Here is a 72,089-nt window from a genome sequence, read left to right on the forward strand (position 1 = left end):
AGAACTTGAGAGAGTTCAATTAGATGAAGAAAATTGAAGAATGAAAGTGTTTGTAGGTGTTTTTGGTCGTTGGTGTATGGATTAGATATAAAGGATATGTAATTTTGTTTTCATGTAAATAAGTCATGAATGATTACTCATATTTTTGTAATCTTATGAGATATTTCATGCTAGTTGCCAAATGATGGTTCCCACATGTGTTAGGTGACTCACATGGGCTGCTAAGAGCTGATCATTGGAGTGTATATACCAATAGTACATACATCTAAAAGCTGTGTATTGTACGAGTACGAATACGGGTGCATACGAGTAGAATTGTTGATGAAACTGAACGAGAATGTAATTGTAAGCATTTTTGTTAAGTAGAAGTATTTTGATAAGTGTATTGAAGTCTTTCAAAAGTGTATAAATACATATTAAAACACTACATGTATATATATTTTAACTGAGTCGTTAAGTCATCGTTAGTCGTTACATGTAAGTGTTGTTTTGAAACCTTTAGGTTAACGATCTTGTTAAATGTTGTTAACCCAATGTTTATAATAACAAAAGAGATTTTAAATTATTATATTATCATGATATTATGATGTACGAATATCTCTTAATATGATATATATACATTAAATGTCGTTACAACGATAAACGTTACATATATGTCTCGTTTCAAAATCATTAAGTTAGTAGTCTTGTTTTTACATATGTAGTTCATTGTTAATATAATTAATGATATGTTTACTTATCATAATATCATGTTACTATATATATAACCATATATATGTCATCATATAGTTTTTTTTTTTACAAGTTTTAACGTTCGTGAATCACCGGTCAACTTGGGTGGTCAATTGTCTATATGAAACCTATTTCAATTAATCAAGTCTTAACAAGTTTGATTGCTTAACATGTTGGAAACATTTAATCATGTAAACATCAATCTCAATTAATATATATAAACATGGAAAAGTTCGGGTCACTACAACGTGCAACCAAAGAGAAGTTTTCGATGAATCTACGATAGTACCCGGCGAGACCCAAAAATTGACGAATGTGAGTAGGAGTAGTAGGAGTCTCCCATTTGCTAATGGCTTCGATTTTCGTTGGATCGACTTTAATACCTTGGTCACTTACAACATGACCAAGAAATTGAACTTCCTTTAACCAAAATTCACACTTGGAGAATTTGGCATAGAGTTGTTCTTGTCTTAAAAGTTCAAGCACAAGTCGGAGATGTTGTTCGTGCTCTTCTTCATTTTTAGAATAGATCAATATGTCATCGATGAACACAATAACGAATTTATCGAGATACGGTTTGCACACGCGGTTCATAAGATCCATGAACACCGCCGGTGCGTTAGTGAGACCAAATGGCATGACAAGGAATTCATAACTACCATAACGAGTTCGGAAAGCGGTTTTGGAGACATCTTCCCCCTTAACCCTCAATTGATGATAACCCGAGCGGAGATCGATTTTCGAATATACACAAGACCCTTGTAGTTGATCAAAGAGGTCATCGATGCGAGGAAGAGGATATCGGTTCTTAACCATCAATTTATTTAGTTCACGATAATCAATGCACATTCGTAGGGATCCGTCTTTCTTTTTAACAAACAAAATCGGAGCGCCCCAAGGTGAATGGCTAGGTTGGATAAAACCACGATCAAGTAGTTCTTGGATTTGACTTTGCAATTCTTGCATTTTAGATGGAGCGAGTCTATATGGTGCACGCGCTACGGGTGCAGCTCCCGGAATAAGATCGATTTGGAATTCAACCGGTCGATGAGGCGGAAGACCCGGCAATTCGTCGGGAAATACATCGGAATAGTCACTAACAATTGGCACATCATCGATGTGCTTCTCATCGGACTCGACTTTCTTAACATGAGCAAGGATCGCAAAACAACCCTTACGGAGTAGTTTTCTAACTTTAATACACGAAACGAGGTTGAGTCCGGTGCAACTCTTATCGCCATAGACGATCAAAGGTTCACCATTCTCGATAGGAATTCGGATTGCGTTAAGATCACAAAGAATGTGAGATTTCGTTTTGACTAACCAATTCATACCGATTATTACATCAAAGCTTCCTAGTTCCATGGGTATCAAGTCAATTTCAAATTCCTTGCCCAAAATGTTCAAAGTACACCCCCGGTAATATGTGTCGGCACTTAAGAGTTTTCCGTCGGCCACTTCGATGGAATAAGTAGTATCTAAAGGGTGTGGTGGAGTGCAAAAGGTAGGAGCTAAAGTCTTGGACACAAAACATTTATCGGCACCCGGATCGAATAAGCAAGTAACATAAGAGTTGTTGAGAAGAAACGTACCCGTGACTAGTTCATTGTCATCTCGGGCTTCCTCGGTGTTGATGTTAAAGGCTCGGCCTCGGTTGTTGGGGTTGGCTTTCTTCTTTGGGCATGCATTTCTATAATGACCCGTTTGACCACATTCGTAACAAGTGCCCGTCTTTGGTGCATTGGGCCACTTTCGAGCAACGGGAGTGGCACTTTTACAATCGTTGGCCTTATGACCAACTCCTTGGCACCGGTGGCAAATTAACTTGCCACATTCACCAAAGTGATGTTTGTTGCATTTGTTGCAAAGAGGTAGGTTCCCGGCATAACCCCTCTTGCCGTCGTTGTTGAAGGGCTTTTTGGTGAAGGTGTTGTTGTTGTAGTTGGTTGATGGAGTGGCTTCCCATTTCCTTTTGTTGCCACCCGACTTGTCCTCGGCCTTAGGAGTCGGCACTACGATTTCGTCAACCGTTTCAATTAGTTGGCGAGCCATGTTCATAGCGGCTTGATGAGTAGTGGGTTTGGATGACATCACCCCTTGTTTGATGCTTTTTGGAAGACCGAGCATGTAGAGCTCAATCTTTTGAGATTCGGGGTTAACAAGATTAGGACATATCAAGGATAGTTCGGCGAAGCGTTGATTATAAGCTTTAAGATCGTTTCCGACCGCTTTCAAAGCTCTTAGTTCTTCCTCAAGCTTTCGGGTTTCTTCGCGCGGAAAATATTCAACAATCATCTTTTCCTTTAGATCGGCCCAAGAGAGGGCATGAGCTGCATCGGTACCCACCGATTGAACATAGGTGTTCCACCATGTTAGAGCAATTCCGGAGAAAGTGTGAGTGGAGTATTTGACCTTGTCTTGATCCCGGCAACCGCTTATGCTAAAGACGGCCTCGGTTTGTTCAAACCAACGAGTAAGCACAACCGGTCCCCCGGTTCCATCATAAGTGTGGGGTTTGCACCCCATGAAAGCTTTGTAGGAGCACCCTTCGCTAGAGTTACCGGCTCCTTGGTTGTTGTTGTTGTTGTTGTGGTTGTTATTATTATTGTTGTTGGATGAGTGACCGGCCATGGCCGCATCTACGGCGGTGGCTATCATCCGTTCGAGAGCTTGTTCGGGAGTTTCATTGCGGCGTACACGACGAGGAGCCATTGTTCCTTCAAGACACAAGAATATCATTGATTAGTATTCTCAATAATACTAACCGTGATATAGAATAAAGATAAAGAGAAGTTTTTCCTCGACTCGCCTTAAATTCTTTATGTCATAATGTCGGAACGTTCATATGAGTCACCGTAATATAATCCCGGAAATTATATTACCCTGATTCATATGTGCATTCGACATCATTTCATATAGTCAAGGTGGCGCGTCAATCAAATTAAACAACGTGAGATTAAGATGAACTAAGAGTAGATATGAGTAGAAGCGTTCGAGTATAAATGCACAAGTAGTCAAGTAATTCCTACTTCAAGTCTATATGCCGGTTGTAGTCTAGACTCACCAATGTACCCTATGACTCGGGGTTGACACTAATGAACTCTAAATCCCTACAACCAACGCTCTGATACCATCTGTAGCGACCCGACCAAATCATCATTGACGGCGCCGTCTACTTAGGTCTCGTTACGTGGTCATAAGTCTTTAAAAACAACGTTTGACCAAAAGATATGTCGCATTCATTTCAAATGTAAAGGTTGTTCAAGTTTACAAGAATAGTTCCACCACAAGTTACGATACAAAGTTTTAAGTACAAATGAAACTTATGCGACACAATTTAAAAGTATCCAAAAGACGCTCCATGTATGCATATATACTCGACATCCAATGCAAGTATCAAAATAATGAGCGGAAGCATGTATCATGTATCGTTCAAGGACCTGAGAAAAACATAGAAATCTGTCAACGAAAACGTTGGTGAAATCATAGGTTTAAGTAAGTAAGTACAAGTGAACCACAAGATTTGCATCAAAGAAATAATAGTAATACATTCCAAAAGTTTGTTTCACGAGCACCCAATTATCAAAGCTTAACATTCCATCCATTGTATACCCCATCCATAGTGCTAGAACAAACACTGATTCTCGAAAATATATTTCATCCGTAGACGGTAGCGAACCGTCAAAGATGAGGGTTGTCAACCCATATGGCCATATAACATAAGTTCTCGCTTACACCCGGCAAGTGTAACTAATGATAATCGAATTGAGGATTTTTGTTCTAAACTCGTATGTAGAATGTTTGTTTTCCCGTTCTTGTGTTCACTTAGTTCAAAAGAATCGTTTATGTTTTCTCATCCCAAATATAAGTTCAAAAAGAGTAAAAGTGGGACTATGATCTCACCTTGAGTGCAAGAGTTAATAAAGTACTTCAACAAGTAGGCGCGTGCAAAGATAAAGCTAGTCTTGACCTAATCATATAGGTTGTATCAATAACGGTAAACACAAACGGTCGAAGATGTTCAATTAGTCCTATGGCTCGTTACGACTCGATCAATATAGCATGTGAATCAATTAGTCAAGTTTCATGCAAGATACAAGTATAGAATCATGTTAGAAAGATTGCATAATTAATTGGTTAAGTTTGACAAAAAGTCAAACTTGGTCGGGTCAAAGTCAACGAAAAAGTCAACATGTTCGGGTCGGGTCCCGGACTATTTTTCTATGCTAATTATTCATATACAAGTATATTAGAACAAGTTTCATGTGAATCGGAGGTCGGTAGCTAGTCAAACATTTCACGTGAAATGGGACAAAGAGGTCAGAATCTGACCAGGCCAATCCGCGCGCCGCGCGGGGATGGGGCGCGCCGCGCCACCATCTGGGCAGAGAATTCTGGTCAGTTTTTCAAAGTATGCACGAACCAAAACCTTTTCCAACCCAACTCTTGACCCACAACCACTTATAATACCTATCATATATCGTTGGAAAGGCATTTTGACGAGGAATACAACTAAGCACTTATGGTCCAACAATAACATCATTTACAATAGCCGAAATCTCATCAAGCGAACAATAAAAGTCCATTTCCTAAGTTTCAAGTTCATCAATTGCATTTTGAGTTTCGGGAAACCAATTCACACATATGATATGCCGTTTTGAAGGTAATGAAGCATACATTACTACTAAACACTAACAATTAACATTCCATGACATTCAAGCATCCAAAAATTCATGTCAAGAACTATCAAACCCTAGTCAAACATCTCAAAATCAATAATCATGTTTTTGAAGTTTTCTTAATCAACCTACACATCAATTTGAAGCTAATGATGCTAGTAACACATTTAATACATGAACTTTAACAATTAAACAACTTTTAATCATCCAAAATCAAAGATTAAGCAAGCAATTTTCATATTCAAGCTAGTTACTCCAAAAACAACAAATCGAGCATACAAATTACATACACGACATCACAATGAGCCATAGACACTAATTAACACACTTTTAAGTCAAGAACACAAATTTAAAGAAATCTAGTGTTTTAGAAATGTTACCCAATATCGAAGTAGTTAGCATCAAATCGAAGAGGATGATGAGAGGATCAAGAATATGTAATTTATTTGGTTGCTAGCTCCCTAATCCGGATTTAGATGATGAATGAATGAATTTGGAAATTGGGTGTGTTCTTGCTAGAGAGAAAGAGAGAGAGAGTGAGAGATGGTTGAATGGTGGTAATTGGGGTAGACTAGGTGACCTAGTCAACTAGTTTGCCCCGTGTCAATTTTAGTCCCTCGAGTTTGTAGTCGGGTGCGGAAAATACCTAAACGGAATATTTTAAAACGCGTATTAACGGGAGATGTTATAAACATATAACGGAGTTTAAATTAGTATAACGGAAAAGAAAACGGAAAAAGGTGGGATGTTACAAGTCTCATCATAATGTATTCCTTCTTCTTGTCTATACCCTTGAGCCACTAACCTTGCTTTATTTCTAATCACAATACCATCTTTATCAACCTTGTTTCTGTAAACCCATTTAGTGCCAATTGCAATTTTACCATCAGGTTTTGGAACCAACTCCCATACATCATTCCTTTCAAATTCTGTCAACTCTTCAGTCATAGCCTCAACCCAATCATTGTCAGCCAATGCTTCATATACATCTTTGGGCTCAATTAGTGAAAGAAAACAAGAAAAGAAGCAGTAGTTTGTAATAGCAAAGTCAGACACAGGTGTCTGAGGAGAAGAGCTAGGCTTAGGCAAACCTGTAGAATCCACAACATAGTCCTTAAGATGCTTTGGAGGAACTATATTTCTAGATGATTTCCTAGTAGGAACAGTGAGATCCAAAGTGGTATTTGAAGACTGATCACTTTCTTGATTGACTACAGGTTCATCTTCCTGTGGAGGTTCTTCTTTTCTAATAGGAACAATGAGATCCAAAGTGGTATTTGACGGCTGTTCAATTTCTTGATTGACAACAGATTCATCTTCCCGAGGAGGTTCTTCTGTGAGAGTATTATCTGCAACTTCATTTCTCAAACCAGAAAAATTTGGTTCATCTGACTCAGACTCTGTATCCAGAGTCTGAACACTATTTCCTGAAATCAAATTTGACAATTCACCAAGTGCAGATAGTTCAATCCTGAATGACTGATCCATTTCTAAAGAACTTTCATCAAAAGAAACATTAATGGATTCTTCAATCTTCATTCTCCTCTGATTGAATACTCTGTAAGCTTTAGATACAGAAGAGTATCCCATAAAAAATACATTCATCAGACTTTGGCCTCATTTTATCAAGCTGATCCCTTTGATTCAAGATATAGCACTTACACCCAAATACATGAAAATAATGAATAGTAGGTACCTTTTTATGATATAACTCATAAGGAGTTTTGCCATGTTTCTTCACAATCAAGGACCTATTTTGAGTATAACATGCTGTATTAACTGCCTCTGCCCAGAACCTTAGAGCAACATTTGATTGACATAACATGGTTCTGGCTGCTTCAATAAGGGTTCTATTTCTTCTTTCAGCAACTCCATTTTGTTGTGGAGTTCTAACAGCAGAGAAATTTTGACCAATTAAAGACTCTTCACAAAAGTCAATTAATGTAATATTTTTGAACTCAGTACCATGATCACTTCTCAACTATTTAACATGAACACCTTTTTAAACCTGCTCTCTCTCTTGATCAAATTGATGATTTCTTAAGGAGCATCACATTTTGCAGATAAAAAAAATAACCCATGTAAATCTAGAATACTCATCAATAATCACCAGAGTATATCTTTTCCCACCCAGACTACTAGTGTTCATTGGACCAAACAGATTCATGTATAGCATATGAAGTAGATCACTAATAGTAGCTAGGGTTTTTGAGGGAAACTTTGTTTTGGTCTGTTTACCCATAATACAAGCAGAACAAGGTTTATCTTTCTTGAAAGGTTGTTGAGGCAAACCTCTTACAAGCTTCTTTTTGGAAAGCTCATTAATGTTTTTGAAATTGAGATGAGATAACCTTTTGTGCCAGAGCCAATTAAGTTCAGGAACAGCCTGAGAGTACAAACATGTTTCTATTCTAGCATCAACAGAATCTAAATCCAGCATATACACATTTTGAAATCTCCAGGCTACAAGTGTTGGTCTTCCTTTAGGATCATAAATAATACAAGCTTTCTTTCTTAATCTGATCTCACAATCTTCATCAGCAATTTGACTCACACTTAGCAGATTATGCTTCAACCCTTCAACTAAAGCAACTTTCTTAAATGAAACACTTTCAGCTTTAACAGTACCATAACCAATAGTCTTTGCAACTGAATTATCACCATATCTTACAGAAGGACCTTTTTCTTCAACAAACCCTACAAGATGCTCTTTGCATCCAGTCATGTGTCTTGAGCAGCCACTATCCAGATACCACATACTACCCTGCTACACAAGACACAAACAAAGAAAAATGATTAGTTTTTAAGGGGAACCCACTTTTCAGTGAGTTCAGTTGGAGTGCTCTTCACTCTCCAAACAAAAGCTTTGTTCTCAATCCAGATCAACTTTTCCTTAACAGATTTTAAGACACTTTTATTTTCACAAACTTTGAGTTTCCATTCTTTCTCAATTTTCTTAGGAAAACAAAATGTTCTCTTAACTGAAGGTTTTTCTTGACTCTTGATTTTTTCATTGAGTTTTGAAATTTTCCTTTTGAGTTTTTGAATAGTCTTAGCTTGTTTTGACTTTGACCTTCTTTTAGTTAACCTTTTTGGATCTGGACAAGTGTCAGTTTCAGAGGATGATTCAGAGTTGTTATTGCAACTTGACTCTTGGGTGTCAGACTCTAGGTCAGAACATACACTGTTATCTTTAGAGACTAAAATGCTAGAGTCTGAAGGTTTCAAAAGTTCAGACTCTAATGGATTTTCAAGTATTATAGTCTCAGAAGGTTCAACTGGATCTAATGACCTTACAAAAGCATTGGTTAAAATCTTTTTGTCACCATCAAATTTTACGAATGTGTTTGGTAGAATGTCAGGTTTGAATATACTTGGATCAACTTCCACATTATTATTTAATATGTAGTTTTCACCTAGTATAGCTTTGACATCATTTGGAATTTTTTTGGCAATAGCATCAGAATTCTTTTTGAAAGATACACACCAGGATTTACAAATTGATTCATAGTGATTTGACCTTTTCATTGATCTTCCTAATTCAATATTTATTCTTTTAGTTTCTTCTGTGTATGCCATTTTATATGTGTCAAGTTCAGCCTCACATTTTTTTAAGCCTTTAATTTCAGCTTCTTTGTCTTTGATAGTGTTTTTAAGATCAAAAATTTGTGTTACTGTGACGATCGCTCTAAATCCATATGGACGAACACGTCATTCATCGATTTTATTGCGAGGTATTTGACCTCTATATGATACGTTTTGTAAACATTGCATTCTTTTGAAAAGGCACACCATAAATAAATATTTAAATTAACGGTTTTTGACATCTGATGATTTCTACATATAGACAATCACCGTAAATAATAGTTTACAATAGTAATTCCGTTGACAATGCAGTCAAAATAAGATACATGGTGATGATTTGGTGAATGCAACGTTTCCTTGATAAATATGCCATGTAAGACTCCATGCACATAGCTTGTCTAACATATAAGCAAACAGCGAAAGACTTCTAGGGAACCTAAGAATAAACATGCTAACAAATGTCAACACAAAGGTTGGTGAGTTCATAGTTTTAGTGTTTCGCATAATCTGTATATAAAGGTGGATCACAAGATTTCAGTTGTTTCATCCGAAACGTTTATCAAAATATTCTACGAAATTGAGCACCCTGGTAACTAAACTTAACGTATATATAATTTATACCCTTTGTATAATCATCTTAATAATACACGCAAACCAACGTGTACGCTTCTCAAATAGCATACGTCCGTTAAAAGGCTAGTGCTCTAGCTCAGACGGGGATATCAAGCCCTATGGATCCATATACTACTACTCGCGTCCACCAGTTCTTATAACTGGCAGTTAACAGTTACCAAAGCTAAGGGATTTTCGGTTCAAACTCAGTGTAGAATTTAGTATGTACTTGTATTCATTGCGTTTAAAATAAAGTGCATGTAATCTCAGCCCAAAAATATATATTGCAAAAGCAATTAAAAAGGGATCAATGAAACTCACCTTAGCCGCATATAAAGTCGTTCACCAAAATGTGACCGAAACTTGGATTACCAAATAACTGTAGATCTCAACCTAGAGAACATATGTTGATCAATAATTGTTTATCAAGCTAGGTCGGGTCATAGTGTATCACAGTCCTAATGCTCGAGATCAACATACAATAGTTATCAAAAGTCATTTCAAAAAGTCAATTTTGACAATTGTTCAACAAAACGAGACGTGCCTTATATAAGGATTCATTTACTTGGCTAGTAGTATTTTATCAATCTCATAAACAGGTTGTTTAAATATTAATTGCAGATTCAAAAGCAATTTCAATTAACGTCAATTATAATTCAGTTGACCATATCTTTTGATTCGTTCATCGAAATTACGCGATTTCTAAATGAAAAGTTATTGATTTTTCGCCAGCTTTCCGAAAATATGTATATCATATACCTTTTACCAGTAATATATGTATTTAATTCGTGATTCATTATAAACTATTTAATGACGAAATTTAGCATACAAGCATGTATAAATATATACTCGAGCACTAGACATGTATACACTATTAATATATAAAAGATAAGATATGAATGCTCACGTATCAATATTGAGATTCAATATTGCAGGAAAGTACGTAGACGCAACAGAGATGATAAATACTAGGTTTGACTTGCGAACAATACCCATGAAAATTACCCATAACCTCCATAGATATAACCCATAATTTCCTTAGTTCTATCCCGTTTGAAGCTTGTTTTGAAGTGACACGCTCATGACCTCGTCGTAATATTTTATGTATAATATTACTAAAAATATTAAGATTAATAATAATAATAATCTTAATAATAATATAATAATAATAATAATAATAATAATAATAATAATAATAATAATAATAATAATAATAATAATAATAATAATAATAATAATAATAATAATAATAATAATAATAATAATAAATACTTACATAGTAATAGGTGTAAAAAAACATGCGCAAGAAACCTGGTATTTATAGCCATAATTCCTGATTCTGATCGCATGAGTTTTATGCCTATTTCTCATGAGATCGCATGGCCGTCAGATCCAGCTCACATATTTTTGTTTTCTTGTTTGTCGACATAATTAAATATAATATATATAATATATATAATTTAAATAATTAATTATATATTATATTAAATTCATGTGCATAGTTAACTTGTAATTTTCGTTCCGATGACTCGTACGTTGTCACTCGACTTATATCCCGGTTCCGGTTTCTCGAACGCACTTTCGTACGCTTAGAAAACTCGCAATTTACGTTTTGTGACTCGTACTTTTGTCAAAATATAGTCTTAAATTATCAATAAACTATATCATTCAAAGTGTATCTTAAACTTTCGAGTGTTTTGGTCATTTACTTCTATAAATCATTGTCTCGCTATTTGTTATATATATATATATATATATATATATATATATATATATATATATATATATATATATATATATATATATATATATATATATATATATATATATATATATATATAATAACAAATCGTTTTATGACCAAGTTAATATATATTTTCAACATTCATAAACACATTTTAAATATACGTCGTAAGTTATTCATACAATTAATATTCCAACTTATCATATATATTCAAATAAATATTTAAACCAATAAGTTTAATGTACGGTATCAAAAAAATTAATACATTGTTACGTTTTCAAGTTATAGTATATATATGTATCTATATACATATAATTGTTCGCGAATCATCGAGAACAACCGAAAGGTATTTGAATATATGAAAATAGTTCAAAAATTTTGAGATTCAGTTTTACAGACTTTGTTTATCGTGTCGAAAATGTTACTCATACAAAGATTAAGTTTAAATTTGGTCAAAAATTTTCGGGTCATCACAGTACCTACCCGTTAAAGAAATTTCGTCCCGAAATTTGAGTGAGGTCGTCATGACTAACAATAAAAATGTTTTCATGCCGTATATATGTTGATAAATAGAGTTTTATCACCGTTGAATAATATGGATAAAACAATCCGATTATTCGAAGCGTATGAGAGAAGTTATCGTAAAAGAGTGAAATGGAAAATAGAGATTCGTCTTAACTCTTGACGTATTAACGATTGATTTCCGTAATTTAAGGAATAGAAAATCTTCATAATCTAAATAAGATTTGATTCTTCGGAATTTAAGGAAATTAAGATTTCTTTTGATTAAATGCGTAATTTGCCTCGATTGTTATGTTTGATATTTCGCTATAAATTGACCTCTTCCGTTTCATTATTTTCATCACTCTTACATCTTCTTCCTCATTTTCTATTTTTAAAAGATTGTAAAAATGCTTCATCCAGTTCTGATTCTTGATATACTCCTAACTTTTATATCTGTCATTCTTCTTTTTCATCTACCACCGGAGGAAGTTATTTTCTTCTACCATTACCTTGGGGTTATAGTGTTTTTCATTCTCCCGTGTCTTTATATTGCTATACGCATTGATATACACGGTTTGTAATTTCTGGGTGGTTGTTGGGTTTTATATCTTCCCTTATATTTCGATGTCTCTGCTTCTGTCTTTCCATAATCATTGACATCCGCAGTTAATACTCTCTCCAATTTACTGTGATTTATATATACTCCCATTGATATTTTGAAGCTTCATGCTTTTGTTTTATCTTTCCGACTTTAAATCAAGCGAATAATGGTCCAGAATTCGTAGGTATGAATTTCAGAATGAACATAATTAATGTTCTAAAAAAACGGTAATAGCACAATCTGACTTGTCAAATTACCAGAATACCTCGAAAAAGATCGAATCATTAAGAAATTATTTTCTTGATAGTTTAGAGGTTAAATAGAATGAAAGAGTTATGTAACATGGTTTATAATGAGGGTATGATCTGTGAACCTTTATCACGTTCCATTAGAAACTCAGCATGACTTACTATAATATAATCACGTTGATCAAGTGTCATTATATTATAATAACTCATGCTTCAGTTCCCAACACCACTTCAAAAATATACATATTTTAAACTCGAAGGTTTCAGAATTTAGAAACTAAAATAGTTTCTTTTTATGATGTTACACAGATATCGCAAGGAGAATATTGATTTCCGATGAGAATGATTATGGAATTATCTCCAGAAATATGGAGGATATTTATAATGAAAGATACGATGATATCTTAGAATTTCTAATATCAGAGGATGATGAAGAATATTGTCCGCAAGGGTTTAGATTCGGAAGCAAGGTATTCGTTAATGGCTTCAGCAGATACTGAATAATTTGGATTCTTTGAAGGCAGGTTTAGTCTTTGTGATTTATCCACAGCCTCCTTCATACTTTGCTCAATCCGTTTTCCAGTTCCAAACCTTCTCTTTTTCCGAGCTTTGTCAACACACTATTCTTTATCATCAAACCTTTGGCTGTTAAAGTTATCATAACTGAATCGTTGGTTATCAATCCGAGGTGTTTTCAAAAGTTTGAAGGGTTTGCATGAAGATTGTAATTGTCAAGATACATATGATGTTCTAGAATTTTGAACGATACATTTTTTTTTCTTTTTTTTTCTGGGTTTATGAATAGAAGTGATGTTCTAGGACAGTTTTGAAGTCAAAGTATAGCATTTGAAAGATGTAAGAATCTAAGAGTGATGTTTTCTGTTAAATCTTGGCTTGGATTCTGATTTTTCAAAATCAGAATATGTAATTGAATTTGTATGGAAACGATTGTATATCGCTGTGAGCATAGTTAATAATTTTTGAATCAAAGTTGAAGAATGTACAGTATAACATATTAATTGTGAACTTATATATTTCCCGAGTATTACCTACCCGTTAAATATTTCACAATTAATACTTTGTACAAAAGAATTTTTTATTACCGTCTTTATGAAAATATATGTATGTATATTTTCTTCAGATGTAATACAGATTTGATGAGTTAATATCATATTAAGCTCATTTGATTTTTGAATTGAATGAATAATCTCTAAAACATTAAGGATTAAATAATCTTCGCGGAGTATTTCACTAATGAAATCAATACTTCATTATTTATTCTTATTCCTCGGTGAAGGATGTTGATGCTCGAGGAATTCTTATGAACTTCATAAGATATAAATGATGTTTTCTAGAAAGTTTCGAGTACATCGAAGATAAAAGTGTAAAATCAAACATGTAATTGATTAATACACTAAGTTCATTATGAAATGGAATTCATTGAGTTGAAACAGATATTTGTAGTTAACGATGGTTAAGTTGTTAACGAAGGATGTACATCATAGCATATTAGTAATATGAATTAACCGAGTAGTATCTACCCCCTTAAAATTCACACGTAATAGCTTAGTACGAAAAGATTCATGATGGTTTTAAAATTTATATATATAAGATATACATATAAATTCTTTAAATGAATTGAGTTATTACTTCATAACTCATTGATACAATATACTCGTTGTTGACTCGTAATGATGTCCACGGTGCTTTCTTGAACTGACGGAGCTTGTGATGTTAGAGGTGCTGCTGATTCTGACAATGTTGACAGCACTGACTGTGCTGGTGAGTCTAAGGGTACTGTTGATGCTGTTGGTAAAACAAGTCTAGCTTGTATCTTACACCATTCGGATAAGGGTTTCTACTCTATCTTATTTAGGGTTAAGGCTAGAATAGATAATCTCTAAACTTTAGAAATTACATAATCGCCGTAGAATGTTTCTCCGATGAAGTTATGAATCCATACTTCATCGTTTGTCGTTGCTGGTACTTCTTGGTACCTATAGTGCGTATGATGTTGATATCCGAGGTACAAATCGTGATGTTGAGGTGTGTGATGCGGATGTGGTTGTTGGTGGTGGTAATGATCCTGTTGGTGTGGATGATGGTGGTACCGGTTATGCTGCGGGTGTTGCTGCTGGTGTTCGTAACCCTTGCACCATATTCTCCAAAGCCACTACCCGAGCACGAAGCTCGTTGACTTCTTCTATTATACCGGGACGATCGGATAAATAAGATTTATAATATGGGATAGTATATAATCATGATGAGATACTCTGGAAATGAGAGAGAAAATAGTATTACGAATAGGTTCACCGGTAAGTGCTTCAGGTTCTTCGCCAAGAGGTGAATGTGGTGGATGGAAGGGATCACCTTCTTCTTGTCTCCAATGATTAAGTAGGCTACGAACCCATCCTCAATTCATCAAAAATAGGTGATGGCTGATTGGTTGATCCATTCCGGTTACACTTTCTTCAGAGTTCAGGTGAATATCCATATCGGAATAGCTATCGGAGTTTGAACTAGATACGGGATCCATCTTGTATAATTAGAGAGATGATTTTTGATATGAAATAGATTATAGAATTTAGATTGGTACTCTTCAATACATAATTTACATATGTATGTATAATACTAAAATCCCGTAAATTACGGAGAAATTTTCGGAAGATGGCAGTCAAAGTTTACTGTAACAGATACGCTAAGATATGAATTTTGTCTATACACTATCTATGCAATCAATGCAATAAGACACGTTTAGACTTAAGATGATAAACATGTAATTTCCGATAAGAAATGATAAGCAAAACTTTTAACATGCAGACACGGTCGAAGTCCAGACTTACTAATGCATCCTAACCACTATCAGTTAGATACACTCATGCAAGACCTGGTTCGCTAGGACCAACGCTCTGATACCAACTGTGACAATCGCTCCAAATTCATATGGACGAACACGTCATTCATCGATTTCATTGCGAGGTATTTGACCTCTATATGATACGTTTTGTAAACATTGCATTCTTTTGAAAAGGCACACCATAAATGAATATTTAAATTAAAGGTTTTTGACATCTGATGATTTCTACATATAGACAATCACCGTAAATAATAGTTTACAATAGTAATTCCGTTGACAATGCAGTCAAAATAAGATACATGGTGATGATTTGGTGAATGCAACGTTTCCTTGATAAATATGCCATGTAAGACTCCATGCACATAGCTTGTCTAACATATAAGCAAACAGCGAAAGACTTCTAGGGAACCTGAGAATAAACATGCTAACAAATGTCAACACAAAGGTTGGTGAGTTCATAGTTTTAGTGTTTCGCATAATCTGTATATAAAGGTGGATCACAAGATTTCAGTTGCTTCATCCGAAACGTTTATCAAAATATTCTACGAAATTGAGCACCCTGGTAACTAAACTTAACGTATATATAATTTATACCCTTTGTATAATCATCTTAATAATACACGCAAACCAACGTGTACGCTTCTCAAATAGCATACGTCCGTTAAAAGGCTAGTGCTCTAGCTCAGACGGGGATATCAAGCCCTATGGATCCATATACTACTACTCGCGCCCACCAGTTCTTATAACTGGCAGTTAACAGTTACCAAAGCTAAGGGATTTTCGGTTCAAACTCAGTGTAGAATTTAGTATGTACTTGTATTCATTGCGTTTAAAATAAATTGCATGTATTCTCAGCCCAAAAATATATATTGCAAAAGCAATTAAAAAGGGATCAATGAAACTCACCTTAGCCGCATATAAAGTCGTTCACCAAAATGTGACCGAAACTCGGATTACCAAATAACTGTAGATCTCAACCTAGAGAACATATGTTGATCAATAATTGTTTATCAAGCTAGGTCGGGTCATAGTATATCACAATCCTAATGCTCGAGATCAACATACAATAGTTATCAAAAGTCATTTCAAAAAGTCAATTTTGACAATTGTTCAACAAAACGAGACGTGCCTTATATAAGGATTCATTTACTTGGCTAGTAGTATTTTATCAATCTCATAAACAGGTTGTTTAAATATTAATTGCAGATTCAAAAGCAATTTTAATTAACGTCAATTATAATTCAGTTGACCATATCTTTTGATTCGTTCATCGAAATTACGCGATTTCTAAATGAAAAGTTATTGATTTTTCGCCAGCTTTCCGAAAACATGTATATCATATACCTTTTACCAGTAATATATGTATTTAATTCATGATTCATTATAAACTATTTACCGACGAAATTTAGCATACAAGCATGTATAAATATATACTCGAGCACTAGACATGTATACACTATTAATATATAAAAGATAAGATATGAATGCTCACGTATCAATATTGAGATTCAATATTGCAGGAAAGTACGTAGACGCAACAGAGATGATAAATACTAGGTTTGACTTGCGAACAATACCCATGAACATTACCCATAACCTCCATAGATATAACCCATAATTTCCTTAGTTCTATCCCGTTTGAAGCTTGTTTTGAAAGTGACACGCTCATGACCTCGTCGTAATATTTTATGTATAATATTACTAAAAATATTAAGATTAATAATAATAATAATAATAATAATATAATAATAATAATAATAATAATAATAATAATAATAATAATAATAATAATAATAAATAAATAAATACTTACATAGTAATAGGTGTAAAAAAACATGCGCAAGAAACCTGGTATTTATAGCCATAATTCTTGATTCTGATCGCATGGATTTTATGCCTATTTCTCATGAGATCGCATGCCCGTCAGATCCAGCTCACATATTTTTGTTTTCTTGTTTGTCGACATAATTAAATATAATATATATAATATATATAATTTAAATAATTAATTATATATTATATTAAATTCATGTGCATAGTTGACTTGTAATTTTCGTTCCGATGACTCGTACGTTGTCACTCGACTTATGTCCCGGTTCTGGTTTCTCGAACGCACTTTCGTACGCTTAGAAAACTCGCAATTTACGTTTTGTGACTCGTACTTTTGTCAAAATATAGTCTTAAATTATCAATAAACTATATCATTCAAAGTGTATCTTAAACTTTCGAGTGTTTTGGTCATTTACTTCTATAAATCATTATCTCGCTATTTGTTAATATATATATATATATATATATATATATATATATATATATATATATATATATATATATATAATAACAAATCGTTTTATGACCAAGTTAATATATATTTTCAACATTCATAAACACGTTTTAAATATACGTCGTAAGTTATTCATACAATTAATATTCCAACTTATCATATATATTCAAATAAATATTTAAACCAATAAGTTTAATGTACGGTATCAAAAAAATTAATACATTGTTACGTTTTCAAGTTATAGTATATATATGTATCTATATACATATAATTGTTCGCGAATCATCGAGAACAACCGAAAGGTATTTGAATATATGAAAATAGTTCAAAAATTTTGAGATTCAGTTTTACAGACTTTGTTTATCGTGTCGAAAATGTTACTCATACAAAGATTAAGTTTAAATTTGGTCAGAAATTTTCGGGTCATCACAGTTCTTAACCTATCAATATCTTCTAAACACCACTTAAAGTCAAGCAACAAGTACTGAAACATTCTCACTTTTTCATTATCAAGATATTTCACAAAGTTTTGTACCTTATAGGCAAAAGCTTTATTGCAAGTAGAGTCCTTATCCATCTTCTCAACAGCTTTCAGATCTTCCTCAAACTTGCTAGAACCACCACCCCTTTCAATTACAGCCATATCTGGTGTAGTAATAGTACTGATAAGAAAAATATGGATCGTTTTAAAGATCACCGAGATAGGATTTACACCTTTCCCGCTCTGATACCAGTTCCCCATAACATCGATCAAGCAAAAGAATTAAACATTAGCTTAGTGCGGAAACGAAGAACAAAAGAAGTTTCTCAAAGTTTAACATTTTATTGAATAAATGAAGAACATAAACAATGAAAAACAGAGGATAGACGATCTCAAAGTTATGAGATCGGTTCTTGCTGCAGGCAAATACAACTAACCTCACCCCAAGACCTCTTTATTTATAGAGTCTTGGGGATAAGAATTAGGAAACTAAATCCCCTAGATAAATGCAAATCCCACTAATTAAGGGATTTATACAAACTACCAATTTTATCCAATCAATTCTAATAAATAGAAAATATTTTCCTAACAATAGGAAATCTTTTCCTAACAATCTCCCCCTAATTGATTAGGATAAAACAATCGGTTACAAGATGTAAATATAGACTAAAAATAAATCTAATCTTTGTCTTCAAAGCTTTAACCATCTTGTATGATCTTCATAACTCTTGATAAACTGATCTTTCTTTAATCTTGATTCTCCTCCTCTTTATTTATCATTGTTGTACACATAGCCTCAACATCTCATCAGCACTTATGTATCATCAGCACTTATGTATCCCGAAGACAAATCATCAACTAACATGAACATAATCATGACAAAACTGCATTTGAAAATATGCATGAAAAACCGCGTTCACCACCGCTTAACCACTTGCGTATAAATGTTGAACATATTTGTTGAATCTTTATCTTCATAAATGTTGATTATGTTGAGCTAACATCCGGTCTTCTTATTGAGGAATAACCACTTCAAAATCTGAGTTCAAAAGAGATGAAGACCTGATTTGAGTCTGGAGTCCTAGAGTCTGAAGTATTTTGAGTCTGACCTCGTGTAAGTCTGATTTCTACTAAGTATAAGTTCACGCGAAACTGAAGTTTGAATCTGATCTTTATAATCTGTGCTTGAGTCTGATCTTGAGTCTGCATTTGAGTCAAACTGTTAAGTCCGAAATCCAGACTCATATTTCAATCAGAGTCTTGAGTCTGAGTTTCCAGACTCGGAATTACAGCAGAACTAAAAATACATATCTTTTAATATAATTATCAGATCAAGCTAAAAATTTTACACGAGATAGATCTATATGCCGTTAACCTCATATCCAAAAATCATGACGATCCAACGGCCAACGAATCTAAAACAATCGTTTTACATAGACTGCGCATAGCATGACGAATCTGAAAACGATTTTTCTTTTGTATCTTCAATAAGACATCTTTTGCTCGAAAATGACCGGATCATCAACAAGATATGTTGATCCTGCTCTGATACCAATTCGTAGACCCCATAACATCGATCAAGCAAAAGAATTAAACATTAGCTTAGTGCGGAAACGAAGAACAAAAGAAGTTTCTCAAAGTTTAACATTTTATTGAATAAATGAAGAACATAAACAATGAAAAACAGAGGATAGACGATCTCAAAGTTATGAGATCGGTTCTTGCTGCAGGCAAAGACAACTAACCTCACCCCAAGACCTCTTTATTTATAGAGTCTTGGGGATAAGAATTAGGAAACTAAATCCCCTAGATAAATGCAAATCCCACTAATTAAGGATTTATACAAACTACCGATTTTATCCAATCAATTCTAATAAATAGAAAATATTTTCCTAACAATAGGAAATATTTTCCTAACATAAAGTTTCTGGTAGTTAAAAATAGGTGGTCTGGGATATGAAAGATTTCGACTTTGAACCTCTCTGAGTTGTTAAGTTAACTAATATCATACAAGTAGTATCTTTAATCATTTTAGTTACCATATTTGTTAGATTTGATTGCATTGTAAAGAAAGATGTTAAAAGTATGCTTGAGAGACAAAACGTTAGTATAACAAGCATTTGTTAATTCTTGGGGTGTTTGGGTTGTAGCCCCATCGGCCCCATTGTATCGTTCGATCATGGATATTAAACTTGCGAGCCATAGCATAAACACGTGCTTAGATGCATTGTGAAAACCAAACCATACTGTAACGAGGAACTATATGGCCCTCTTGTTGAATTGTAGGCCACACATTCTTTATAGTAAACAAACTGATATTAGCTGATTGATTAAGCTATAAAATTTTGAAAAGTCTTGGTAACATTTAGAAACAAAATTTGTATTGTGCAGAAAGAATAGGACAGTTAATTAAGCACTCTTGTGGCCACTGCCATCCATTAGAAGTTTAGAACCCATAAGATTAGCCACCATTGATGTTTAGTTGAGTCTTGAAAATATCCGATTTCAAACAAAGCTGATGGGTTAATTTTTTATAGACCCCTAAGACCATTTCCAACCCTTACGGTGATATCACAGGCAGTTTGGCCAAAAAGTGCAAGAAAAGTGCAAACGGACTGTGATTAGGCATTGACATTTTTTAACCGGTGTGTCAGTTTTTTGTGTCAAATATTGAGTAGGGTGATGTGGTAAAATCTGATTGAAAATGGGGTGGAAAAAATAAATTAATTAATAAATACAAAATATGTCTTGAATGTGATTGGTTGAATCCAAACTCACGCATCCTCTTCACTCCGTCAACATAGCAACTGATGCTGATTTTCGTCACCAACTAACGCCGCAATATTTTCGTTACTTGTCGTTAGTTTGCTTCCACATCATCTGACGGAGCAAAAGAAACGCTCGGTTGAGTTTGGTCTAAGACCATTTATAACCGTGACCCCAAGTGAAGGTGACGTGGAGTCAGGTGTTACACTTTTTGAAGAAAAAGTGGTTTTGTGACAGTGACGTGACAAAGTAATAAAGTGAAGTTAAATAATGGTGAATATTAAATTTGAGTAAATGAAAAGGGTTTTAGGTGATGTGTTAAAATATGATTGGAAGTTGAGTGGATACAAATAAATTAAAAAGGGAAGAAATTATGTGAATGGCTAAAAAAAAATATGTAATGCTCAAATTTTTTGCGTTGCTAACGCCTGGTTAGTTGCGTTTCATGGCATCACTCAACATCCAACTCAACATTTTCGCGTGATGACCTGTGCGTTGGAAATGGTCTCTAAGGGTTATGAAAAAAAAAATCAGATAATAGAGTTTATAAAAAGTTTACATGTGTACAGATATTTAAATGGTTTAAGAAATTAGAATTTTGTATTGTCTTTACCACTCTAATTCAAAGTTATGTGTTTGAAAGAAAGAAATAGAAAGGGAAAGAAATTAAATTATATTACTGTAATGACTTTTTACTTGAATTTGGTATATAAACAAAAACATATGAATTTGATTGGTATATAAAATCATTTTGAAATATAAGTATTCGAATTCGAATTAAAATGATACGGAGTACTTTATACTATTTGGACTGGCTTCAAATATATAATCTTTTGTTAATCGAAAAATAAAATAGGGCTTATTCTGACTTTTTAATAATCATAATCATTAGGGTTAAAATGCAAAACTATCCAACCTCTTAAATCACACGTCCCTCAAACTTCTTCTGCACATTTATTTTCATATTTTTCAAATACAAATAAAATTATTTAGCAAAAATGGTTAACCCGAAAGTAAAATCCGGGTCGAGTACAACATCACCAACAGTACCCGAGCTCATATCTGAGCTCCGATCATCCTTCTTTGCTTCCGATTTTCAAATTTTAGCAACCAAATTTACAGAGCATGAAGAGATCATGGACAAAAGGTACAATGAGCTTAAAAACAAGTCTGAAGAAGAAAAAAACTTGTTGCTTTCTGAAAAATTGAAGTTGAAGAAAGATTTGAAGAAGAAAGAAACTGAAACTGAAGCATTGAAAAAGGAAAATGATGAGTGTGAGAAAAAAGTTAGGGTTTGTAAAAAGTTGTATATGGATTTAATAAAAAGGGTTATTGTGCTTGAGGAAAAAGCTGAAGAATTTGAAGGTAATCAGCCACAAATGACTGCTCATGCTGGTATACATCTTTATCTGTATCTTTATGTATAATGTATAATATATAATGTTTGCATATGTATATGTATATGTATATGTATATGTATATGTATATGAATGTTATGTGTATGCGGATGTAAATGTATCTTTTACTTTAATGTGTTGAGTTTATTATTTCGGTTGTATTGATAAACTAAGAGTAATGTAAAGCAGTGTGTAAACCTTTTAGGAATATAGGAATATACCTAAATGACTACATATTAAATTCATGTGGAAATAAGTGAGACCTTTAAATTTGCAGTGTTATTTGTAACATAATTTCTCATAGCATTAATATTAATATTTATTTATTTTATATTTTTAGAAAGGCAAAATAATTATATTGATAAAAACAGGAGAATTACAGTAGAAGGAGCATGCATAGAGTTCATGACATGCTAAAACTAGAGCTACTACACTGTACAATGCAGACTATAACACGCCACGAAGGGGTAGCGAAGAGGAGAGATTTTGCAGGTTAACCATGATCATCGAATCCAAGAGGGTAAATTAGCCATTGGTTCCGGTCAAAGTCGAACTTCTTGCAGCGTTACAAGACCCAAAGAAAGCTCATTATCTGAATTTCGTTGGCTATTATTGGACCGTTCCAATCTTTGTTGTCTAAAATCTTCGAGTTTCGTCTTTTCCAAATCGTATAACCGCTTGCCATATTTTGGAGACTTTTTGGTTCGAGTTGGGTTCCATTCCATTAAACATGTTCTCTATTCCCGAATACATAGTAACACCCAATTTGCACCACTTTAAAATTCTCGACCAAAGATCCCGGACTTTTGGACAATTAAGTACCATATGCTCGATCGTCTCTGTTTCGTTGTTGCATAGCAGGCATAGGGCTGAATTGAGGTCGATACCTCGTTTGTCTAATTCCGCCCGCACCGGAAGCCTACCTAATTTTACTCTCCACACGTAAATTTCTATTTTCTGAGGAATCCATCTGTTGCGCATTGTTGGCAGGTTCGAACCATGTTGTTGCAGAAGTAAATCATTCAATAAGTCCGAGCATGCTTTTGTCGAGTAAAAGTTGCTGCTGTGTAAGGACCACGACCAGCAATCTGTTACGTTGTTTGCGAATCGAAAATTGTGTAAAGCATCAGTGAGTTGAGACAGTTAATCTATCGTTCTTCCCGACGGTTCTCTAATCCATTGCCAATTCAAAGACAGAGTTGAGACTTCAATACTTATCCGATCCGAAACTAGCGCATCCTGGCATGATTCTAGCCTGTAGAACCTACTAAACCTTTCACACAATAACTCGTTACCAATCCAAGTATCCTTCCAGAAATAAGTGTCATCCCCGTTACTAACCGTTTTGACTAACGGAGAAGCAAAGTCGATGTTCCATTTATTTAGCGTTTTGTTGATGTCGATTATATTGCCCCACATTGTTTTCCTTCCTGTACGAATATGAAAAGAATTTGGACCCAACCCACCATCCCGCCCATAGATGCTTTGAATTATCTTGACCCATAAGGCCATAAGGAATTGTTTTCCACCCGAAAGCGCCACCACCATTTTCCTAATAAAGCTAGCTTTTTGGCTTTAAGGGAACCCACATTTAACCCGCTCTTTTCGTATGATGTGAGGATGGTATCCCATTTTACCCATGATAATTTATTATTATCACCCACCCTCTCAAAAAAAATTACGACGCATACCTTCCAACAAGTTGATGACCCAGATGGAGCACGGAATAGGGAGAAGGCGTACAACGGAAGACTAATAAGTACCGACTTAATGAGAGTGAGACGACCACCAAATGACATCGATTTTGATTTCCAATCCGACAATCTAGCCCGACATTTTTCTATGTATGGTTCCCATTCCTTGATTTTGTTCATTCGTTGCCCGATTGGTAAATCGAGATAGGAGATGGGAAGGTTACCAGCGTTACACCCTACTACCGAAGCAAGTTCACTGATAGAATCTGAGGTAACTCCTATTCCGAATAATGAACTTTTTGAGTAGTTGACTTTTAGCCCCGAGACCTTTTCAAAAGATTAAATGATTTTCATAAGGTTGAGAAGATTTCGCCTACTCCATTCTCCGAATAAAATTGTATCATCTGCGTATTGGAGATGAGAAATCACCGTCTCATCCCTACCTATTCCGACTCCTCTAAACAGACCTTTGGCGATTGCGCTTTCTATTAATAGACTGAGTCCTTCGGTGGCTAGAATAAAAATGTAGGGCGATAATGAGTCACCTTTTTGTACACCCCTCTTTAGCATGAATTCGTTGGTCAGAGATCCATTGACTAAAATAGACACCGAAGCCGAGTTTAAACACGAAGAAATCCAATCGACCCATCTATCTCCGAAACCCCCCCCCCCCCCCCCCCCCCCCCCAAAAAAATAAATTTAATAAAAAAATGAGCGTTATCATCTCCTTCCGCTGCCCACTTTAATTTCACTTTTTGCTTCAGCATTTGAGCTTTCGTTCGTTCCTTTTTCATCCAATTTTTTCGAGCGTCAATCCACAAAACTCGTTCTGCACTGTTCAGCAGCCTCTCTTCTGCCTTTTTTCCCCAGTCACTCGATTCATTACGTGTTTGATAATATCTTCGTCTAAAGTCCCGTACCTTTGCTTGCTCCATTTTCGTAGTGCTTCTTTAACATTCTTTAGTTTATCTCGTAATACGCTATCTTTATTAGTACTAGTAACCGGGCTATTCCAAGCGTCAACCACCAACTTCTCGACATCTTTTTCTTCAATTTAGGACCGAAATCCTCATTCTTATCACTAAGAATGATAGGACAATGGTCCGAGGAGTTTCGGTCCAAAGCAATGATATATCATCCCACATATGAAGAAAATTATCCAAAACCAAAAATCGATCCAACTTGCTTAGTTTCGACCAATCATCACTAACTCTAATGAACCTTTTCCCGATTAGAGGTACTTCAGAAAGATCCTTTTTGTCAATGAAATCATTGAAACGAGCAGCCCTTACACTGTTGAACACACAATTCTGCCTTTCCGTGCTATCCCGGACCTCGTTAAAGTCACCACAGATCACCCAGGCCGCATCTTGATACCTCATTAGATTCTCCAAACTTTCCCACAATTTCGGTTTTTGCACGAACTCATAGTCTGGACCCCCCCCCCCCCCCCCCCCCCCCCCCCCCCACCACCCAAAAAAATGAATTTAATAAAATTATCTGTGATTTCGTCACACTTTGATTCTTGAATAACAACTATACCAGGTTGCTCAGCAATTCGTAACTTTCTAAAGGGACCATACTTACCATCCGAAGTTTTATCACCACCGAAACCCCTTATGTTCCATGAAAGAATCTTCATTGATTAAAACTAGACTTGCGAAATGGATGGGGGGATTATTGGGATGTTGATTCCCAATGTACCACTAGTTTCCCCCCAAATTCCTTCAAAACGACACTATCCTCCGATTTTGATACAACTGTTTTGGTGACTTTACCGGAAACATAGGATTTCGATTTCGATTTGGGTCGTACCTTATTAACCTTATTAACTCTAACTTTCTGATTTGCTTCCATAGGGACTCGAGCTTTTTGTTAGGCGTGGAGAAATCTTGAAGACGATTTCCAGTTCAAGATGCTATTCCACACCTGATCTTTACGTCCTTTTCGCCAGGACCTTTGGATGGATTGTATTGTTTACATTTACCTTTATCCTTATGTTGCAAATCACGAAAAGGCTTTTTGGGAAGTTGATTAACCTTACGATTAGACGGTTCAGGAGGGTTAACAGGTTTAATTGTTTTTGGGGGTGAAGATGTAGGTAACAAAGTTGTTTGATTTTTGGTAGGGAGGGGGTTGTCTTTTAGTGCCAAGTTTATATTGTATTTAGAAAATTAAGGGTACCATCTGATATAAGTCAAATAGATCAAGAAGGTGAACTTTTAATTTAATTGCAATGTGTCTGTTTGTGTGTTCTGTTAAATAATCATACCACATGATGGTTTTATTTGTCGATTATGGGTAATTGCAACTCCGAAAATTATCTACTTCTCTAGTGTTTTTTCGTAGGTGCATCTCTGAATTAGTATATTTTGTTAAATATCACTAGCCCTAATTTTATGATTTACGTATATATTTGTTACTCTGTAATTGTTTACTGTAAACAATCTATGCTCCGAACTCACATGAAAGATTTCTGTGTTACAGAAATGAGTAGACCTGATTTGTCTAACAAAAAGGGACATTCAACAAAAAGAACAGAAACGAAACTTCAAGAGATCATCGAAATAGTAGATAATGATGATGATGATGATGTTGTTGATGATGATGATCAGTATATTGGGACATTGAAAAGAAAACGGGTTGCTGAAGAAATTAAAAAAAGATATAACAGTGATCTGGAGTCTTCCTCTTCAGTGAAAACAAAGCGGGCTTCAAAGGATAGTAATAGTGATTACGTTGACTATAATCAGACGGTAACTCAAAAAAGGAAGAATCTTGAGGAATCGCCTAGTCAACAGATAACTTCTACGGATACGAAGAAAGTTGAAAAGTCAACTGCTGCTAAAATGAAGATACGAAAAGAAAAATGGGAATCTGAGGATGACATGATGAAAGATTTTGAGAAAGATGATCAACTTTGTTTAGATGCTGTATGTGCTATGCGCAGACAAAAAGTTATTGTTCATGGTTCTGATATAGCAAGGTACAATCAGTTTGTATTCTGGTTATTGCTATTTACTGTAATTCGTATTTCATTAATTAGCGAATGTCTTTCAAGTATTTAATATGAGTATATCTATAGATACGCTAAGCTGACGAGGTTGCTTATGGACGGGGATTTACTAAACAAGCCGCAGAAAAAAGCTTCAGAGTTGGATCTTTGTGATCTTGATGACTGTCGAGTACTTGCTAGGATATATAAATCACAAATCTTTGGCATCTACGAGAGGAAAATTGACCCGTTCTTCCCAACATGAATTTAAGCAAAAAATAAAATAAAAAATGGGGATGATCAGAATCTGAATAGTGATATATGTAAAGTTTTATGTGAAGTCTGAAGTGTTTGAAGGTTTCTGCAGTACCTTGTGAATTTGCAAACTCCAAGCTGATTATTTTTTTTGTTATTGCAGAAAATTTAGAACTTTTGAACCTGAATTGTTGTGTATAACTAACTATAATTTAACTTATGTTTGCTCTGGTCGAAGTAGTTTGATCTAGAAAATTGTTGAATGTCTGCTAAAGAGTAATCTCCCTTGAGTAGTGAAGAAAAGTGATTGGGAGGATTAGGAACCAAACCTTGATTAGTTTCAGGATTTTGTGAACTTTTCTTAAGGTAGTTAAAGATAGGTGTAATTGTGGTATACTTTTACCTTGAAGTTTATGTTTATATAGTTGTGATGAATTTGCCTTAATAGTAGTTGGTATGTATAGTTTTTGTCGCCCCCAAAAAAAACATAATTTTAAATTAAGGAGGTAAGGGGTTCGATCCCCATGAGCTGCAAAATATGTCCCTTGAGGTTGTCCGCTCATTTCATGGGCCTCGGGAGGTTAAAGACATCTTGTGTTTGAGTTTCATCTGAGAGGTTTTATTACACGCGATGCCCGTATGGATTCGCCATGGGTATTTGCTCCCGAGGGATGGTAAGATTGTAATGTTCGTCCAACAAAATAGTCGTGTGAATGGGTTCCGACATCGCGTTCGGCGCGTGAGTACATAACTTTAAAGAAAAACGATCCAAAAATTAATTGAGTACAAGTTACGGAGACCCTACATAGTTAGTTTGAATAGATATAGCGATCTAATTGTCAGATAAACATCTATTGAGTTAGATCCTAACAACATTAAATTAAATATAATAATACAACAATCAAACATTGAACCATTAAATCATCGAAGTCCCAAATATTCGTGTACAACAATACAAGCGCACGTGAACCCAAAAGATGACACCTTGCAAAATTACCGACTACTAGAATTATATTAAATACAATGTCGTTACCCGTTTGAAAAGCTCAAGACGAAAGATAATGGCAGAGAATACATCTGACGTAACTGGCGAGACACACCGCTGGTTGAAAAGCTCAAACCTCAAACTCTAACTAAAACAAGCGACTACCACCATCCAAACACTCAATACCACGAAACAGAAACCAGAATATCAGAGATTCACTAGTATTCGTCGTTGCAAAATGATGACAGTTGAGAAGAACAAAGAGACGCGAAACCACCGGACAAAAGGTGATGACGAAGGAGTAAACACGAACGCGACATTTCTTTTGTTTTAGACTTTTTGTTGATAACTAATTTTGCGTTTGTTCAATCTTGTTAGGATCAAGTTTAATGTGTAGTTCGAATAAATCGTTCGAACTAGTTAATCAAACGTTAAAGTTGTATCAAGTTAGATCTCAACTACTACTCGATCTTTCGATTTTAATTTATTTTTTTGGTCGAAAATAGAAAATAAATAAATTTCTCTTTTAAAAAGTGCATATAAAGTGACCAAGTCCCTGCAAATTTGTTTCCTTTTTTGGGTTGGTTTGTAGTAATATTATTGGTTGAAGCTGGTCAAGTGGATGTGTGGTGGGCTCATCTGGTGTTATGGGTTTTTCTATAAAATAATGGGTCGAAGACTACGTGCGCGGTTCAGATGCCACATAAAATAGTTGGTTATAGCCTAACCAACGCAATACTAAAATGTTATCTACCCAGTTACAATTTCCATTCAATCATGCACCTTTATTATTTTAATCAATCTTTAATATATTCATATTTTTTTATATAAGAGTAAATAAACTATAAACTATACTTGTCGTAACTTGAATAAATATAGTATTTACATATTGTTCTTGGATATCAATTTATTAAAAAATTTCTTTAACTATATACATTTTTTAACACATAACTTGCATCTTAATTAGTTCTCACATCCATCCCATATGTGAAAACAAAACATAACATATTAGTTGTAGAAATTTAGAGGAAAAACATAATGATTAATGATTTTTTTAACGAAAACTTTAAAAGTTACTAGAATGAAAAAATATTCTGTACACAATACGGAGTATAATTTATTCATTTAATTTAAAGTGACTGTTATGAAATGAACAAAACTCTTATTAAGTTATTAGTACTTCTAGACGTGAATAACTTTAATTTGTATTAGTAGTATGTAATGTATATTAAAATTAGTAATTATTATATATATAAAATTATTTTATAATAATAAATTAGTATATAAATATAAATTATAATATATAATAATAATAATAATATATAACGTAAATAAAAAATAATAAATAAATATGATGGTAATGATAATAGTAATAATAATGTAATAATAAGTATATAATATATAATATAGTGTATATATATATAATATAATATATAATAAATAATGTATTTTATAATTATAATAATAAATTATTAAATAATAAATATCAATCAATTAATTAAATATTTAAATATAAATAATTAAATAATTAAATAATACGAAATAAATAAATAATAAAGTAATAGAAAAAGGTAACAAGAAAATTCGAACAATAAGAACCTCCCATGGAAGATATTTAGTTACAAGTTGCTTGTTGTGCAAATGAATATTTAGTGTTTTAATTTCTCACAGTTTTTGATTGATGAGATTTTATTTATACTTTGTACTAAATCATTAATTTCTTGTTCAATTTCTTCTCTCACGACAACAACGAAGGTGATAAATTCATTCTATTTTTTTCAAATCACTTTTTTTTTTAATAATAAATTCACATCTATATTCATTTCGATTCATATATGCATGTATATTTTAAATGTTTAATTTCAGTTGATTTAAGCTCATAGCTAAGCTAAATCTGAAGTTTTCATCATTACGATAGTTAATTTTGATTGTTTAGTGACTTGCTTGATTATTGAATTATCTGACAAAAAGTAATAAAATTGTAAATTCACCGCTAGCTGAATTAAGTTAGGGTTTTTGTGATTTGAGTTTATGTTTTGAGCCCTAATTTAAGGAACTTTCAAAATTAATTTTGTGATATTACATTCTAAAATGTGTTATATCAGTTTATGGAATGTGTAATCTGTTAGTTTTATTGTAACAGTCTAGATTTATTTATGTTTAACATATTGATTGCATTATCTGCCATGAAACTGAGATCTACTCCATTTGATATATTGATTTCCTGAATATATACATATTTTTTGAATTTAGTAATAGATCTCGGCGTTATTGAATGAATGAAGTTTGCTTGTGGAAATGAATGAACTAGTGGATAACGAAATGAGTGCAGTTAATGACATTAATACAAAACGACTTGTGAGTAAAGAGAGTGTGTTGTTAAAAAAGCGTGGAAGCTCGAATATACAAGAAATGATTATACCTGGTGGCGTCGATATTCAGACGAATACATTGTATTCAGATGTTGATATTTTGGATGGAAAAAATGTTGCTAGGGTTGATACGTTATGCACAAGCCCGCGTTATGGGGATGATGGAGGGGTCAAAGTTGAAGAGTTGACCGTAAGAAATTATAATAATGGGAATGTGGAGACGGGTGGTTCAGGCGTACGAGATAAAACACAATATTCGCGTAACAATTGGCAGTGTTTGAATCGAGGAGTAAATGGGTTGACAACCGGCGTTTGGGAAGACCCAGGGTCCAATTTCTTTCCGGATCTTTTGAATAATAATAAACAACAAAGTGAGAATCAAAATGATAAACAACCGTTGTCGTCTTCTAGTGGGATTCGAACAAAGATTCTTTCTCAATCAGGGTTTCAGCATTTTTTTGTAAAAGATACGTTGAAGGGGAAGGGTATTGTTTGCAACAGCCAAGCTCGTGATGTTCGTATACATGGTCAGAATCATTCAAAGGCCGCTTTAATAGGTTTTAATTCAGAACAAAGCGTTGATGATGGGTTGAGCCTGAGAGAATGGTTAAAAACTGGTCAGAACAAAGTAGACAAATCAAAAAGCATGTATATTTTTAAGCAAATTTTGGATCTGGTGGATTTATCGCATTCCCGAGGAGAGGCTTTGCAAGCATTACGACCATCGTGCTTCAAGTTGTTGCCATCGAACCAGGTTTTGTATCTTGGTTCACCTTCAGAAAGTGATGGAGTTAAGAAGCGAGAATTGGAGGTCGATCGTGTTATTAGTGCTAGCCAAAACTTAAAAAGACGAAAGCTTGTTGATAACAAGAACTCTTCGCGTAGGTGGCCTCAGTTTGCAGCCCGTTCTGGTTTAATGTATGGAACTGCACATGATATTCGTGCTGGTAATGAGTTAATTGAAGATACTGGATATGGATTTAATGAAGAGAGTATACCTAAAAAAGATAATTCGTATCCGATTCAAAGTATGTATGTTTCTGCTTCGTCTCAAATGGTGCATGATGATCATTTGGAAGAGCAGTGGTATGCAAGTCCAGAGGATTCTAGAGAGAGGTGCGCCACGTCATCCTCGAATGTTTACGCCCTTGGTGTTCTTCTATTTGAGGTAAGTAATGTATTTTGGTGCAGCTTTTTCATCATTATTATGTTTTGGTGAACATGGTGATTGTAGTTAAGCCAACTTAATGCTAAAATTGAGCGTTTAATATGTTACAATGTGTGTGTGTGTGTCTATCTATCTCTCTCTATATATGTATGCATGTATGTATATCTATGCGGGTATGTTTATATATATTATTAATAGTTGAGGTAGAGAATATAAAGTAAACGCTACGGAAGTAAAATAGCAGGTTGGGCATTTGGCGCCAACTTGAAGAAAACAAATTATGAAGAACCAGTAACTAGAGACAGACCAAAGTTAGTAATATCACAACAAAGTTAGAAAGTGGTGAAAGGCAAAATAAAGATATTTAATTTAATCCTTATTCAATTCAATGGAATGATCTATCTACTTAGTTTTGAAAGATTTACCGACAACAAAAGTCTTTCCTTGTTTTCATTGATGTATCCAGTTATTTAATTATAAATTTGTCACTACAAAGACTCAAAATGATCCAGAAATTTAGCGACCAATCGTTCCACCATACATGATGCAGAATGGCCCTAGTGGGTGGTATTTGATTTGGATTTTTACTTTCTTATGTGCAATGGCATATGCTTTAACTACTATTGGTTAAAGAGGACGTTTTTTACTAGCAAATCGCCAAATCATCTACACAAGCTGTACACATAGAACCAATAGTCAAGATTTTACGTTCTAAGTAAATATAAAATTTACTTCTGTTATAATCATTATTTGCATTTGCATTGCACCACTATCATATATGTAACATCCCATCAAGTTGTGACCTTGTTTTGGGTAATAGCAGCAGTGTGATTGGTCGTAGTGTCTTACTTATTACTTTATATTTAAACCATCAAAAATTGTATTTAATGTAAGACAATGCAGAAGAATGAGCAAAACTATGGTTCCTAAAAAAAATTGAGATTAGAGCAGTATGTGATCCTGCACACTGAAAAAACAACTAATATGATATTATTCAAGTTGGCTACTTGGCTTGTAATAAGTTACCTTTTCTCATTACTTATTTATTTAGATACCTTACATAAGATCATGTTTTAACTTATAAACCATTATGTTTACTTGTTTTCATTAATAACTCCGTTTGTGCCAATAATTACATGATGACACCTTGTTATATAATTTACAAATCGAGCTTGCTGAGAAAGTACTGTTTTATTTGTTTCTTTATCAGTAGTATTCTTTGTGGTTTCTGGTTTTGTTATTAGCAGTTTCCAAATATATACATGGTTGCATGCAAATTATATAATGGTTTCGTTTTTCAGCTACTTGGATCTTTTGAATCTGCGAGAGCGCGTGCGATTGCGATGATGGATTTACGTCAGAGGATCCTTCCTCCTAGTTACCTGTCGGAGAATCCCAGGGAAGCTGGATTCTGTCTTTGGCTGCTTCATCCTGAACCATCATTGCGCCCAACAACTAGGTCTTAATTCATTTACGTTGCATGCGTATTCCCGTATTTGAAAGACTTTTTTGCGTCGGTGGTCCCTCGTTTATACATTGATTCGCACGCTGCGTCTCTGTCTTTCTTTTTTAGCTCCGGTGGTCCCTTGATTTTACAAATATTGCCTTGGTGGTCCCTGTCTATTTTTGGTTAACAATGTCCATCAAGTGCCACCATGTGATTAACACATGATGTCGTTTCAAGACCTTTAAATCATACTAAACGACATCACGTGATGGCACTTAACGGACTATTTTGACGAAAAATAGACGGGGGGACTACCAAGGCAACATTTGTAAAATCAAGGACCACCGGAGCTAAAAAAGAAAGACGGGGACGCGTCATGCGAATTGATGGAAAAATGAGGGACCACCGGCGCAAAAAAAGTCTATTTAAAATGCCGTTCCTTCACTTTTAACCTAACATGAATGAATTGTATCTTTTAATAACAGGGACATCTTACAGTCTGAACTTGTAAGTGGAATACACCAATCATCCATGAAAGAATTGTCATCAAATATTGAACAAGAAGCCGCTGAATCGGACTTAATGTTAAACTTTCTTGAGACGTTAAAAGAACAAAAACAGATAGGTGCCTCAAAATTAGTCGAAGAAATTAAGTGCTTAGAAGCCGACATTTCAGAGATCGAGTTGAGACAGCCAAATACATCTTTAAGCAAAAAACCAAAATCATCTGCATTCTCTATTGTAGGTGGGTCCCGGTTATTAAGCAATATAAATCATCTCGAACAAGCTTATTTTTCTGTTAGATCTAGCATAGGGAAGGTTGACAATAACAGGAACGAACATTGGGAGCAAGAAGTGTTAACGAGTCGGGAAAATAATGTGGGCCCACAAAAGATGGAAACGGAAAAAAAGCCGTTAGATCGGTTGGGGGTGTTTTTTAACGGTTTGTGCAAATATGCTCGTTACAATAAGTTTGAAGTGCGGAGTATTTTAAGAAATGGTGATTTTAGTAGTATGGGAAATGTTGTATGTTCTCTTGGTTTTGATCGAGACGAAGATTATTTTGCGACAGCTGGCGTGTCGAAAAAGATTAAAGTGTATGATTATCATGCTTTATTGAGTGATTCGGTTGACATTCATTATCCAGCTGTTGAGATGTCGAATAAATCGAAGCTCAGTTCCATTTGTTGGAATAGTTATATTAGGAACTATTTGGCTTCAACAGACTACGATGGCATCGTTAAGGTTAGTATTGTAACTAAACTGCATGTCTTTTTATAAATATGGTAGTATCATTATGAACAGATCACATTTTAACGAATCTCGTGCAAATACGCGATTTGAGATATTTGTGGCAAGTACTTTACTCGTCAAACTTACGTCCGCCACGTGCGTATACATATGCACACCATTTATATGAGTTTAGAGGTATAATAATTTTTACAAGGAAAATGCGGATCTTGAAATGTTTATATATTTTTGTCCATAGTTTGAACGGTAAAACTTATAAATTGTCCAAACACACTTCATTGGTTGCTCTCTGATGTTCTTACTAAGGTTGCAAAAATCGATAATCGGAGAGTACTCGGAAACTCAGGGTGACTAAGGATTGACCAAGTTTGAGTTTGACAGATTTTGACCTATTTTCCAAGTAATCCCGAGTTTTAACCAAATTTTGACTGATTTTCCGAGCTGGACCGAGTACTTGCCGACAGTGGCGGTACCAGGATTCCAAGTCACCGGGGGCAAAAAAAAATTAAAACCGTGGCAATTTTTTGGGCAAAATATGGAGATTTTGGTGCAAAAAATTGAGGTTTTTAAGCAAATTGTGGAGATTTTGGGGCAAAATTTTAACATTTGTGGACAAAATTTGAAGGTTTTGGGGTAAAATTTGGAGATTTTTGGGCAAAATTTAAAGGTTTTGAGGCAAAATATGTAGGTATTGGGGCAAAAAAAAATCCACTTGGGGCAAAGTCGAAAAATCCAAAAATCTTACACTAAAAATTGCAAATCCACTGGGGGCGGCTGCCCCCGCCCGTCCCCATTAAAAACCGCCCCTGCTTGCCGAGTACTCCTTTAGTTGCAAAACTAAGTTCTGAAACACGGTTTCTTACATAACTTTGTCGATGGTCACAGATATGGGATGCAGGAACCGGTGAAGTTGTATCTAATCATATTGAGCATGTAAGGCGGGCGTGGTCTGTTGACTTTTCTCGAGTTGACCCAATTAAATTAGCCAGTGGAAGTGATGACTGTTCCGTTAAACTATGGAGCATAAATGAGGCATGCACCTTTTTCTCTTTTAATTAGTTTTACCATTTATGACACATTTCATAACAATTCTAACTATACTTCTAAGATGGATTTATTCTTAAGAAAAGGCTAGTCATGAGGATTGCAGGCACTTTCCTTTAATAGAATTGGAGTTAAAATTACCAACTTTTCGATAACCATCATTAGAAACAAATAGATACGGCTAGGAGTTTATAGATATCTAATTAAAGAAATTTCGTTTGATATGCAGAAGAAAAGCTTGGCGACTATCAAAAGCGTTGCAAATGTTTGTTGTGTCCAGTTCTCACCATACTCGACTCATTTGTTGTCTTTTGGGTCGGCTGATTATACAACTTACTGTTACGATCTTCGAAATATTTCGACACCCTTGTGTACATTGGCTGGCCATGACAGAGCTGTTAGCTATGTCAAATTCTTGGATTCTGGGACCCTCGTGTCTGCATCAACCGACAATACACTAAAGCTTTGGGATCTTAATAAAGCCAATTTTGGTTGCTTATCGACCAGCAATTGTATCCTAACCTTTAAAGGGCATACTAACGAAAAGGTATGTTTCTATCTTCTAGTGCACATAATTACATTTACTTTTACTATATTATTATCATTAGGTTCTTTGCGAGTGTGTGTGTGTGTGCGCGCGCGTGTGTGCAAAATAACAGCACTTTTAACATACAGAAGCCATTAAAAACAAAACATAGTATAGATGAAAATTGAAATGCAAGGTGAACGTGCATTTGTGTGTTAACGCACTGATGATGTAAAAACAAGATTTTATATTATATCCTCTAAAAGATGCAAATTATTCAAGAGAAAACACAACTCTGCATTTTTGGTGTAAAAGAAGAGTATTTATGTTACTTTTTTACTGTGAAAGATAACATGGGAATCTATTTATCGGTGAAGAATTTGTTTAATGGAATTTATTTAATGAAGTTTATATTGGGGATGTATTAAATTCTCCCTTAAAGATCACAACGGCACAATGTGCCTGACAGGTCATTTGGTAACCTGATGATGTGGTGGTAACTTGCTGAGTAAGCAGGTTGTGTGTCATTTTCTTTTTAGTAGTAATTTACATATTTTAAAAATACAAAAAGTGCCAGATAATAAAATCGGCATTTTTAAAAATGTTGAAAAATAAAGAAATGCCACATCACTTGCCACCTTAGACCACGTTTATCTATCACTAAGATTTCTCCCGGATCTGACTGTCACATTAGCGTCACATCAACACTTCAATGAGAACTGAACCCTAATAGGCTAATATACATAACACACTTACTCAAAAAGGACCCATTATATATATTCATTAATCAAAGTACATATATTAATGCACAATGTACAAATAGGATAGTGCAAGAAATGAGAACAGTAGTTCTTGATGGATATCAGTGGCCTTAGCAGGTTACTACCTAGTTATCAGGTCATTGAGTTTTCACATGGCTTGATCAGGACACATTGCCATCTTTTAGGGACGTTTTTCACAACAGTAAACATAATTACTTGTAATGGTTATATTAGAATGTATGTTGCAATTTAGACAAAAAAAAAAAATGTAATCAGTATCTTGCATTATATGTTGCTTAACTTGCTATTACTGAATTTTCTTAAACCTTAATGAATTTGTATCTTTCAGAATTTTGTCGGGTTATCTGTTTCGGATGGATACATTGCATGTGGTTCAGAAACTAACGAGGTATACCATATTTATCATTATTCTGATAAGTAATTCAATTCAACTGTTTGTTGTTACAAAAACAAAAGCATGTAATGTTTGTTATTTGCAGGTGTATGCTTACTATAGATCATTGCCTATGCCTATCACTTCACACAAGTTCGGATCTATCGATCCAATTTCAGGGAAAGAGACCGAAAATGAAACCAATCAGTTTGTTTCGAGTGTCTGTTGGAGACAAAAATCGGATACGGTGGTTGCTGCCAACTCAACTGGATGTATAAAATTGTTGCAGATGGTTTAACAGAGGTTCTTAAAGAGTTTTTTACATTTTTAATATTTTCCAACCTTAGATATTGACTTTGACCTAGTGGTAGCTTGTACATCTCAAATACTATGAGGTATAGAATTTCAAATATTTCAAAATTGTTATTGTTGTCAAATGTCCATTTGTACAGTACTCAGTTTTGAGCCAATAAGTTCAAATTTATCACATATTATTTACATCTTGACATTTTCAGTGGCTGCTAATTGTGTAGAGTGTGAGTTTGCCTTAAAAAAAAAAAACTGTAAACGGACAATTTATGTCATCCAATAACTAAGGTTTGTGCTATGTATTAATCGTACATATTTACGAGTTAATTCTCATTAAAAAAAATGTATCAAAGCTGTTCAATTTGTTTCGAAAGTTTAGTTTTATGGTGTGTTTGTTCTAATTTGTTTCGAATGTTTAGTTTTAGGGTATGTTTGACAAAACTAGATGGTAAATGTTAGCCGGTAGTTTTTAAATGTTAGCTGATAGTTGATTGTTTTTAGCTGTTAGCTTGTAGTTTGTAGCTGTTAACTTTTTATATGTATCTAGATGTTTGGCAGAGTAGTCGAAACTATTAAAATAAAGAGTAAAATGATTAAAAAAAAAAAAACTAGAAGCTAAAAGCTAAACGTTAGTATCAGTAGCTTTTAGATCCCTAAAAAAGCTTTAAGCTCTTACAACCAAAAAACTTGTTGCCAAACATAGCCTTATGAGTTCCATGTTTAGTTGGACTTACATTGCCAATTTATAAAAGAAATTAAGAACCAAGGTCAAGTTTATGATAAAATTCTTTAATTTCTCATTCTATTTAACTTTTCGTATTTCATGTACGGAAGTACAAAAATACGGAGTAATAAATTATGAGGAGACATGGTAATTATTAATACTCGTATTATACAGTAGTGTACTTTATAAACTTTTTACTAAAAACGTACTTTTTTTTAGGTCATTATTCCCTGATAATGTACACAATATATAAGCTGTATGACGTACGAAAACTAATATTTTGTGCGATTAGTATTATTCCTACGAGTAATTAAATTATGTTACAGCTTTAGCATTGAAAACAGTTACATTGTACAGCAACACAGGCATGTTTTAAACACTAGGGACATTAGGATTTAGGACTCAGAAGCTATATAATAAAAAGTATAGAGGCCCAGAGATTTAGTAACTGACATTGCATTTAAGCTTTACCTTCATATATTCATGATCGTGAACCACTGAAACTATACTTCAACTATTTTGACTTTTTTTTTTAAAAAGTTATTAAGGCATTTATACTTCAGTATCGATTACTATTGTTTGGGTAAAAAGGTGAAAAATTGTATACTTAATAATAATAATAATGTGGGGTACAGGTAGGACATATGTGTAGTATTATTTTATAAAAAAATTTAGTTTAGTAGTTGATTGGGTGCTCATATTTTTACGAGTTCACTAGCTTAGTATTTTGAGTGAAAGAGTCATAAATGATAATGAGATAATCAATTAGATCACGTACATCTTCGTAAAAATTATAACTCCTTCTTGAAATGTTTGAAATAAAATCTTTAACGTTTGCTATTTTATTTATGGAAAATGAAAAGGAAAAGAAAATAGTTATTATAACTTAATAACATGAAGTTTGTTAAATTAATAACTTAAAAAGGAGAGAAGTTCGATTGGCTATCTTGGTTGACTAATCCTAGTATTTATCTCAATATGTAGATTGTTATAGTAGTTTGTTAAATTATCTCGTGATGCCATGGTGATTTGCTATCTTTGCAAATCGTTTTGTAATTTCGTGGAACTTTCGTGATGTAACTCTTTGGGATGAACGGCTCATCCCTCTATTGTACATTCGATTTTATGATATATCTATAAAATTCTTGCTTTTCAAAAAAAAAAAAAAATAATAACTTAATAACATGAAGTTTAATTGACTTGTTGATTGTAAAAGTTCAAAAATAATGTTACTATTACTACTCTTTATAGTTTACTAGTATGATTTATGATGAGATAGTATTTCCTAAAATTCATAACCATTATATTTTGTGTATTTTTATTTTTATATGTAATGTAATACAATACAATTATTATGGGTTATTTCACACCTTAATCTACAATATAATGAGATCTGTGAAAACATTAATATGCCACGTTTTGTACCCGAAGCCCCAACACAAACCATAACTGTTGGAACTTCACATGAATTATATCACAGCTACAATAATTTTTACGGAGTATGGAGTATTAGTTTTGTCAAACGATATATACCATATATGTATATGGCTTTCTGATTAGACATGAATTTGGAACACTTAAGACCATAATCTTCAAAAAACTCTATTACAAATTGAGACATTTAAACTTTTAAATCAGATTATCGATTCCACGATCATGGTGTCAAGCATTCAACATTAAGCGGCCCATAAGCCACCCCAAAAACCATAATTCCCAAGGGGTTAGAGTATGACATAACTTCATTCCACGACTGACTGTCATATCAGCGCAACATCATCACTACGTTTTCCAACTTGTAACTTACGAAATATGAAAAATTTTGTTTGTCAAAATTTTACACACTATTTTACTGTGCGATTCTCTCAAAGTTTTATAAAAATAAATTTATTTTATTGCCATTCGTATAAATTTTAGAAACCGTATATGTTATACATAATAAAGTAAATAATTACTTATTTTTGACTACTACATTTTACTTTCACCTTTACAAATCAATTCTTTTAATCAAAAGATACTTTACTTAGAGTAGCCTTTATTTACTAAGAACTTCGTTTCCTTTCTTACATTGTCACCTAAAACGATTTTTATAAAATTTTCGTTGCTTATTCGTATCCAAGTCATCATGAAGACTTTACAACCGTCGAAATCGAGAAATTCATGTGTGTGTGTGTGTGTATGTGTTGAAGACACTTACTGCCACGTCATGCAGAGCCTTCGGGCATCCACTAACACTTAAACCATTAAAAATTATTGCGTTACCCCAAGGATCTTAATTGCCACACCTGTTGGAACGATGCTCTTTCTTACATAACTCTAAGTCCTGACTTATTCCAAGAGATTCTCATTTAGTGATATTAACGCCGTCAGTATTCCGACTTTAATATTAGCCATAACCTGTTGGGCATTTTGTGAAGTCAAGAAGCGATTAACTTCTCATCCTCATGCTCTATCATTCATACCTCACTTTTTAGCAACGGCTTCGCACGTGAACATTTTTGGCCCAGAGACTTATGTCCTGACAATTATCAAAACTACATTTAATTCATTAGTTTTCATTACCTAGTACCATGTCACCCGATAATTCAAAGATCTTTCACTCGATCTTTTTCAACTCGTAACCTCGGAAATACGAAAAACTATGTTTATCAGAAATTTTTACACGTTATTTATTTGTGCGGTCCTCACGAGATTTATGAACAAATGAAAGTAATAAAAATTTTCTGTCACTTATGCGATTTATAAAATCATATATGTATGTATATTATTAAGTTAATAAATTTACCCTTACTTATTTTGGTTAGTACATACTAAGTTACACCTTCAAATTATTTAAAAATCGCTCCTTTATTGAGTTGTTTAACTTAAGTCAAATAGTTTTGTGCAAAATGGTACACGTTATACATACTTCTAAGTTTACTAGGAACTTCGTTTCATTTATGTTGTCACATCAAACGTTTAAAGGATTTTCAAAACTTCCTTGGTTGATTTTATTAAAGGTTTTCGTATTAGTCTACACCATGTATGGATCAAACTTCTTCTCGTCCTCCGTTTAGGGATAAAGCTTACGATTAAGATCTTTGTTAAAAACTCTTGAGCCACTTTGAATGGCAGTTTTATAAAATTTGTTTGGAGGTCTTTGCGCTCATAAAATGTTCCTTTTAAGGTTATACATGGCAAAAACGCGGGCCGATAAATCAGTTTTCTGAGGTACACTCAGTGGTCACCCTATTGTAGGAAAGGCACTAGGTGGGTTTCTACTCTCAATATTTCACGGCTAACCGCAACACCCTCGTAACCCTCATCTCCATGACTCAGAATGTTGAGGTACAAGCAAACATTTTTGAAATTCTTTTCACTTAGAGTAAACCATTCTTTAGGACCAAGAGTTCACGTATCTTCTCATCCGCGCACCCCCTTAAGTATAAGGATAAATTCAGAACAAACCGTTCGAAGAGTTCACTCTTGTTCAAAGATCACACCTTTCGTGCGATTTTCTTTCGGAAATGTAATATAAATTACTTTAAAAATCTATGAATCTTGTTATCCTCTTGGAAGGGACTGCTTAAAACATCTATAACACTGATGTGGTTACTCTATATATTTCTTCCTTCGTTGGTTGCAACTATATGTTGTTCTAGTTAATGATAACCATAACTTCAACATGTAACTGAAATGATAAATTTACATTATGGGACTGTGCTTTCATTCCATCCAAGGATAAGTTCACATGCAGTATGTGGTGATCACCATGTTTTCCATTCTATCTGTCAGTTTTGTATTGCGACATAAGCGCTCAATGTTTTAGATGGGTTTGGTAACATTCATGATGCATTTCATACATCCAGCTTACTGAAGATGCCTGTAAGGCTAAAAACATCATCTTTCCTTTTGTGGATATATATTCAGACGACATACTCATGTTAACCAGAAACGAAATCAATTTGTTGATCTCTTAGGACAAGAGACTTAATTAATGGCATATACCTATTCTTACTTTTATAAGCCCAAGTACCTTTCAAGATAAATAACTCACTTCTGAGCCCACGAGTCTCTCGAAACTTTGATACACTCCTTCTTCCTTAACTTAGGTACCGTTGTTAGTCACTCCTCAAAATTTCGGGACGAAATTTTCTTTAACATGTGGGTAATGTAACGACCCGACTTTTTCGACCTATATTTTTGTGCTCTATACTTTCACGAATCTGCGTATATGTGCGTACTGAGCTAGTTTATGCTCTGGGATCTTATTTCATGATTAATTACTTCCGTTAATACCTTACAACGTGCTATTAAGTGCTTAATCACTTAACTTGATCCTTGAATGCTTTTACGACCGTTAGTGTCACTTGACGTTTAGAGCGAGCTACGTACTTGGTACACGTTTAACTTTTGTCATAATTGGAATATTATGACTATGTAATACTAATTGTTATTTTATAATGACAATTACTTGGTTTATTGGTTGCTTAATTACACTTAGTAATTTACTAATGCACACTAGTTAGTCTTGTTGGACTTTCTACTTTGTTGGACTTAAGCCCACCCTACTCTAGCTAATGGACTATTTAATTAGCCCAATTTTAATAAGTTTATGACCTATATAAATGTAAGACAAAAACCCATTTATTAGAGGGAACATACTAGCATTTTTGTTAACCATAATCACAATTATTGCATGGGATCCTAACATAAGCACCACCTTTAGACCACCACTAACCAAAAAGCAAAAAAGGTGTCCCCCCATAAACCTACGGCCAAACACCCCCACCACCCTATAAATACCAAGCAAATCTCACCCATTTCACACTTAATCTCATTCACGTTTTACACACGCTTAATCTCTAATTCTCTCTCTAGTCTTTCTCACTCTAAAAAGTGTAAGTTTTAAATTTTTTTCTTCTTCTTTTCTTCTTCATAAAATCGACATCATCATCATCATGCAAGGATCAAGCTTTTTAGTTTCTTGATCTTGTTATATCTTGAAGATTCAAACTTTGATTTGAATCCTTTAAGAACATGAAAGATTCAAGCTTTCTAGCTTTGAATCTTCATTATTTTGTTGGATCTAAGTTTTCTAGCTTATGATCCCTTTATTTTGTCAAAAAGATCAAAACTTATGTTTATGATCTTCATGTAACTTGAAGATCTAGCCTTTTGCTTTAAGGATCTTAAAGAACATTAAAAATCCAAGCTTTCTAGCTTAGGATTTCATTATTTTGTTAAAGATCTTAGCTTTTTAGCTTATGGTCTCATTACTTTTACTAGATCATAGCTTTCTAGCTTATGGTCTCATTAATCTTGTAAAGATCCAAGCTTTCTAGCTTAGGGTTTTCTTAATATTTGAGATCTAAGTTATCATTGTAGATCTCTCTTACTTGGAACCTTTTTGTGATTGTTGTGATGATAAAGATCAAGTCTTCATCATCTCATATGATGAAGATGCATAAACTTGTGTCAAAAGGACAAAGGTTGAAGCTTTATTGGGTTTATGCAATAAAGAGACAACCTTGATGTTTAAAACTTGTAGAATGTTAGCTTTTACTCTTAGTTGTGTGTTTATGGTTGAAACTTGGTCAAAGTGATGCTAAAACATCAAAGAGTTGTACACTTGAAGCTTACACGCATCAAGGATGAGAACCGTGATGAGCATCAAGCACCAAGAAACCCACTGGAGCACTTGTTTGCTATTTTTTGGGGTCTGATCAGACTCCTAGGACTTCTGAAAAACTTATTTTTAGATAGTTCTTTTCGAGTAGATGACTTTTCGTTTAGGACTCTCCTAAATCCGATATACGGTTTAGGATTTATAGCCTTCCGAAAGTCACTACGCCGTTATAACGACGTGCTGAAAATTCTGACCTACTCGCGCTTGAACCGTCGCCACAGTCAAACGACATCGAGTTAGGATCTGAAAATTTGACAGCGGTACAAGGACTCACATACGGAGCCTTAGCTACTGACCATGTATCTTTTCGGTTTATATAGAGGTCGTAGCAGCTGTCCGAAGTTAGACTTTTGTTTCGATCTCTATTCTTGTTGAAAACTTACTTTATCTTTTACGAATGATGATGATGACGATGATGATACTTAAACTTAATTTATTCACTTTTAAACTTTTGGGGACAATTTACTGACCTAGTAACCTTTGACCTAGGTTGAGGACCTTTTGGATCGACCAACTTACTTGTTTAGACCGACTTACTACTTGCTTACATTGTCGTATCGATTTTACCGCACATTCACTGTGAGTTATAACTTCCCTTTTTTACTTTAACTATTTTGGGACTGAGAATACATGCGCTTTTTATGTTTTTACATACTAGATACGAGTACTTAAACTTTATATATGTGTGGGTGATATAACGGCACAAAGATTCCCCTTAGCACGGTAACGTTTAATCATTGGTTTTTGAACCGGTGAACGCGAATATTAGATATGGATCCATAGGGTTTGACATCCCCACTCGGACTAGTCGCGCTAGCATTTAACGGGTGTTTGATACTTCGAGAACATACGCACTCGCCAAGTGTACTTTTAGGGAGTATTATTATTACGTTAAGTTAGTTACCGGGTGCCCACGGATAAGCATATACTTTATCATACTGATTTGAAATACTGATTTGAAACGCTGGTTGAAGCACTGAAATCTCGTGGTCTACATTACATTACTGATTACAGACAAACTATAGCTCACCAACATTCGTGTTAACTTTTTAAGCATGTATTTCTCAGGTGCTTAGACGTTGTTGCTTCCGCTGTTAGACTTGCTGTTATAGTCTTGGTGCTATAGACTTGCTGTTACAGACTCGCTGTGTTAGACTTCCGCTGCATTACTTAAAGATGTCTTGTGACAACCCGGAAATTTTTGACCAAATTTAAACATTATCTTTAAATGATTTAATGTTTTCAACACGATAAGCAAAGTCTGTAATATTGAGTCGCGAATGTTTTGGAACTATATTCATGTAATCAATTATTCTTTGACTGTTCTCGAAGATTCACGAACAATATATATATATATATAACTTAATGTGCATATATATATATATATATATATATATATATATATATATATATATATATATATATATATATATATATATATATATATATATATGATTTCAAGTTATTTAGTAAACGATAGTAACATTCGATTATTGATTCGATTAATATTTAGATAAGTTAACTAAAACGTTTAAATTGAACCAGTAAAACACTAATTTGCTACAATATTTTTGAATTGCTACAGTACCCGAAAAGCTACAGTGTTTTTGAAAAACACTATTTCAAAATGAAAATGTATATATGTATATGTATATACTACGAGATGATGATTTATAGAAGCAAATAACCAAAAAACACTTAATTGATTAAAGCTACACTTCGAGTGACATAGTTTATCAATGATTAAGTTTAATTTTTGATAAAGGTACACGTCGCGTAACGAAAAGTACTAGTTTTCTAAGCGTACGAAAATGCGTTCGAGAAACCGGAAGCGGAACATAAGTCGAACGTAAACGTACAAGACATCGAAATAAAAATTACAAGTCACCTATGCACGAGAATTTAATATAATATATAAATAGATATATAAATTAAATATATTATATATAATATATAAATATGTCGACAAACTAGAAAACAAAAGGGAAATGAGCTGGAATCCTAGGCCATGCGATTGCATGGCCATTACACACAGAAACCATGCGATCGCATGGGGTCTGATGGCAGGCCACATCTATGAATTCGAGCGATTTCATTTCAGCACACACACCTCTCGATATTTTACTCCCTCTGTATTCATATTATTATTATTATTTATATTATTATTATTATTGGTATTATTAAGATTAATATTATTATTAATCTAATTATTATTTGTAGTATTAGTAATAGTAATATTATTAATATTACACATAAAATACTACGACGAGGTCATGAGCGTGTCACTTTCAAAACTGGTTTTCAAACGAGATAAAGCTAAGGAAACTATGGGTTATAGCTATGGAGGTTATGGGTAATGTTCATGGGTATTGTTCGCAAGTCAAACCTAGTGTTTATCATCTCTGTTGCGTTTACGTTGTAGTGACCCGAACTTTTCCATGTTTATATATATTAATTGAGATTGATATTTACATGATTAAATGTTTCCAACATGTTAAGAAATCAAACTTGTTAAGACTTGATTAATTGAAATAGGTTTCATATAGACAATTGACTACCCAAGTTGACCGGTGATTCACGAACGTTAAAACTTGTAAAAACTATATGATGACATATATATGGATATATATATAGTTAACATGATACTATGATAAGTAAACATATCATTAAGTATATTAACAATGAACTACATATGTAAAAACAAGACTACTAACTTAATGATTTTTAAACGAGACATATATGTAACGATTATCGTTGTAAAGACATTTAATGTATATATATCATATTAAGAGATATTCATACATTATAATATCATGATAATATAATAATTTAAAATCTCATTTGATATTATAAACATTGGGTTAACAATATTTAACAAGATCGTTAACCTAAAGGTTTCAAAACAACACATACATGTAACGACTAACGATGACTTAACGACTCAGTTAAAATGTATATACATGTAGTGTTTTAATATGTATTTATACCCTTTTGAAAGACTTCAATACACTTATCAAAATACTTCTACTTAACAAAAATTCTTACAATTACATCCTCGTTCAGTTTCATCAACAATTCTACTCGTATGCACCCGTATTCGTACTCGTACAATACACAGCTTTTAGATGTATGTACTATTGGTATATACACTCCAATGATCAGCTCTTAGCAGCCCATGTGAGTCACCTAACACATGTGGGAACCATCATTTGGCAACTAGCATGAAATATCTCATAAAATTACAAAAATATGAGTAATCATTCATGACTTATTTACATGAAAACAAAATTACATATCCTTTATATCTAATCCATACACCAACGACCAAAAACACCTACAAACACTTTCATTCTTCAATTTTATTCATCTAATTGATCTCTCTCAAGTTCTATCTTCAAGTTCTAAGTGTTCTTCATAAATTCCAAAAGTTCTAGTTTCATAAAATCAAGAATACTTTCAAGTTTGCTAGCTCACTTCCAATCTTGTAAGGTGATCATCCAACCTCAAGAAATCTTTATTTATTACAGTAGGATATCATTCTAATACAAGGTAATAATCATATTCAAACTTTGGTTCAATTTCTATAACTATAACAATCTTATTTCAAGTGATGATCTTACTTGAACTTGTTTTCGTGTCATGATTCTGCTTCAAGAACTTCGAGCCATCCAAGGATCCATTGAAGCTAGATCCATTTTTTTCTTTTCCAGTAGGTTTATCCAAGGAACTTAAGGTAGTAATGATGTTCATAACATCATTCGATTCATACATATAAAGCTATCTTATTCGAAGGTTTAAACTTGTAATCACTAGAACATAGTTTAGTTAATTCTAAACTTGTTCGCAAACAAAAGTTAATCCTTCTAACTTGACTTTTAAAATCAACTAAACACATGTTCTATATCTATATGATATGCTAACTTAATGATTTAAAACCTGGAAACAAGAAAAACACCGTAAAATTGGATTTACGCCGTCGTAGTAACACCGCGGGCTGTTTTGGGTTAGTTAATTAAAAACTATGATAAACTTTTATTTAAAAGTTGTTATTCTGAGAAAATGATTTTTATTATGAACATGAAACTATATCCAAAAATTATGGTTAAACTCAAAGTGGAAGTATGTTTTTTTAAAATGGTCATCTAGACGTCGTTCTTTCGACTGAAATGACTACCTTTACAAAAACGACTTGTAACTTATTTTTCCGACTATAAACCTATACTTTTTCTGTTTAGATTCATAAAATAAAGTTCAAACAATATGGAACCATAGCAATTTGATTCACTCAAAACGGATTTAAAATGAAGAAGTTATGGGTAAAACAAGATTGGATAATTTTTCTCATTTTAGCTACGTGAAAATTGGTAACAAATCTATTCCAACCATAACTTAATCAACTTGTATTGTATATTATGTAATCTTGAGATACCATAGACACGTTTAAAATGTTTCGACCTATCATGTCGACACATCTATATATATTTCGGAATAACCATAGACACTCTATATGTGAATGTTGGAGTTAGCTATACAGGGTTGAGGTTGATTCCAAAATATATATAGTTTGAGTTGTGATCAATACTGAGATACGTATACACTGGGTCGTGGATTGATTCAAGATAATATTTATCGATTTATTTCTGTACATCTAACTGTGGACAACTAGTTGTAGGTTACTAACGAGGACAGCTGACTTAATAAACTTAAAACATCAAAATATATTAAAAGTGTTGTAAATATATTTTGAACATACTTTGATATATATGTATATATTGTTATAGGTTCGTGAATCAACCAGTGGCCAAGTCTTACTTCCCGACGAAGTAAAAATCTGTGAAAGTGAGTTATAGTCCCACTTTTAAAATCTAATATTTTTGGGATGAGAATACATGCAGGTTTTATAAATGATTTACAAAATAGACACAAGTACGTGAAACTACATTCTATGGTTGAATTATCGAAATCGAATATGCCCCTTTTTATTAAGTCTGGTAATCTAAGAATTAGGGAACATACACCCTAATTGACGCGAATCCTAAAGATAGATCTATCGGGCCCAACAAGCCCTATCCAAAGTACCGGATGCTTTAGTACTTCGAAATTTATATCATATCCGAAGGGTGTCCCGGAATGATGGGGATATTCTTATATATGCATCTTGTTAATGTCGGTTACCAGGTGTTCACCATATGAATGATTTTTATCTCTATGTATGGGATGTGTATTGAAATATGAAATCTTGTGGTCTATTATTATGATTTGATATATATAGGTTAAACCTATAACTCACCAACATTTTTGTTGACGTTTTTAAGCATGTTTATTCTCAGGTGATTATTAAGAGCTTCCGCTGTCGCATACTTAAATAAGGACGAGATTTGGAGTCCATGCTTGTATGATATTGTGTAAAAACTGCATTCAAGAAACTTATTTTGTTGTAACATATTTGTATTGTAAACCATTATGTAATGGTCGTGTGTAAACAGGATATTTTAGATTATCATTATTTGATAATCTACGTAAAGCTTTTTAAACCTTTATTGATGAAATAAAGGTTATGGTTTGTTTTAAAATGAATGCAGTCTTTGAAAAACGTCTCATATAGAGGTCAAAACCTCGCAACGAAATCAATTAATATGGAACGTTTTTAATCAATAAGAACGGGACATTTCATACGTACTTTCCTACAATATTGAATCTCAATATTGATACGTGAGCATTCATATCTTATCTTTTATATATTAATAGCGTATCCATGTCTAGTGCTCGAGTATATATGTTTATGCATGCTTGTATGCTAAATTTTGTCATTAGACAGTTTATGATGAATCACGAATTAAATACATATATTACTGATAAAATGTATATGATATACATGTTTTTGGAAAGCTAGCGAAAAATCAATAACTTTTCATTTAGAAATTGCTTAATTTCGGTGAACGAATTAAAAGATGTGATCAACTGAATTATGATTGACATTAATTGAAATTGCTTTTGAATCTGCAATTGATATTTAAACAACTTGTTTGTAAGATTGATAAATTGGATTTTTGAATATTACCAGCCGAGTAAATGAATCCTTATATAAGGCACGTCTCGTTTTGTTAAACAACTGTCAAAATTGACTTTTTGAAATGACTTTGGATAACTTTTGTATGTCGATCTCGAGCATTAGGATTATGATACACTATGACCTGACCTAGCTTGATAGACATTTATTGACCAACATATGTTCTCTAGGTTGAGATCTACGGTTATTTGGTAATCCGAGTTTCAGTCACATTTTGGTGAACGACTTTATATGCTGCAAAGGTGAGTTTCATATGATCCCTTTTTAATTGCTTTTGCAATCTATATTTTTGGGCTGAGAATACACGCACTTTATTTTAAACGCAATGGATACAAGTACATACTAAATTCTACACCGAGTTTGAACCGAAAATCCCTTAGCTTTGGTAACTAGTAACTGCTGGTTATAAGAACTGGTGGGCGCGAATAGTGGTATATGGATCCATAGGGCTTGACATCCCCGTCTGTTCTAGGTATAGAAACCCTAGCCTGAACTATAAAACAGACGTACGCTATTTGAGTTTAGTACACGTTGGATTGCGTGTATTGTACATGTTGGTTGCATGTATGTTAAAACAGGGGTACTTATTATAACGTTAAAGTTTAGTTACCAGGGTGCTCAATCTTGTAGAATATTTTGATAAACGTTTCTGGATGAAACAACTGAAATCTTGTGATCCACCTTTATATACTGATTATGCGCAACATTAAAACTATGAACTCACCAACCTTTGTGTTGACACTTGTTAGCATGTTTATTCTCAGGTTCCCTAGAAGTATTCCGCTGTTTGCTTATATGTTATACAAGATATGTGCATGGAGTCATACATGCTTTATTCGAGAAAACGTTGCATTCACAAATCATTACCATCTATCTTATTTTGACTGCATTGTCAACAGAAGTACTATTGTAAACTATTATTTACGGTGATTGTCTATATGTAGAAACCATCAGATGTCGAAAACCTTTTATTTAAATATTCATTTATGGTGTGCCTTTTCAAAAGAATGCAATTTTTACAAAACGTATCATATAGAGGTCAAATACCTCGCAATGAAATCGATTAATGACGTGTTCGTCCATATGGATTTGGAGCGATCGTCACATGTCTCAATCATGGAACTTTTATTTTACATTCGGAACTTATGTTATTTAGAATAATGGCTTTGTAACGACCTTTGTGTCACGTTATCTTTTGCAAAACGTTATCCTTTCATGAATGCAAAACTTGTTTTAAAACAGCATGTAGTATTATACCGTGTAATGGACCTGTTGTTGACGATTCATACATGATAGTTTTGTATGGGGCATCACATTTGGTATCAGAGCATTGGTTTTGGCACCATATGGAGAGTTCGAAGGGATGTAACGCCTCTTTTATTACGTTAGTGCCAAAAATAATAATCCCATAAGCTTGAGCGAATATAGGCCGATAAGTCTTATAAGTAGTATGTACAAAGTGATTTCTAAAGTACTATCTATCAGGCTATCTTCTATAATTCACAAGGTGATTGGCACAGAGCAAAGCGCATTCATGAAAGAGAGATATATCCTTGATGGGGTTGTAAGACCCAATATTTATTCTACATAATGTAATTATGGTGTACGATGCGTGTATGAAGTGTACGAAGCATGTACGTGTTGCTTGCTCGAACGTCGAAGGAAAACTGGACGTTGTTTGAGTCACAAGGTGTGTACGTACCTTTTTGCCCCCAAATAAAGTTTGAGTTGATGTTTCAAAGCCTTACCATTGGAAAGAAAATCTTATTACGTTTCCAACAATATTTGATTCATCGAAAACGGAGCTACGGTCAAAAAGTTATGTCCAAAACAAGTTACTGAAAACTGACCTGAAGTTTGGAGCGGCGTTCCACCCTTTGGAGCGGCGCTCCGATCCCGTCTGATGTAATTTTCAGCCTTTTTAAAGGGTAAATGAGGGGTACTTTGGTCCTTTCACTTATGGACGGATTTATGGCTTTAATATCAGTTATAGATCCACTTTTGGATCATTTTGACATCCACACAACACTCCCATCTTATCTTAGAGAGAGAGAGTGAGTTCTAGAGAGAGGAAGCTTGAATGGATGATGAAGATGGTGATTTTCGCCCAAATTGGAAGCGGGTTTTAGTTCTCCTTGGTGTTTCTAGCTACTAGAGCTCGTTTTGGTGCTTGAGGTAAACCCTAATCCGAATTTCATTGTTAAGATTATTGTTTGAGTTAGGGTTTGTGTTAGTTAGTGTTATAAACCCATTTTATTGTGAAATTTGGGGGTTTTGGGTAAGATTCAAGTAAGTAAGCCTAAATGGGTGACTTAGGGTTTCGAGTGATGAAATTATGAGTTTGGGTTTTGCGTGTGTTGGTTAAACGTTAGAACACTTGTGTTGACTTGGTTTTTGGGTGTAAACCCTAACTTAGGTCAAAACGGGTCAAATGGATATTTCGGGACAAGTAAGATTGATTCGGTGTTAAATTAAGTTTTAAGTCAAGTTTTGGTAAATCAAGTAGGTAAATACTTGATTTAAGTGTTAGCGGTTGTCTTGAAAATATAGTCACTAGTCGTTAGTGATTTTGGGGCGTTTTATGACTTTGGTCAAAATGAGCAATTTGAATTGGGTCAAAATTGAGGATGACACTAATTTGGATTAATTGGATGTTAAACGCTTTTGTTAAGTGTTAAATGATGCTTTTGATGTAATTACTCGTGAGAAGTGATTTTAGGTTAAAATTTGGTGTTTTAGCAATAAAGTCAAACTTGGTCAAACATGGAATGGGTTTTGTGTAAAATATGAGCTAGTATGCGTTTAAAGGTTAAAATTGACATATTTGGGTATTTCGAGAACGCGGAAACTAGTCTCGTTATTTTTGGACCTTCGGGTAGCGTTAAAAGTGCAAAAGGGTATATTTTGCTCTTGTTGTTCATTCGGGCGGGTCGAGAGTCCAAATGAGGTTGTATGTTGATTATGTGTATATCTATATGCGTATTATAGGTAAAATCTTGCTCGGTCGCGTGTGGTGGGGATTTCGCGCATGGTTTGTAATGCTCGAGTTCACGAGGTGAGTGGAATGATTATACATGTGTGTATATAATGTATCTATTTGTAGGGCGGGGGTTGGCACCGGGTATACGTGTCTATACCACCAAGAGTTAGTGATATATTTTGTTGTACACTAACGATGGATATTTCGTTGTCCAAATTGTCCAAGAGTTAGTGATATATTTCGTTGTACACTAACGATTGCTTGAACGGATATTTCGTTGTCCGTGTCGCCTAGGGGTTAGTGATATATTTCGTTGTACACTAACGGTTGTTACGAACACCGATGGGAAATTCGAAGTACCATTCCCTTGTGTTATTGGTTAACCATGGTTATTGCGTTGTAGTGTAGCATATTATATTGTTCGGGTTATATATATATGCTATTGTTGTGCTAGCTTGTGGTATTGGAGGTTTATAGCTTTGTATTTGTGATGATAAGCTATTTGTGTTGCTAACATGTATGCGGTATGTGAGTAAGTGTTTGTAAGTAGGTATATTATATATGTATGTGTATAATTATTGCCTTCACTAAGCTATCATAGCTTACCCTCTCGTTGTTTACATTTTTATAGATTCGCGTGGAGGTGATGGCTCGGGTAATCGTGAGAACCATTGGATTGTGTAGGTTGCTTTAGAGGACGTGCTTTGGATTGATTAGGATTGGGTAGCGTATCCCCAATCGCCATGCTCGGTCTAAGTTTTGTATTAAACTAAAATGGGTCGAAATGGTCACTTGTTGTAAATTGGGTCGATGTGGGCCCGGAGTTGTAAAACTTGTTTCATTATGAAAACGTGTTAGTTTTACTTACTTTATCGTGTTGTGAAAACCGTTTCGTCTAAAAGTGCCCGGAAGTGGACGATCTTTTTGTCAAAAAAGGGAAAGAGTGGACAGACCACTTTGGAGCGCCGCTCCACAGTGGGGCGCGCCGCGCCGAATGCTGAACTGGCCAGATTTGATAAAAAAAAAGAAAAATTAAGCGTTATTTGGGTAACGGGTTGGGTTGTTACAAGTGGTATCAGAGCATGGTCTAAGGGAATTGGGTGACCTTAGGATAGGTGCCTAGTCTTAGACTTATTGATAGTGGTGCGTTATTTGCGGGACTTGTAGGATTACGGGTCGGATTGAGATTTGTTAGTGCCTTAGAGTCGGTGACTAACTAGGACTTGTACTTGTCCAATGTGGAATTTTGTGGGGCCCTATTTCATGTGTAAACTAGTGCCTTAGATCGCTAGTGCCTAATGTAAGTAGGCGAACTTGGACGTTATCTTAGTAATAGTCACCTAGGTTGTAGGTTTACTTGTTGTTGTGGTGTACTTGTGTACGTTTATTATTATTGTATATTGGTGTATATATACAGGTACCTTTTGGTGCGGTGTCCTAGGGACGAATCTATTGGAGAGATTCGCATGTTTGGCAGTTTGAGTGATCAAGTTCACGGTAAGGACTTGGGTCATTCGGGTACTAGGAGTTATCGCGTGTTATTTTGTGTGAATGTTGCGTCAGACCGGGTAAAGTACTTTGCGTGACCATGTGGAAATGGTAAGGTACGCATTTGTAATAATGACCGATCACCATTATTACGAAAGTGTATCTTGACACCAAGCATGACATGACAAGTACCGAACGGAAGAAACGTGGCATGGTTGGGGTAGAACGGGATGAATTAGGAATCTTTTATTGGTTCCCAGAATATAGTTGTCTCGAGTGATGTGCTTGTTGTCACATCGAGTTCTTTACGAGTCGGGAAGTGTACGATGGATTCGATTAGTTAAGTGAGCGAGCCAACTCACGAGTTTGGTGCGTGCTTAGTCCCCCTAAGTAGTGGGTGCACTGTTGAGATTGTTATTGGTTTTTGTTACCCATCGTAACTAAGATGACAGATTTAAGTGTGCGTGTGTGCAGTGAAGACTTGAATTCCGTAATGGAATGCAATAAGTCTAATGATTGTAGTTTTGAGGTACACTCGGTAGAGTGTGTGATTAGAGAATCGTGTTAGGATTCAAGTTGTGAGTCGCCTTGGAATTGGCGAATCGAGGAGTCTCCGGGTCGTTAAACTCATGGGAGTGGGACCCGTATGACGATGATTGTGTTAGTGTGTTGTGGCTTATAAGGTAACATTCCTAATGGAATATCCCTTGTAGTAGTGGTTTTTATCGAGATGTGCGGAAGAGTGTAAGACTTGGTGTTTCCAAGCATCTCTTTAGCGTTAGATGAAAGGTTTCGTGGGGCTATATCGTTTGGCCTTGCGGAAATTGCAGGTAGCATGTGATCGCTAGGAAATTTCGATAAGACGATAAACCGTAAGGTTTGTCGGGTGGATATGACTTCGGGTCATTATTATAGAGAGATAGGTGATATCGGGTGTATGAAACCTAAAGATCGAGTTTCTAAAATTCGGTTGATTGCGGTGGGAGTCTGCATAACACGGCGTCAGGTGCCCTCTTATACCTGCTAGTGTAATGTTCAACTCCGGTGATGGTGTGCTCACTTTGTGCTTAGGGTGCCTGTGAGATACCCTTTTGAAGCATCGAAGATTTTAAATAGTGATCGACGGGTGATAGTAATTCGACGGTTGCAAAAGTCGAAGTTTAGGAGCATTGCAGTAAATACTTCTTATGAAGTGGCAGATGAGCGAATCTTGTTGCTCTTATGTGATGGACGATTGAGGATGACCGGTGAGCCGGTGATGGACTTAATGGTCGATTAGGTCGAAGGTTATGATGAAGCGTTGATATTGCGGTTGATGCAATTATTGTGTCAGATTGGTCACTCTTCCCCATGAGAGTGAGCAATTGTTGATAATGGTTCGTTGCGTAGAAGGTCGGGTGATCTCGACTGTGATGCACGACTGATTAAGCGGAGTGGCATATGCCTAGTCATAGAGGCGTATGTGAGACTTTGGTGGAGTTCGCTTTGCGAACGATGAAGAACTATTAATTGTGATTTGTGGTATGAAGGTGTGATGTCGTCGCGTGTACGACGTCTCAAGTGATTGTACATGTCGGCTCTGAGAGCCTAAAGTGAATTTGCGGTGATTTGATGTTTATGACCAACGGTGAGAATGGTCAGGTGTGACGTGGAATTACAATTCCGCGGGATGTTAGATAAATCCTAAGTGGGGGAGTTTTTACTGCCGCCCGAGGAATCTCCGGTGGTGTTAGATCAAGTGAAGCGTAAGTCTTCTTGTATAAGGTGGTCGTGCAGTACCAAGCGCGGTATGAGACCAGGTGTGAAGTTTGAGATCACGGACGTGAGAGAATGTAACTGTCGTTGTGGGTGCTCTCGTGATGTAAAATTGGGTTGGTGCGAAACCCGGATAGTGCTGTTGAGTAGGTACGAGTTCGATTTCGGTATGGATACTGTATTTTCCCTTTCGGGAAATGTGATTGTGGATATTGTCAGTGGATTATTCCACTTTATGGATGATTGTGAGGCGGAGAGTTCTATTTCTGATTGTCTCACATAGAGACACACGGGTTTTGTTTGTTTGCGAGGGTGCATTCCCTAGTGATGCGACCCGTTAGCCGCATTGAAATGTCGAAACCATCCTTAACGGACGGTCTAGGTTGGAGGATTCACCTGACATTGGTGAATACTTTTGAAGGTTGCGTGACGAATTGCGAATTGTTGGGATGATAATTCGCTATTGACAGGATTCTAGTACATAAATAGTTTCCATGCTAGTGCTAGGAAGCCGTATTGTATGGATGTGTTGTTGGGTTTAGGGGAGAAACCCTGTGTCGAGTGTTGATGTTTTGTCTAATTTGTGGTGTATTATGGTCGTCCTGGATTAATTCAGAGACGGAAGGTCGTGTGCGGATCCATTCATGGGAAAGTTTGTATCCCTAGTGTGATTAGTTGGTGATCCAAAATTTCTTCGTTGAAGGAATGACCCGGTTGTGGTGACGAGGGGAGTTGGTTCTTGAATCGGAGAACATTCATAATTGAACGGTTGAGTGTACGTTTATGAACCGGTGAAGCACGAAGTTTTAACGCGGCGTGAATCCTTCTCGATTTGGATTAATGCAAGACTTGGGTCACAGCATAGTGGACCTAGTAGATCGCGTTGGGTGATATAGTTAAGGATGTAGCTTGTTGCGAGTTGTAGACGGGAGAACTTGAAGGGATGTTAAGTGGTAAGTGTTATTCGTAAGGATTTACTTTTACTCGGTCTTCGTCGTTTTGGATGTTGACCTTATTGTGGGACGTGGTTACTCTTGGCATTGTACTTGTGAAGGGTACACCAAAGGGGTGATATCTCGGTACGAGATTGGTTGAGTTCTTCCCGATGTGAGGGATTGAGCAAGTTTCTAGTGCTCGGATTAGTGGATTTGGTAAATCGCGGATGGAGATTTAAGTTGAAAGGGGGTGATTCATCGGAAGGGTCGCTTAAGTACGGTGTAAGATCTTCGCGTTGCGGGAAATTTCGTAGACTTCGAGTTCGAAAGTACGTCGAAGGACCATAGGATGTTGGTCCGGATGGTTTCGGTGACGAAGATCACGAGGACGTGATCGAGTTTAAGTGAGGGAGAGTTGTAAGACTCAATATTTATTCTACATAATGTAATTATGGTGTACGATGCGTGTATGAAGTGTACGAAGCATGTACGTGTTGCTTGCTCGAACGTCGAAGAAAAACTGGACGTTGTTTGAGTCACAAGGTGTGTACGTACCTTTTTGACCCCAAATAAAGTTTGAGTTGATGTTTCAAAGCCTTACCATTGGAAAGAAAATCTTATTACGTTTCCAACGATATTTGATTCATCGAAAACGGAGCTACGGTCAAAAAGTTATGGCCAAAACAAGTTACTGAAAACTGACCTGAAGGTTGGAGCGGCGAGATTGATAAATTGGATTTTTGAACATTACCAACCGAGTAAATGAATCCTTATATAAGGTACGTCTCGTTTTGTTAAACAACTGTCAAAATTGACTTTTTGAAACGACTTTGGATAACTTTTGTATGTCGATATCGAGCATTAGGATTGTGATACACTATGACCTGACCTAGCTTGATAGACATTTATTGACCAACATATGTTCTCTAGGTTGAGATATACGGTTATTTGGTAATCCGAGTTTCGGTCACATTTTGGTGAACGACTTTATATGCTGCTAAGGTGAGTTTCATTTGCTCCCTTTTTAATTGCTTTTGCAATCTATATTTTTGGGCTGAGAATACATGTAATTTATTTTAAAACGCAATGGATACAAGTACATACTAAATTCTACGCTGAGTTTGAACCAAAAATCCCTTAGCTTTGGTAACTAGTAGCTGCTAGTACATAGGATATGGACTGGTGGGCGCGAATAACAGTATATGGATCCATAGGGCTTGACATCCCCGTCCGAGCTAGAGCGCTAGCCTTTTAACGGACGTGTGTTATTTGAGTTTAGGACACGTTGGTTTGCGTGTATTAAAACGAATGGGGTATTTATCATTATAACGTTAAAGCTTAGTTACCAGGGTGCTCTGTTATGTAGAATCTATTGATAAATGTTTCTGGATGAAACAACTGAAATCTTGTGATCCACTTTTATATACAGATTATGCGAAACACTAAAACTATGAACTCACCAACCTTTGTGTTGACACTTGTTAGCATGTTTATTCTCAGGTTCCCTAGAAGTCTACCGCTGTTTGCTTACATGTTATACAAGCTATGTGCATGGAGTCTTGCATGCTTTATTCAAGAAAACATTGCATTCACAAAATCATCACCATGTATCTTATTTTGACTGCATTGTCAACGGAATTACTATGTAAACTATTATTTACGGTGATTGTCTATATATAGAAATCATCAGATGTCGAGAACCTTTGATTTAAATATTCATTGATGGTGTGCCTTTTCAAAAGAATGCAATGTTTACAAAACGTATCATATAGAGGTCAAATACCTCGCAATGAAATCGATGAATGACGTGTTCGTCCATATGGATTTGGAGTGATCGTCACAGTTGGTATCAGATCGTTGGTCCTAGTGAACCAGGTCTTGCATGAGTGTGTCTAACTGATAGTTGTTAGGATGCATTAGTAAGTCTGGACTTAGACCATGTCTGCATGTTAAAAGTTTTGCTTATCATTTCTTGTCGGAAATTACCTGCTTATCATTCCTAGTCTAGACACGTTTTACTGCATTGATTGCATGAATAGTGTATAGACAAAATTCATATCTTAGCGTATCTGTTACTGTAAACTTTTCCTGACATTTTCCGAAAATTTCTCCGTAATTTATGGAATTTGGTATTATATATACATATGTAGATTATGTATTGAAGAATACCAAACTAAATTCTATAATTTAATTCATATCAAAAATCATCTCCCTAATTATACAAGATGGATCCCGTATCTAGTTTAAATTCCTTAAACTCTTACAGCTATTCCGATATGGATATTCACCTGAATTCCGAATACAGTGTAACTGGAATGGATCAACCAATTAGCCATCATCTATTCTGGATGAATTGTGGATGGGTTCGTAGCTTACTTAATTATTGGAGACAAGAAGAAGGAGATCCCTTCCGTCCATCACATTGCCCTCTTGGCGAAGAACCTGAAGCACTTACCGGCGAACCTGTTCGAGACACCGTTTTCTCTCTCATTTCCAGAGTATCTCGCCACGATAATATACTATCTCAAATTCTGGATCTTATTCATCCGCTCGTCCGAACCACCAATCATTCCGGTGTAGTAGAAGAAATCAACGAGCTTCGCGCTCGGGTAGTGGCTTTGGAGAATATGGTGCAAAGGTTACAAGCACCAGCAGCATCACCGGCATCAACATTACCACCGACAACAACACCAACAGTACCATTACCACCACTAACAACATCCGCATCGTAAACATCAACTTCACAATCTGTTCCACGAGCATCAATGTCATACGCACCATAGTTACAAAGAAATACCAGCAACAATAACCGATGAAGTATTAACTCATTTTTTCCCTGAAGAAATTTTATGTATATTTAATATATATGAATTTTGAAATCAAAATAAATCTTTTCGTACTAAGCTATTACGTGTGAATCTTAACTGGTAGGTACTACTCGGTTAGTTCATATTACTAATATGCAATGATGTACATCCTTCCTTAACAACTTAACCATTGTTAACTACAATCTCTGTTTCAACTTAATGAATTCCATTTCATAATAAACCAAGTGTATTATTCAATTACATAATTGATTTTACATTTTCTTTTTCGATATACTCGAAACTTTTCAGAAAACATCATCTGTGCCTTGTAAGGTTCACAAAAATTCCACGAGCACCAACATCCTTCACCGAGGAATATCAATAAGAATAAATAATGAAGTATCGATTACATTAGCGAAATACTCCGCAAAGATTATGTAATCTTTAATGTTTTAGAAATTAATCATTTCTAAGTCAAGCTGAAAATTAAATGAGCTTAATATGATATTAACTCATTAAATATGTGTTATATCTGAAGAAAATATACATACATATATTTTCATAAAGACGGTAATAAAAATTCTTTTGTACAAAGTATTAATTGTGAAATCTTTAAGGGGTAGGTAATACCCGGGAAATATGTAAGTTCGCAATTGATATGTTACACTGTACATTCTTCAACTTTGATTCAAAAATTATTAACTATGCTCACAACGATATACAATCGTTTTCATACAAATTCAATTACATATTCTGATATTGACAGAGCAGAATCCAAGTCAAGATTTAACAAGTGACATCATTCTTAGATCTCTACATTTTTCAAAGCTATACTTTGACTTCAAAACGGTGAAAGATCCTTTAGCATTGTTATTACCGAAAATAATCTTGCAATTTCTTTTCAAAGTATCCAGTTTTATCACACTTCCAACCAGACAACTTCAACTTTTCAGATTAAGCCTTATTGTAACCTTGATATATACGTTTTGTTACTGGGGAACCTTTCATGTTCCACCACATTAGCAGTAAATTTACCAAACAACTTTATTAATCCTTGACCTTTCGAAAAATCCTTATACTCATTGAAACCCTATCATGTACTCATCCACATCTTGTAACAATAATTTCCATACCAACCACCGGGAATTAGCAATCAGTATTTTGAATCTCTCAGCATTTTCTACGATAACAGTTATATATATAACATCTATCTTCTAGACTTACATACTTCGAATGTGAAGTTTCTGAAAAACACCCCAAACTACGAAACTAGTTCTCCAAATTTTGAAAAAATGCTGATAAAGCAGCAAAAACTGTAAACGACTTTAACAGTCGAAAGTTTGATGATAAAGAGTAGTGTGTTGGAAAAGCACAGAAAAAGAGAAGGTTTGGAACTTGAAAACGGGTTGAGCAAAGTATGAAGGAAGCTGTATGCAAATCACAAGGACGAAATCTACCTTCAAAGAATCCAAATGATTCAGTGTCTGCTGAAACCATTAGCAAGAACCTTACTTCTTATTCTAAACCTTCACATACAGATTTTCCGCATCATCCTCTGATATTATAAATTCTAAGATATCATCGTATCTTCCATTATAAATATCCTTCATATTTCTGAAGATATTTTCATAACTATTCTTATCTGAAATCATTTATCTCTTCACGCTATCTGTGTTACATCATAAAAGAAACTATTTTAGTTTCTAATTTCTGAAAATTTCGAAAAATGGATGTTTTTGAAGTAGTGTTGGGAATTGAAGCATGAGTTAGTATTATATAATGACACTTGATCAACGTGATTATATTACAGTAAGTCACGCTGAGTTTCTAATGGAACGTGATAAAGGTTCACAGATCATACCCTCATCATGAACCATGTTACATAACTCTTTCATTCTATTTAACCTCTAAACATATCAAGAAAATATTTTTCTTGATGATTCGGTCTTTTTCGAGGTATTCTGGTAATTTGACAAGTTAGATTGTGCCATTACCGTTTCTTTCTTAGAACATTAATTATGTTCATTTCAAAATCCATACCTACGAATTTTGGACCATTATTCGCTTGACTTAAAGTCGGAAAGAGAAAACGAAAGCATGAAGCTCCGAAATATAATGGAAAATATAAAGCCCGAAAACAACCCCAAAATTACAAACCGTGTATATCAATGCGTATAGCAATATAAAGACACGGGAGAATGAAAAACAATATAACCCCAAGGTAATAGTAGAGGAAAATAACCTCCTCTGGTGGCAGATGAAAAAGAAGAATGAATGATATGATAGCCAAGAAAATATCAAGAATCAGAACTGGATGAAGCATTTTCACAAATCTTTTGTAAAGTATGAAATAAGGAAGAAGATTATAGGAGTGGTGAAAATAAATGAAACGGAAGATGTCAATTTATAGCAAAATATCAGACATAGCAATCGAGACAGATTACGCATTTAATCAAAGGAAATCCTAATTTCCTTAAATTCCGAAGAATCAAATCTTATTTAAATTATGAAGATTTTCTATTCCTTAAATTCTGGAAATCAATCGTTACTACTTCAAGAGATAAGACGAATCTCTATTCTTCATTTTACTCTTTTACGATAACTTCTCTCATACGCTTCGAATAATCGGATTGTTTTATCCATATTATTCAACGGTGATGAAACTCTATTTATCAACACATATACGTCATGAAAACATTTTTATTGTTAGTCATGAAGACCTCACTCAAATTTCGGGACGAAATTTCTTTAACGGGTAGGTACTGTGATGACCCGGAAATTTCTGACCAAATTTAAACTTAATCTATGTATGATTAACATTTCCGACACGATAAGCAAAGTCTATAAAGTTGAATCTCAAAATTTTTGAACTATTCAATTACCTTTCGATTGTTCTCAACGATTCGCGAACAATTTTATGTAAATAGATACATATATATACCATAACTTGAAAATGTAACAAAGTGTTGAGTATCTGATACTGTGCATTAAACTTATTGGTTTGATTATCTGATTGATATATTTAGATACAGAGTTAAAAGATTATGCCAAACGATTGAATTAAAAGATAATTATTGAGTCCCTTAAGGATTATGATATTATTACGGGTTTCTGTTGTAAGGTCCACGTTGATTTGGGAAATCATTCATTATTAACGGTATTCGAAATAAATGGTAAAGTGTTTGTTTAAATAACGTAATTTGGACACATACAATAATAAGGAATATCAACTGTTGGAATTAGATATATGAATAACTTGCGATATGTATTTTAAAATGTGTTTATTAATATTTAAAATATATATTTAACAATACGATAAAATATAATATTAACTTGGTCATAAAAACGAATTGTTATTATATATATATTAACAAATAGCGAGACGATGATTTATAGAAGTAAATGATCAAAATGCTCGAAAGTTTAAGATATACTTTGAGTGGTATAGTTTAGGGATAATTTAAGGCTATATTTTGACAAAGGTACGTGACACGAAATATAAAATACAAGTTTTCTCAGCGTACGAAAGGACATTTGAAAAACCGGAACCGGGACATAAGTCGAGTGATGACGTACGACTTATCGGAACAAAAATTACAAGTCAACTATGCATGTGAATTTAATATAATATATAATTAATTATATAAATTAAATATATTATATATATTATATAAAATTATGTCGACAAACAAAAAGTTAAAAGTTTGTGAGCTGGATCAGAGGGCCATGCGATCGCATGGCCTTGAAGCACAAATCCCATGCGATCGCATGGGGTACTTTTTCAGAAAAGGTTCTATATATTGCACGATTTCAGTTCTGTTTTCTCACATTATTAATATTACTCAATAAGTATTTATTATTATTATTATTTATATTATTATTATTATTATTATTATTATTATTATTATTATTATTATTATTATTATTAAGATTAATATTATTATTAATCTTATTATTATTAATATTATTAATTAGTATTATACATAAAATACTACGACGAGGTCTTGAGCGTGTCACTTTCAAAATGGTTTTCAAGCGGGATAGAGCTAAGAAAATTATGGGTAATGTTCGGGGGTATATTTATGAATCAAACCTAGTGTTTATCATCTCCGTTACGTCTACGTACTTTCCTACAATATTGAATCTCAATATTGATACGTAAGCACTCATATTTTATCTTTTATATATTAATTGAGTATCCATGTCTAGTGCTCGAGTATATATATTTATACATACGTGTATGCTAAATTTCATCGTTAAACAGTTTATAATGAATCATGAATTAATTACATATATTACTGGTAAAAGGTATATGATATACATGTTTTTGGAAAGCTGGCGAAAAATCAATAACTTTTCATTTAGATATCGAATAATTTTGATGAACGGATTAAAAGATATGATCAACTGAATTATGATTAACGTTAATTGAAATTGCTTTTGAATTTACAATTAAGATTTAAACAACTTGTTTACGAGATTGATAAATTGGATTTTTGAACATTACCAACCGAGTAAATGAATCCTTATATAAGGTACGTCTCGTTTTGTTAAACAACTGTCAAAATTGACTTTTTGAAACGACTTTGGATAACTTTTGTATGTCGATATCGAGCATTAGGATTGTGATACACTATGACCAGACCTAGCTTGATAGACATTTATTGACCAACATATGTTCTCTAGGTTGAGATATACGGTTATTTGGTAATCCGAGTTTCGGTCACATTTTGGTGAACGACTTTATATGCTGCTAAGGTGAGTTTCATTTGCTCCCTTTTTAATTGCTTTTGCAATCTATATTTTTGGGCTGAGAATACATGTAATTTATTTTAAAACGCAATGGATACAAGTACATACTAAATTCTACGCTGAGTTTGAACCGAAAATCCCTTAGCTTTGGTAACTAGTAGCTGCTAGTACATAGGATATGGACTGGTGGGCGCGAATAACAGTATATGGATCCATAGGGCTTGACATCCCCGTCCGAGCTAGAGCGATAGCCTTTTAACGGACGTGTGTTATTTGAGTTTAGGACACGTTGGTTTGCGTGTATTAAAACGAATGGGGTATTTATCATTATAACGTTAAAGCTTAGTTACCAGGGTGCTCTGTTATGTAGAATCTATTGATAAATGTTTCTGGATGAAACAACTGAAATCTTGTGATCCACTTTTATATACAGATTATGCGAAACACTAAAACTATGAACTCACCAACCTTTGTGTTGACACTTGTTAGCATGTTTATTCTCAGGTTCCCTAGAAGTCTTCCGCTGTTTGCTTACATGTTATACAAGCTATGTGCATGGAGTCTTGCATGCTTTATTCAAGAAAACGTTGCATTCACAAAATCATCACCATGTATCTTATTTTGACTGCATTGTCAACGGAATTACTATGTAAACTATTATTTACGATGATTGTCTATATATAGAAATCATCAGATGTCGAGAACCTTTGATTTAAATATTCATTGATGGTGTGCCTTTTCAAAAGAATGCAATGTTTACAAAACGTATCATATAGAGGTCAAATACCTCGCAATGAAATCGATGAATGACGTGTTCGTCCATATGGATTTGGAGTGATCGTCACAGCGGGGGATGGGAAAAAAATTTCATGGGTTAAATGGGATAGGGTATTATTACCCTATGGGTAAGGGGGTTTGAGTATTGGGTCACTTGCCGCAAAAAACTTAGCGTTATTGGGCAAGTGGTGGTGGCGGTTCAAATCGAATCCTAATTCTTTTTGGACCAAAATCTTTACTAGCATTTACGGGGCGGGTGGGGGGTTGGGTGATACTAATAATTTTCGTTCTTTTTGTGGAGGGTCGACATGGGCACGTATAATCAAAGCAGGTACAAAGATTGATGGCTTCGGTTTTCCATTTACAACATCTATCGTGTGTGAAGTTGGTGACGGCAGCAGTGTTAGATTTTGGTATGATAATTGGGTTGGTATTGCTCCACTTAAAGATTCATTCAAGAGGTTATTCGCATTAGAACTAAACAAGGAGGCCAGGGTGCAGGATCGCGTTTTACATTCAAATAATGAAGTGATTCTCAATTGGCAGTGGGTCAGAGAGCTTCTTGGGCGTGCCATATCTGATTGCGAAGAGTTATCCATGTTGCTAGGTAATTTTATTTTACCCGAGGGCTCACAAGACAAGTGGAGGTGGCTGCTGGATGCGGAAGGAGTATTCACAACGAAAAAGCTTGCATTGCTAATCGACGAAAAAAGGTTATCCCCAAACTCCACTGATTTTCAAACCTCTCGTAACAATTTAGTCCCTCAAAAGGTGACCATTTTCGCATGGAGGGCAAAACAAAAAAGGTTACCGGTACGGGTTGAACTTGACAAACGCGGTATCGATTTGCATTCCATGCTTTGTCCCCTATGTGAATCGAACTTGGAATCGGTGGATCACATTTTCGTAAATTGCTCGAAGGTAGTATAATTTTGGAAAGAATTTCTTAGATGGTGGAATATTTCGGAAGACAAATTGGCAACGTTAGATCCGTTTTCAGAAGACTCGGTATTCTCATCCTATGCCAAAAATGGGAAATCAATATGGGAAGCGATAAAATGGGTTTGTTCACATATCATTTGGAGATCGAAGGATTTTAAAGTATTCAAAAATAAAGATTGGCATACACCACAAGTTCTATCCGAAGTCCAAACAGTTTCATTCTGGTGGCTTTCCAAGCGGGGTAAAAAGCTTTCGTTGGAGTGGCATCAATGGATTTTAAATCCAAGTTTCTATGTTTTTGGATCAAACGATAGAACGGGAGTCGGTTAGTATATTCCCTGTTTTGTATTGTTAGAAACGCTAGGATGTAATGTAACGATTATGTACATATAGTTTTGTCGGGCTGCAGTTTCGGGCACCTATGCCCTCACTGCTGTTTCTTTTGCTTGTAAATTCTTGTGGTTTATATATATATATAAAATTTTGCTTGCCTTAAAAAAAATATAGAGAGATGATCTTAAGATTAAACAACACTCGCCTCCTGCAAGGTGGAAAATATAATAACACTAGTGGTAAATCATATATCATCAGGGATAATATTATTACTGTAAATGAGTTGAGATGATCGCAAGCTACTCGAGTTCGACTCGTTAAAAACTCGGTTTTAGTCGAGCTTAAACGAGCTCGAGCCCAAACTTGAAAATATTTCAAAGCTCGTTTAATAAATGAGTCCAAGCTCGAACTTCATATTTCGAGCTTAAACAAGTTCGCGGACCTAAACAATCTTATATACACTAGATAAATTTTTTTAATTATGAAATATATATAAGTATATAATAATAGTTACTATTATATAAATCATAGTTAAAATAATATTATTAAATATGGTTATAAATGCATAAAAATTACCTAACACTAAATATGAAATAAAAATTAAATTAATAAATAAAAAAAATGACGTAATTAATAAGTCGAGTTCGAGCCGAGCTCGAGCTTGTAAAATATCAAATGAGCCGAGCGCCCGATCTCGAGCTTAAAATATCTTGCTCCAGCTCGGGCTCTTTGAAATTTATACGAGCCGAGCTCGAGCATAGACGAGCTCGAGTTCGACTCGACTCATAATATATACCATCTTCGACAAAAAAAAAAAAAAAAAAAAAAAAAAAAAAATTGGATCATATTTCATTTTTAATCAATCTATAAAATTTAGTAAGATATATCCCCATATTTAGAGTTGTAACTTGTAATGTGTTTACAAAAATGGTTCCTGGAAGAGGTAGGCGCCTCATACGTCATCTGAAAGGCTGCGCCAGGACTCGGACCCGCACCCTGGTTGGCTGAGCTGGTTGTGTGTCCTGTGAACCAGGGGACCATGCACCCTAAAGGATCCCTTCCCAAAGCCACACTCAGTAGTGTCTTCAGGTGACACGTGTAACAATGTGATTCGTTATCTTGTAGGAAATAAAAATCATAAAAGGGAAAGAGTTGAAAACTTGAAATTGCCCACTTGCTCTGCTTGCAATTTGCAAATACCAAATCTTCTTTTGCTAATATGTTGTCTCATTTGCATTTAGTTATATTTGGAGTTATTAAATGCAAGATTTTTGAAAATATTCACTGAAATTCTGTAAATATCTTTTTAAAGATACTACACCGCTATACTTGTCGTCTATTCATGTTATTTAGTTTCATTTGAATCATGTTATTTGTTATTTAATGTTTTCAGTTAATTAATTATTTTTTCATTTTATATAAGAAAAGATTTTTTTTTTTTTTTAATACTCACTCGAAATAAATGTTTCATTTTGACATTTAAAAGTTTTTTTTCAACTTGATCTATAAATATTTTATTTATGTTATATAATATAATATTTGATCAAATTTATATGAACAGACTGGTTATAAATGTGTATTAGTTGGTATATTTATTATCAAGTATTACATAACACAAATAAAAATATTTAAAGATGAAGTTGAAAAAAATTAGGATTATTAGAAATCAAAATGGGATAGTTATTTTGGGATGAAAAGAGTATTACCCATAGATTTTGATGAATTCGCTAAATTTGGGCATTAAAAACTTGTACGCTCTCTCAGTTGAGATCTGATTTCAGCTCTGGCGGTGTAGCTGGATTTATGCAGGTGGGGTCCTCTTTGCGACGGCTTGAGAACACTTGTGTCGTGCGGTGTTTTGATTTTTGATGGATCTGGCGGTCTTTGGTATTCTCCCGACGACCGCTACGTTTCGTTGGAAATGGTTTTTGTTTGGTCTGTATTCCGAGTTTTAGCTTTATCAATTGGTTTGCTAGACTTGTTTTTTTTACAGCAGTTAGTTGGGATCATCCAGGGGACTTAACCACCCACGTGATCATCTCCCGCAGTTGCTATACCCGCCCCCAACTGCGTGCCCAGGAGAAAACCTGCACCAATCCCATACGGGGCATGGACGATAAAACCCCCTTCCCCTTTAACCCCCCCCCCCCCCCCCCCCCCCAACAAGATGTGGGGAAGGTGTCATGGGTGGTATTTCATGGCGGGGATGAAATTGTGGGTTAATATGTAGCCAACGAGAGGCGAACTCCTGACCTTTTTTAAAGGAGGCTAGCCACCAACCGTTGGACCACATTATAACTTCGGTTTGCTAGACTTGTTAATATTTGTCCACCCTGTTGGTGGTTAGCTTACGTTAGGCTTAACTAATTTGCTTGTTCTCTTGTGTTGTATGTGTGTTAACTATGCTAGTTTTTTTATTCCCATGTTACGGTTTGTAGCTTCTTAATCTCCGGATCAACTTTGTTGGTTAATAAAGTCACGTTAATATTCAAATGTTTAAATGCCTGTGTTTGATGATAACAACAAATCCATTTACGCGTATGTATGGTAAATAACACGAGTTCATAAACCTTCATATTCTATAGCGAACGACCAACTCTTTAAACGTGTCAATACGAGTCAAAATGGATAGGTGTTTGCCAGATAAGGCAACCATGACCAGTTCACTGTTTGACGGAGAGATGAGCCGTGAATATGCAGTAACGTACTGAAACTCAAAATTCGAGTCTGCCAACGCACGACTAAACCCACAGTCGAAACCTTAGCTTGAGCGTGAAAATTCTGTTTAACTTCAATTTTTAAAAAAACACCTAATAAGCATGTTTTTACAAAATCTACTTTTATATATCTTGCTTATAAGGTATTCCAAGACATTTAGGACTTGAACTTTTATAAGGTATTCCAAGACTTATAAGGTATTCCAAGACATTTAGGACTTGAACTTTTATATTTTATCTATGGTTTTGATCTTAATATACACTTAAGGATTTTCTTTAATTATTATCTACATAATCCTATCTTTGTAAATGTCATATTCTTTGATCTTGAACAAAAGTATTTATAACTATGGTGATCCAAGTCCCATTACAAGTTGCTTTCTCTTAATCATTGTTGTAAAAAACGGTCGAGGCGGGCGTCCCAGCGGGCGTCGCAATGATTTTACCATACTACCGTTGCAACGAACCTAGAAACGGTTAATAAAAACGGTCAACGCCAAAAAAGGTCAACAACGACAAAAAGACGGTCAACAATGGTCGAGACGGTAAAAAAAGGATGAGACACTCGAGACGGATGTTGATCAACGTTGACTTTTAAAATAATTTCAATAATAAACATTCAAACATAAAAAATTTAATTTAGAGGAAAATATCTATGTTTGATTATGTAACGACCTGACTTCGATATACCAAAAACACGCCTAAAAAAACTTTTCTGAATCAACACATCTGGACGGCGTCCAGTTATCTGGACGGCGTCCAACAAAGAAGGCTTGGACGGCGTCCAGAAGATCTGGACGGCGTCCAAATGAACTGCCAGATTCTGACTTGGATGTTCAACTTACTCGAGCGGAAAACCCGCTTCTCGACACTTTTAAACGAAACCCTTTTCACAACATATTAACATAATCAAAACTAAGAAGTTTCCACCATAAAACCAAGTTTTACAACATCGGGCCCACATCGGCCGTTTTACGAGTTTCGTACAAAAATACAAGTTCGACCATAAGAGTTTAAATTCCAAACGACACCTAGAGCATGGTGTTTGGGGTTAAACTACCCACATATTGGCCAAACCTCAAAAGCTAAACATGTCTAAAAGCGTCCCTTATCAAAACATAGCGGGAATCGCTAATTCAAACGAACGCCCTTACCCTTGTCCACGCCGGAGCCTATAAAAAGATAAACAACGAGAGGGTAAGCTAGAGCTTAGTGAATGCAATAATTATACATATACATATATAATACACCTACTTGCATACACTTACACACACTGTATAATCGCTAGTAATAACAATTAGCATACCAACTCCGAGTATAAGCTAATAACCTCCAAATACCGCAACTAGCATAATCAATAGCATATTCACCGAAATAATATATTATGCTATACAAAAACACATACACAACTATATGGTTAACCATAAACGCGTCATAGTGCTACCGGCTCCATGGTTCACACCATACGAAATGCTATGACGCTACCGGCTCCGTGGTTCACACCTCATTTTATAGTGCTACCGGCTCCGTGGTTCACACTTTGATGCTACCGGCTCCGTGGTTCACATCACAACTCGAGTCATACTCTTTTATAGTGCTACCGGCTCCGTGGTTCACACTTTAACGACTCGTGCCATAGTGCTACCGGCTCCATGGTTCACACTACAACACACGTACCATGATGATACCGGCTCCGTGGTTCACATCATAGCACAATCGCACATACTATGGCACTACCGGCTCCGTGGTTCATGCCATAGTTTAACACCCCGCCAAATTACCATCTGACGGAGCGTTAATCAAGGTCCCACAGTTAACAGTTACGCCCTCTATATGAGACGTTTAAAGCAATCGCATTTAATTTTATTAAAAATTGACTTCAAAACATAAGTCAATAAACTCCAAAATAGAAACACTGTTGTGATCGTAACCGCAAGCCAACAATATTTAAACAGTTACAAAAGTTTTAAATGCGAAAGTAATTAATGTTCTTTAAATAATATGCTGACTCCACGGTCAGACCATGCAGCAAACACATCGGAAGTCTACCTCTTAAGGACCTGAGAATAAAACACGCAAAAACAGGTCAACAAATAATGTTGGTGAATCTACAGGTTTAAAGTAATGTAACAGTGTCTGAAAACAGTTATCAGAAAAATAGTTTAATTTCCTTGATTACGAGATTTTACAAGTACAACTCCAAGTTGCGAAACATTTGCATAATCTATGAGCACCTGAATACTAGCAATGACCCCAGTATAGAATCCACTATACCCGCCTTTACCTCATAAAATGTTATACACTTGTTCGAGTGTCTTAATGTTCAAAGTAAATGCACCACAGTTTTTATAGCGGGTGAGGTTGTCAACCTAACGGATCCGTCCATCTAAATTGTGCCTATACCGATGGTATTTAAAGTATTCAAGCTATAGACTTTTTGAACAAACTCAATA

General features: G+C 34.7%; 2 protein-coding genes across 3 annotated transcripts; both read left to right on the forward strand.

The window, feature by feature from the left end:
• The first annotated feature begins 22,082 nt into the window (after positions 1–22,082).
• LOC139850430 (uncharacterized) lies at positions 22,083–27,715 on the forward strand. Of its 2 annotated transcripts, none has more exons than XM_071840000.1 (3): positions 22,083–22,488; positions 26,672–27,170; positions 27,270–27,715. In XM_071840000.1, exons 1-3 carry the CDS (start codon positions 22,092–22,094, stop codon positions 27,442–27,444), a joined length of 1,071 nt encoding a protein of 356 aa, XP_071696101.1. In that variant the 5' UTR covers positions 22,083–22,091; the 3' UTR covers positions 27,445–27,715. The 2 variants fall into 2 exon arrangements, with proteins under 2 accessions (XP_071696101.1, XP_071696102.1); XM_071840001.1 differs by having other exon boundaries at positions 22,083–22,458.
• A 2,322-nt stretch (positions 27,716–30,037) lies between these two features.
• LOC139850595 (protein SPA1-RELATED 2-like) lies at positions 30,038–37,890 on the forward strand. The gene is made up of 8 exons (XM_071840153.1): positions 30,038–30,174; positions 30,673–31,959; positions 33,261–33,418; positions 33,892–34,651; positions 35,543–35,689; positions 35,931–36,248; positions 37,338–37,397; positions 37,489–37,890. The coding sequence occupies exons 2-8, from the start codon at positions 30,718–30,720 to the stop codon at positions 37,678–37,680; spliced, it is 2,877 nt and encodes a 958-aa protein (XP_071696254.1). The 5' UTR covers positions 30,038–30,174; positions 30,673–30,717; the 3' UTR covers positions 37,681–37,890.
• The last annotated feature ends 34,199 nt before the right edge of the window (positions 37,891–72,089 follow it).

Source organism: Rutidosis leptorrhynchoides, chromosome 5 (assembly GCF_046630445.1).
Source record: "Rutidosis leptorrhynchoides isolate AG116_Rl617_1_P2 chromosome 5, CSIRO_AGI_Rlap_v1, whole genome shotgun sequence".
NCBI classification, from domain to species: Eukaryota; Viridiplantae; Streptophyta; class Magnoliopsida; order Asterales; family Asteraceae; genus Rutidosis; species Rutidosis leptorrhynchoides.

What these genes read in the sequence shown, in the direction of transcription:
- LOC139850430 (XM_071840000.1), top strand. Translation starts at nt 22,092, where the DNA reads ATGGTTAACCCGAAAGTAAAATCCGGGTCGAGTACAACATCACCAACA. An exon ending in ACAAATGACTGCTCATGCTG is followed by an intron (nt 22,489 to 26,671) that starts GTATACATCTTT and finishes TCTGTGTTACAG; the next exon opens with AAATGAGTAGACCTGATTTG. An exon ending in CATGGTTCTGATATAGCAAG is followed by an intron (nt 27,171 to 27,269) that starts GTACAATCAGTT and finishes GTATATCTATAG; the next exon opens with ATACGCTAAGCTGACGAGGT.
- LOC139850595 (XM_071840153.1), top strand. Translation starts at nt 30,718, where the DNA reads ATGAATGAACTAGTGGATAACGAAATGAGTGCAGTTAATGACATTAAT. An exon ending in TTGGTGTTCTTCTATTTGAG is followed by an intron (nt 31,960 to 33,260) that starts GTAAGTAATGTA and finishes TTCGTTTTTCAG; the next exon opens with CTACTTGGATCTTTTGAATC. An exon ending in TCATTGCGCCCAACAACTAG is followed by an intron (nt 33,419 to 33,891) that starts GTCTTAATTCAT and finishes TTTTAATAACAG; the next exon opens with GGACATCTTACAGTCTGAAC.